General features: G+C 44.4%; 1 protein-coding gene and 1 pseudogene across 7 annotated transcripts; one reads left to right on the forward strand and one right to left on the reverse strand.

The window, feature by feature from the left end:
• Positions 1-15,130: 15,130 nt before the first annotated feature.
• Positions 15,131-26,706, forward strand: SLC32A1 (solute carrier family 32 member 1). Of its 6 annotated transcripts, none has more exons than XM_083745813.1 (4): positions 15,131-15,487; positions 19,473-19,550; positions 21,036-21,964; positions 24,577-26,706. In XM_083745813.1, the coding sequence occupies exons 3-4, from the start codon at positions 21,587-21,589 to the stop codon at positions 25,762-25,764; spliced, it is 1,566 nt and encodes a 521-aa protein (XP_083601939.1). In that variant the 5' UTR covers positions 15,131-15,487; positions 19,473-19,550; positions 21,036-21,586; the 3' UTR covers positions 25,765-26,706. The 6 variants fall into 6 exon arrangements, with proteins under 6 accessions (XP_083601939.1, XP_083601941.1, XP_083601938.1 ...); XM_083745812.1 differs by lacking the exon at positions 15,131-15,487 and adding an exon at positions 15,745-15,832; XM_083745815.1 differs by lacking the exon at positions 19,473-19,550.
• Positions 26,707-45,167: 18,461 nt separating this feature from the next.
• On the reverse strand, positions 45,168-45,641 carry LOC310847478 (large ribosomal subunit protein uL30m pseudogene; annotated as a pseudogene). The gene has a single exon. The product of its transcript is annotated as a large ribosomal subunit protein uL30m pseudogene (transcript).
• Positions 45,642-72,089: the final 26,448 nt, after the last annotated feature.

A 72,089-nucleotide genomic window follows, 5' to 3' on the forward strand; every position in this document is an offset into this window, starting at 1 on the left:
TATCTTCCTATCTCAGAGTGGCATGGGAGAACTTGGTACAGTGGTACCTCGGGTTAAGAACTTAATTCGTTCCGGAGGTTCATTCTTAACCTGAAACTGTTCTTAACCTGAAGCACCACTTTAGCTAATGGGGCCTCCTGCTGCCGCTGCGCTGCCATAGCATGATTTCTGTTCTCATCCTGAAGCAAAGTTCTTAACCCGAGGTACTATTTCTGGGTTAGCAGAGTCTGTAACCTGAAGTGTCTGTAGACCGAGGTACCAATGTAATCTCTTTCACAGTCTATAACTGTGCACCCAAAGTCCAAAGTCCATCATACTGCATTGTTCTTTGCTGATTTCCCAGAGGTTCAAGGGCAGTGATTGTGGAGATCGAAGGTAGTGTGGGAGTTAGAGGGGGTTCTCTTTTTGGGTTTGGACTTGATGGAAGAAAAGAACCTTTGTGAGATATCCAAGTCCCTATATTTGTATGAAAGAAGTTGGAAAAGCCAGTGGTTTGTTAATATGCATTGTCTCAGTTGTGTGCAATTTATTCACATTAAATTATCTTCATGGACATGGCATATGTCAAACAGTGGATAGTTGCAGCAGATGCTATCTTATTCTAAAATGTGTATTTTATGATGCGGCGAATTTGAAATGCGGCGAATTTGACAGATGTGCTTTGAATGAATGATGGTTCAGACACATCTTGTAGATGGACGTTTTGATTAGCCTCATTATTTCTGACATTTTACCATTTTTGTCCATGCATTGAAATTGATGTGTAACTCTTGGGTAGGGTGGAATATAAGTCCTAATAAATGCATATATAAAAATTTAATCTCTGGTTGTTCTTTTGTGATTGAATCTTAACGTGGTATCCTCAACATTAGTTATTTCAATTCCACTGAAGCCATTTCTGTTCAGCCAGTGTGCATACTTGCAGTCCTGTTCTTTTTCAAAACACAGGCTGGGAGCCCCAGGAATCATCAGAGAACCTCTGAGATCAGTAAGGTGCTCTGGAGAAGACCAGTCGCTATTTCAAGGCACAGGTGGATTGCAATGAAAGTATCAAAGTCCATTTGTAAATTAATCTAAAAACAACAACAACCAATAAAACAATTCACTTTAAGTACAGTGATATCAAAATGCCATTGCAAAGCAGTCAGATGGGTGGGGTATTATTATTATTATTATTATTATTATTATTATTATTATTATTACAGCACCTGACAGACTTTCTTATATTGCTTTTGAGAAAAGAAGGCCAGTAACTTGGCCAGGGTTTTGTGTTTTTTTAAAAATCATGCGCCACCAATGAGAAAGCTTTAGATATGGTCATTGCCTGACACCCCTTGATTGGTGGAGGCACCTGCCCAGACCATGGTCTTCTCCTTCTTTAAGAAGTTTATTGCACAGTAACAGAGATTGATCTGCTGAACTATTTCCTCCTGCATTTTGGATAGATGGAGCCCTCCGTGTGATTTAATTTGGCGCAACAGCTCAGCGGTAGATCACCTGCTTTGCAAGCTGAAGGTCATATGTTCGACTTCTGCATCTGCAGGTAGGGATGGGAATGCCTCCTGTCTGAAACAAATTCACAGAGCACAAGGCTATCAGTGGCTACTAACCATGATGGCTGTGTTTGACCTCCACTGTCAGAGGCAGTATACTTCTGAATTCCAGTTGCTGTGGGAAAGTGCTGCTTGTGGGCTTTCTGTAGGCATCTGGGTGGCCATTGTGGGAAGAGGATGGTGGGCTGGATGGACCTTTGGTCTGATCCAGCAGGACTCATATGTTCTAATCCTGGAGAACTACTGATGGTCAGTATGGACAATGCTGAACGAGATAGTCCAACTAGATAGTCACTATGAGATAGCTTCCATTATTCCTATGTCCCTAACCATTAGGAAGTGTTTTTAAACAGCAAACATTGATTTCTCATTGCCAGTCTTTGCAGGAGCAAAGTGTGAAACATCCACTATCAATGAACAGTGAACTTTGGATGGTGCTTCTGGGTGGCAGCCAATGTTCAAGCAAGTTATCAGACTTATATGCATATCCCTGTATAAATAGCACAGCTTTGACAGTGACGTGCAATTAGACAAAGAGGGAAATTGTCCAACAATAACAAGACTATCCTCCGACTCCCATTCACCCTGCTCCCTTGTGGTGGTTATAGATTTAGATTGTGAAATAAAACTTTAATTCTTATAAAGCTCTGAAACAGACACAGGAGGGGCAAATATTTATTCTGCTACTGACCTTCTCCGGCAAATAGTGCATTAGGCTGTTATGGGGCTTGCGGTTTCACACTTCAGGGAAATGAGAGATCATTTTAAAAAGAAGGTGAGAAAGGGTTGAAGGGGAAAAACAGATTGCTCCAGAGGACTATAATGAATTCTGCAAAGGACTGCACTCTGAAAATCCATTATCACAGTGAATATGGCTAAATAAAATCCTTGGGTTTTTAGAGTAACATCTGTCCAAACAAAGGCAACCTTTCCCTTACTGTGATGTCAACATTCCTGTCAAGTCTACTGAGTTGGGGAAATGATGAATGCCTGCTTTGAGCTGTATATGCATAGCTGCATGCCTAGTCAGGACTGTTCATGCAGCAGCAAATTCCTGGCCAGCTTTGACAGTGCTTTCCATCTTAGGGTAGTATGAGGGCTCTGGATTCATGTCTTCCTCTTCCTCAAGAACACCCAAAGCTAACCATCAGCTGCATAAGTACCGGTATATGGATGCAGATCTTCATGCCCATAATTGCATAACAACATATAGGTTTTGTGGGCTGAAGCTCTCAGGTTCAATTCCTGGCGTCTCCAGTTGTGGAAACCGTGGCACTACAAGATGTTGTTGGACAAAAGTCCCATCATCCCTGACCATGCTGGGTGGGAATTTGAATTCGCCAGCTTGTGGAGGGCCACAGATTCCCTACCCCTGAATTAAATAATCATTTCTCTGCTTGAGAACTTGGAGAGTTGCTACCAGAGTAGACAAAGCTTTTATTTCTTTATTACATTTACATATACCCCACCAAGAAGCTCAAGACAGCACTCATCATTCCCTGAATTTTATCATCACACAACCCTGTGAAGTAGATTAGGCTCAGAGGTAGTAATAGTCCCAACATCCTCCAGTCAGCTTCATGGCTGGGTAGAGATGTGAACCCTTGTCCATGCCTGGCACTCGAACCACAACACCATGTTGATTCCAGTGGCTTGGCTTAATATAAGACCACTTTATATGTTCAGTGTTCTACAGCCACATCAAATAACCATTCCCTCTGTTTACTCTACCAGCACATTCACTTCTCCCAATAATATCAGAGTGTCAACAGAACATGTGGTTTCTGTGTTTATAATGCTGAGGCCCCTTGACAGAGTTTCTTTTAGGTCAAAATCTTCATTCTTTAACCAAACAGCCCTTTGACCCTTTTATCATCACTCTATTAGCAGCTGCTGGTGCAATGGGATCTTGAAGCATCTCTAAGACAGTGTGCATCAGAGAGATGATTGTTGCATGACAGGAGGTGGCAAGAAAGTTAAGTGGAAAGGAAACAACAATCCAAGTACTGAGATGCTTGTGTACACGATGGCTGAAATGTGCCCAGACTTTGTTCACATGCTTGAGTATCACCTTCACATCTGAATATTTGTCCTTTTAATAGCATATGATTGGGGTATGTACATGGAGAGGTTAATATGCATAATAACTGGCCATTGTGCACATTCACCACACTTCTCTAGGGCTGGTTATAGGGAACACATGACTCCATTGTTTGAACAGTTCCACCGGCTACCAGTCTATTTCCCGGCACAAAGTTGCTGGTTCAAAGTGCTGGTTATCACCTCTAAATCCTGACACAGCTCAGGTCCAAGCTAACTGAAAGGCCATATTCCTGCATAGGAACCTACCTGGGTTTTGAGATCTTTGGGGGAATCACAGGTGTGCTTGGGAGGGATGCAGGAGAGGGTCTTCTCAATGGCTGCTCCCAGACTTAGGAACTCTCTCTCTAGAGAAGCTAGACTGGCTCCCTCCTTGCTGTCCTTCCATCAGCAGGTGAACACTTTCTTGTTCCAACATGTTTTGGAAGGAATTGCCGTAACTGCCTTAAGGACGCGGGTGGCACTGTGGGTTAAGCCACAGAGCCTAGGACTTGCTGATCAGAAGGTCGGCGGTTTGAATCCCCATGATGGGGTGAGCTCCTGTTGCTCGGTCCCTGCTCCTGCCAACCTAGCAGTTCGAAAGCACCTCAAAGTGCAAGTAGATAAATAGGTACCACCCCAGTGGGAAGGTAAATGGCATTTCTGTGTGCTGCTCTGGTTCACCAGAAGAGGCTTGTTTTGCAGGCTACATGTGCAACTTTAGTACCAGGTGAAATGGTTGAAGGCAATGGCCAGAAAGAAAAGGGTAGGGGGGGTGGGCAACCTCTTCCAGTCAATACATAGTAAGCCAAAAGGACTGGGAGTAATATAGATGCTTCCAGACTCTTCTTTTTTCTTAGGTTTCATCCTTGTCCAGTACTGCCTACGGGTAAGACACCATGGAGAAGCAAGAGCTTCAGGGTTTGTGTGAGAACCCAGCCCTATATAGTCAACCATTACAACACTTTCATTATCATGGACATAATACAGAACTATGTCTCGGTGGCATAAACAACCAAGGTAAAATCTGTCCAGAAATTGTAAAATCTGTATAGAAACAGAAGTAATAAGCAGCCCACTGCCATATATCAGATGAATAATATGCAGTCCAAAACTATATAGCAGTAGAATAACATTTGTATTATAAAATGTGTTTTCATGTCATTACTTTAGCCTTTGGCTGATTGAACAATCTATGGCCTTTTAAACAGGGGGTGCTTTTATTACTATGTTGTGTATTTTTGTGGTTTTATATTGTAAACTGCCCTGTGATCCTTGGACAAAGGCATGGTATAGAAATTTAATAAATAATAATACTTCTACAGAAATGACTAGATTGAATGGCAGCCAAGCATGACTCTCTCCAATATATCACCGTGGCCTTTCAAAAAAAGAAAGAAAGGCAAAACTCCCCCCCCCCCGGGATAATTATCCAACCAATATGCCAAATGCTTTTAAAAAAATCTTTTAAGGGAACTAAAATTCTGGTAGATTCTGGTAGCCATCTACATGCTAGTAACATGTGAAAAGGATTGAAGGTAGCTATTTCTCCATTCTAAAAACAGGTAGAAAAAAGGTTACATCAAGGGAAGCCAACATTGTTGTCTCCAGATTGTTTCTTCATTCATAAAAATATGTATAGACCACCCTCTCATAAAATATCATGGCAATGTACAACTATATAAAAACATAGCCATTAAAAGCAGTACAGATTTCTGGACTGCAAGTCCCATCAACCCTAGCCAGCACAACCAATAGTGAGGGATGATGGGAGTTGTAGTCCAATAAGGAGTACAATGTTGGCTACCCCTATGTTACATTTTTATTTTATTTTTTGCTATAGTGAACTGTTTGCAGCTTGGAACCAGAACTTGTGCATGCATGTGCATTCTGACACCCATGCACACTGCCAGCTAGTATCCTTAAGAAGAATCGGAGGATGAAGGTGTGCAGCAAGGAAAAGGCTATCATTTTTGGTGCCTGCATGAGACTCTGAAGGCATCCACATGAGTTGCTCTATGAACATCTATTCTACTGGCCTCTCTGAGACTGCCTGGTGTCAGTCAACATCACAGTTGCTGCACGGGGCAGAGATGATCGTCTCTATAATGATGCCATTCATGGCTAATTGTCCAGGATTGAAAATGAACTGTAGCTGCTGCGGCTTCAACCTCTGCCGCATAGCAACGAGGGCAGAAAGTCAATTAATTACCTTCTTTCTGGAATCCAGGGGCCCTTTCATCCTCCGCTCAGTCGAGTGTGTAATGGAAAAAGGGAGAGAAGCAGACTGCACTTGGCCAATTGGGAATTGAATGACAACGTGAAAGATGAGCATTGGGGAGAAAGAGGTGGGAGGAGTTGGGTGGGGAACCTGGTTCTATGTCATGGGGGGAGGAATTGCTCCTGATAACATGATTCAAACTATTCTAGTGCCTGTTTGTAGCCATTCTCACTGTTTTCTATTGTTTGCTTTGAAATCCCAGATGATCCATCCTTGCAGGATTTCATGATGGTACCATAGTGGAGATATTATCATGGTAGTTTTTACCCTGACCTTGAAGACCTTATGGCTTGAAGCTGCTTGCACTTCCTGCTTACATCACCAGCTTGTTAGACTTCTTCTGTGACTATCAGTGAGCCCAATCTTCTGAAGAGTTGCTGTCACTTATCATCCAACACTTCTCTTTCGTCTTTAGGCCAATTTCTCCCCTTGCCCATATCATTCCTTTTGCCATTTTATGAGACTTCTATGATGCAAAATCATGCACATAAATCATCTCATTGACTTTTGACTGGTCCCTGAAAGGCAAACAGAGGGAAATAAAGTATGTGTTTGGGATGCAATGTCCACTGCCTTGCAGGAGAAGAAATGGCTAAGGAGTAAATCTGGAGTAGAGTCCCTAAGACGGTTGGATGGTGCCTTGTAAGCCTCCCTCCTGCAACTCCTGCAGCCAGGCTGGTGCCAAACATGTTGCTCTGCTTTCCTTTGTACCACATCAGCCAGGCCAAGAGAGGGGTTGTGTTGTCTGGGCATCTCAGGGCCTGCATGCATCCAGCCAGTCCATGGCATTTATCTGTGAAGCCCTGTAGAACAATAGGTAGATAAATCCTGTGGAGAGATGTTCATGAAATGTAGAAATGTGCAGAAAAACAAAGTATTGAGAGTATGCTTCTTACATGTGACCTGGAGAAACCTTGCAAAACTATCCACCCTCCATGCATCCATTTCTACATTTCATGAATATTTGCCTATGGCTTACATCTCACCCTCATGAGTCACACCTGACATAGATGGTGCCGTCATTTCTTCTTTCATCTTTGAGTGCAAGAACACATGCAACTCAAGGGGCAGAAGATGTTACAGAGAACCCACTCCGGCAGATATAAAATGCCAGGTACAAATAATAGTTTTACAAAATCATTTTAAGGGGCTCTTGTGATCAGTTATTGACAAGTGGCTTTGATGTAGATGAAAATCCCTGAAGCTCTAGGACAGGCTTCCTCAACCTCGCCCCTCCAGATGTTTCTGGCCTACAACTCCCATGATCCCTAGCTAGCAGGACCAGTGGTCAGGGATGCTGGGAATTGAAGTCTCAAAACATCTGGAGGGTTGAGGTTGAGGAAGCCTGCTCTTGGAGAAGCATATCCCACATGGACAACTGACTTGCATGTAGGACTAATGATCCTGTGCAAACTAGCTTTTACACAGCAGAACAAATGGGGGAAACATTACCTGCCTACTAAATCTGTCCAAACGTCTTATAGCTTCTAATGGCGACAGACAGTGTGTGTATGATTAGGAACTCTATTATTTCCCCCCAGGTAGATGAATCATGAATAAAGTCAGCAACCGGTCTCAGAAAAACTTACCAGCTGCAAGCAGACTCCTGCTGCCTTAAGAAGATGATCAAAAGTGACTAAGAGCAAACACCCACGTCTATCTCCAGCCTCACAGCAAGTCTTGCCATTTTCTTAACCAAGCCACAGATATGAATACGTCTAAATCTTCAAAGCACTTTTCATTGACTGATTAATCCTAACTACATCCCTCAGTGATGGAAACTAGTATTACTGTCTCCATTTAGCTGATGGCTTAGATGGCTTTGCTTAAGACGGGATGGAGATAGAGATTTAGGGGGAAGAGGGGGGATTGAACTTGGCATTTTACAGAGTTCTTACTTATCCTTAAAGACAACTTTCAGAAGGTCCCAAATTGTAAGGGCGTTTAGCTCTCATTCCCCAAAATGCTCTTTAAATCAGGCTTCCTCAACCTCGGCCCTCCAGATGTTTTTGGCCTACAACTCCCATGATACCTAGCTAGCAGGACCAGTGGTCAGGGATGATGGGAACTGTAGTCTCAAAACATCTGGAGGGCCAAGTTTGAGGAAGCCTGCTTTAAATAATGAATGACTATCTACTTTGCTTTTGTATGGAGACCCCCATATCCATAGCACCAAACTGGAAATTCCAAGACGTATCATAAAATGTAAAGTTCAGAAATACCAAGGCAAAATGCACACATTAATGTCACACTTTAATCATAAGCAACACATTAAAATGCCCATTGCAGACTCATCACAGCACCAGGTCAAATAAAACCACAAACAAAGCAGCCATCATTGACAGTTAACACGTGTGATTTAATGCCTGTGCAAATCACAGAATGGAGAGGCCTCAACATGGCACTTTAGGGAGGGCACTCCATACTTCGGACACTGCAATTGAAAACTCCAACCTCTGTGTCCACCCATCATATTTCCACTGGCAGCAGAACACTGAGTAGGGTCTCTGAAGTTTATCTTAACATACAGAAAGAACATAATGCAGGGCTGCAAAATCTTGGGGATCCAGGCCAGTTCTGGCCTGCCAAGAGGTGTAATTTGGCCCCCAATGGCCCCCAATCTAATGTCAGCAGATGGGTGGAGGGCAGAGCCTAGCCCAGTCCTGCTCCCTGCAGGGGATGTGTTGATGAAACACGCACAGGTCAACTTTGACAGGTGGGTAGGACTAGCTACCAATCAATCAATCAATCAATCAATCAATCACCTGACATCATCAATGATGTCAGATGAGTGACTGCCTCACCTGTCTAAGGTGGCCTATGGAGTGGGAGGAGATAAAGATCTGGCCTGATGGGTCAAAAAGGTTCTTCACCCCTGCCATAATGGAAAAGCTTGTTCATCAGATATCCAACTTTGAGATACATCCAGGGATTAACCCCGGAACTTTTAACTGAGCTCGGGAGCAAATAGATACTATGTTTGTGTGGTCAACTTGTATATCACTTTATATTTCAAGAACTCTCTAGGTGGTTTACAAAACGCAGCCAAAAAATCAGTGTATATTATATAAAAATATAAATTCCACATTCAGAACTACTGCTACTACTAATGTGCACTATTTTAAGAAACACAGTTAAAAATGAACATTGTACATAAAATAACATAAATGAAAACAAAAGTGAATCATATACAAAAGAAAAAATAAGTCAGGACACAGCCACTTAATTACGATAGATAGATTAAAAACCTCACATTTTACGAGAGAGAGAGAGAGAGAGAGAGAGAGAGAGAGAGAGAGATTATTTAATACATAACATCATAAATTCAAAAATGGGCAACATTGCTGAGAAAATGAGAGGCTTTTTTTGCCTTATGGTGAACGAGATGCTGAAAACTGTTGACATAAAAAGATGGAAGCCATGTTTCCATTTCTCTCAATGCTGTAAGCTTTTTGTGGAAATTGCTGTACAATAACACTGTGGGACAGGCCCTGTGGGATGGTAATGAGTGGTTTGGCAAGTAGCGAGCATTTATTTACCTCTTGACCTAGGAGTTGCAACTACACACAAACTCCATCACTTTTGTAAATTGTTTCTGCCCTGCACAGAAATGATTTGCCTGAGGGAACAGCTCAGTAGGACATTATTCTTGTTGAGGTCTCCCTCATACATTGCACATATAAGCACATTGCAGCTGTTCCACTGAATTCAGTCCCACTGAATTCTGAATAACCATGCCTATAATTGGACTGAAATCAAACCTCGGAGTTTTATGACAAGACAGGACAAAAGTAAAGAATATCAGTATGCACATAATGTTCTTTACCCTTGTTCTGAGGAAGGAACAGGGAGAAGGTTACCCAAGAATACCGGTATAGTGTTTTATATTGTGGATTCGCAAACTGTTATGCTCATTTTGCCTTCAGTAAATAATTACTGGATTAAACTGATTGTGCCTGGTCTATTATTATTATTTCTGGAACCCTGCATCATGTTTACTCTGATAACTAACATTGAGGTTTGCTCTGGATCATTATGGAGCAAAACGATGACATTTTATATGTCTGTCTATCTGCTGAGGTATATTTAATTGGTTGTTTCATTTATCACTTGTTTTCCAAATAAAAAAATTGCAGTATTTCCATTTATGGAAAAGAATAATTGAAAACGTTTTTAAACATTTGAGGAACACCTGTCCTGCGGCTGGGAAGGAGGCAGATCTGACCGCCCAAAAAGCATTCTGCAGCTGTCTCTGTGGCAGCAGTGGGCAACACATTCCTTGGCGGCTGGATCTGCTGTCCCTCTGACTTCTGCCACCTGAGGTTGCCGCCTCACCTTGCCTCGTGGGTGAGCTGGTCCTGTGCTGATGTGAACTTATAACAAGTGTTGATTCATTCTAGTTTTTAAAATTGCTGTGAAACTTTTAATATGCTGTACAGCAGGAGTAGAGAACTGTTTTGGTCCAGTAGGCCAGATCATTACCTGTCCTCATCCCTAGGGCCAGCTGTAACAAGTGGGCAGAACAACCCACCTGCCAATCATCTGGTGCCAATATGACACCAGATGACTGACAGGTGACTTGTTCCGCCCACCTTGCACAGTGCTTTCCAATCAAGTGAGCCATTAAGAAACACAGTGCAAGAGGCTGTTGTAGACAAGGTTGTTGTAAGGATTATAACATGATAATGTATGTGAAGCAATTTAAACATTTTAAACTATTCTATAAATGCTTAGTGTTACTATAAGAAGGTATAAGAAACAGGGATAGATTGGTTAAAGAGAATGAAGTCTGTCCCATCTTTGCATATGAATTCTAGGACAAGGTGCAATCAGAACAAATGAGGCATCAAAACAGCTTCAATATATACCCCTAAATCCTTTAATCTCACTCTGCTGGGATTCATTTAAATCACAAAGAAATCTTTTATCTTCCAAAATGCCCACTTTGAGTTTAGCAGGTGCAGAATGCAACTTTAAAGAAATAAGGTTTTCATGTGTGACATTAAAGTGATCCTGCTTTTAATTCTAATCCCATGAGATGTTGCATCTATGTTTTAAACCGCCAATGTGTCTGTGTAATCATGACACATTCAATGCTCGTCATGTCACTGACCCAGCGCTATATGGGTAACTCTACTCCACTGCAAGCATCTGTTCATATCAGAAATGGTGGTGCTGTGATAATGGGGACTTCCAGGCAGCTGTCTATCATGGAATGAGTGCCCCCCATGAATGTCATTCTTGACACACACACCTCAAGCATCCACACAACTTAATTGGTATCAAAATACCAACCCATGTTCCTTCTCTATATTATCCAAAGTTGTCCTTGGAAAAGTTTTCAGCACTCTTAACAAACTACAGCTCCCACAATTCTTTGGGGAAAGCCAAATAATCTGTTTAAAGTGGCATCATAGCATGGTAGGGTGTGAATGTGGCCTGAAACTATGTTATAGGCTCATTATGACGATTGTGATGAGATCACGCATGTGAAGCATTTTGAATACCCTGAAATATACTTGTTATTATTGCCGTTTTTGTGCTGACACACAGTAACGTTGTGCGGTGCCATGTGGCTGCAGCTTTGAATGGCCTTTAGTATTTGCTAGTTTGGATTGTTTGGCTTAAAAAGCAGACAACCCCCCCCCCCACACACATGCAAATGAATTGAGAAAATAAGCAGCTGTCCTGGCATAGTAAAACAGCATGACCTAGAACCCCACAGAGGCCTTCTCTCCACAGAACCATATGTAAAATATCCTTCAACATACATACACGATGCCAGATAAATGTTTCTGCCATGTTGTGACCACCATACCACATATGCACACACACCCCGCTCCACAAAAGTGTGCTTTATTTCTTTTATATTCTCTTGAAATCCCCAGGTCCCTTCAGAGTTATTAACAAGGTCACAAGGCTGCTCCCAACCCAGCAGTTTACCTAATTGCCTTTTTATAGTGTTTCATGCAAGTCTTCATTATTCTGTCAGAATTCTGCTCCAAGGCTCAGTGAAAGGAGAAGGCGGGAGAGAGTAGACGGAATGGATTCCCCACTAAGTACACACACATGGAGGATAAAGAAAAGGGCTGGATGGGAGAAAGAGAGAAGCCTTAATCTGGGAATGTTCCCTTTCTTAACTACCAACAGGAGATGTCCTTTAGCTAACCAACCAGAGTAATCACTATCTATATATTTTTTATTAAAAAAGAGAGAGCTATATGTACTGAACACAAAGCTGTGGGTTGTCAATTTCTTTTTCTTCTTCTTTTTAGTTCAAAAGAGGTTGATTTAATGATATATTTAATCCCTGGCCATTGGTCCCCCTAGGTAGGGATGATGGGAGATGGAGCTCAAAATGGAGAGACAGAGTGGTGTAGATATTAGAGTGTGTCACTAGGACCTGGAAGAACAGGGTTCAAATCCCAACTCAGCTCTGATGCTTACGGGGTGACCTTGGGCCACTCACAGTCTCTCAACCTAAGCTGCCTCGCAGGATTGTTGTGATGAAGGCAGCAGGGATAAACAAGGGACACTGCTCTCAACTCCTTGGGGAAAAAATAAGATAAAAGTGCAGATGCTGGTAAGCCATGTACAGTTTACATTGCATGTACCCGTATTGCATCGCACAACTTATGAGAAGAATACGTTCCAGTTTTTCTCCTAACATGTACACAGAGTAAAAGTGGTGTGTAATATTCCTCTAAGACATTAAAGGGGATACTATGAATACTTATAGGGACACGGGTGGTGCTGTGGGTTAAACCACAGAGCCTAGGACTTGCTGATCAGAAGGTCAGTGGTTCGAATCCCTGCGATGGGGTGAGCTCCCATTGCTCGGTCCCTGCTCCTGCCAACCTAGCAGTTCGAATGCACATCAAAGTGTAAGTAGATAAATAGGTACCGCTCCGGCGGGAAGGTAAATGGTGTTTGCGTGCGCTGCTCTGGTTCGCCAGAAGTGGCTTAGTCATGCTGGCCACATGACCCAGAAGCTGTACGCTGGCTCCCTCGGCCAATAAAGCAAGATGAGCGGTGCAACCCCAGAGTCGGCCATGACTGGACCTAATGGTCAGGGGTCCCTTTACCTTTACCTTTATGAATACTTATAGTAGATACACAATACACATTATAATTAATACTATATGTGATAATTAAGTTGTGAGGTGTCCTTGAACCTGAATCATCTATCTTGTTAGTTAGGCCAGCAATCCCAACAGTCTAGCACAGTGGTTCTCAACCATTGTGCCATGACACCCTTGGGTGCCTTAAATGATGGTCAGGGGTGCCACGGGCAACACTGGCCTCTGTCCCTCTTTCCTTCCCTCCCTCCTTGGATGCCCTCTCACATCTCTGCCTCACAATGGCTTGCACAGCTGTTTGTTCCAACCTGGCTACAAGCTCCACAGGCGAATGGTGCCTGGGGCTGGCCAGGGGGTGCTGGTTGCCAGGAGCTGAGGTGGCACTGAAGCAAGCAAGCAAGCAAGCAAACAAACAAACAAATGGATGAGGGAAGCCAGCCAGCCAGTCCACCAGCCCTTGCTGCTGGGAATGGACAGAGAAGTGGGAGGCCAGGCAGACAGGCAGACAGGCATTGCACTGGCCTTTCTTGTGCTTGCTGTGTGTAGTGCCTGTCTGGGTACCCAGTGCTGAAGGGGAGCCTTTCCCCCATGCAGATCTGGCAGCATCCGCTGCTGTCATTGCTGCCTCCCAAGGTAAGGTGCTGGCCTTACATTCACCTTTGGCCAGTCTCTGTTTGGCTGCTAAGACTGGGGGCATCCTCTTCCCAGGCCCCTCTCTCTGGGGCAGGGGGCGTGGCTCAGAGACCAGAGTTTTTCTGGGAGCACTCCACAAGGGAGGAAGTTCAAAAAAGGGTGAGAGGCTGCCAGCTCTGCAGGCAAAGGGTGACATAACTGGGTCCCTAAGCCCCACAGGGGTGCCCCAGAAAGAATGTAGTTGGTCAAGGGAGCCATGGACTCAGAAAGGTTGAAAACCTCTGGTCTAGCATTTGAGGAAAGGTAAACTAAGGGACACGGGTGGCGCTGTGGGTAAAATCTCAGTGCCTAGGACTTGCCAATCGTCAGGTCAGCGGTTCGAATCCCCGCGGCGGGGTGCGCTCCCATTGCTCGGTCCCAGCGCCTGCCAACCTAGCAGTTCGAAAGCACCCCCGGGTGCAAGTAGATAAATAGGGACCGCTTACTAGCGGGAAGGTAAATGGTGTTTCCGTGTGCTGCGCTGGCTCAACAGATGCAGCTTGTCACGCTGGTCACGTGACCCGGAAGTGTCTTCGGACAGCGCTGGCCCCCAGCCTCTTAAGCGAGTTGGGCCCGCAACCCCAGAGTCGGACACGACTGGCCCCTACGGGCAGGGGTACCTTTACCTTTACCTTTAAACTCAGGTAAGGTCAGAAAGACAGTCTCGGAAGCTTGGAGGTTCCCCTATCTGTCGACTTTCTCCACTTGCAAACCCTTGTTGTCTTCAGTGCAACATCTCCCAACACTTTGAATGTGTGCAGATTTCCTACTTTTAATTCATAAGTATAATAAATGCACTGTTACAATGATGCCAAAACTGAACCTTTGCTGCACCTTCCTAGGACAGCACTCACTGAGCATTTGTTAGCAATCATGAGAACTAGAAACTTGCCTTAAAAAGGAAATCTGATACTCTTGCTCAGTTGTGAAAAAGGAATTGTCGTTTTAAAGGAAAGCCTAAGAGGAAGCAGTGGACGTTAGGAGCGGCCTCAGGGGAGTTATCAAAACTGTCCTGGTCGAGCGCTGAAAGTCCAATATTTTGGGCTCAGTCTACTCCCGTCGCCTCTATCCATCCTTTCTCCGTAAGAATCTGAGCACTCGGTGGCTTTATTCTGCGGGGGCTGTTATTAATGCAGGTTGTGCAAAACGCTGCCTGTTCCGAGGAGATAAGGGCAAAGCCGTTTAACCCTTTGGACGGCAGCTTATCGCCCTGCCCTTTGCAACACGACGGCTCTCTGGCGGGGCTCGCAGGGGGATTTACCATTTCAAGAAGAAATGTCTGAGTCAGGGTGTTCTTCCCCGAACCCCTTCCAGGAATAAATACGCGAGCTCTGGATTTGTGAAAAACGTGACGTCCTCTTAAAGAGGGGGCGGGGGCGGGTGGGAAACGAGGGGAAACGGCACATCTTTTTCCTTGACCTGGTTTAGGCTCCACAAAAAAAGCCTCCAGCGATCTCGTGTCTAGGTACTCACAGCCCCCACCGTCCTGCTCTCTGACATACGCGGACGCGCGCGCGTCTCGCTGCTTGGGAAAGCGAAAGGGTTTGCTAGCGGGTCTTCGCCTGCCTCTCTCTAGCTCCATTCTGAAATTATTTGTCCATCAGAAGCATACGCTCCAGACCTGCTAACCTTTGGACAAGATTCTCATCCATCACCCTCCATGGGAATAATTATTACCGCGCGTCAGTGACGCGGTGATCCGTCCATCCGTCCGTTCACTCGCTCGCTCGCTCCCTCGCCTCCCTCTCTCCGCTGTTTCAACCCCTCGTTCCTTGTCCTCTTGCATATGGAACGATGGATCTGCAGGCAAAGATGAATCCTAGGTAACCGGCATGTTTCCCTCTCTGCTTCTCTATTCCTGAGCCATTTTTTCTCTTTCTCTCTTCCTTCTCCATCTTTCTTCCACCCCTCTCTCCTTCTTTCCTTTTTAGTTCTCCCGCTCCCTCTCTCTCTTTCTCTCTTTCTCTCCTCCTGACCCGCTTTTCACGGGACATTTCCAGTGAAACGCTCTTGGTGAGATCAGGACCAAACGTGTGTGTGAGAGCGCGCGCGTGCGTGTGATTTGACGATGAAGGTGACCGCGTGTCACCGAAATCCATCGACAGAAGGGACCTCTTTTGCCGGCATCGGACCATCGGAAAGTTTTGCACTCTTGCGAGGGCTGGCAGGTACAGTATGAAAAGCGGCGGGGTTGCTAGGGGCGCGTTTTTGCTAGCTGCAACCCTGTCAAGCAGGAGATCGTCTCCCTCCTGCTCTCCCTGCCTTTTGTCCATGTGTTTCTATGTTCAGAGGGGAACCAGTTCCTCCCCGCTCCCCTCTTTTTCCTTCTCTTTTTCTCAAAAGTCTGAAATGCTCTGGCTGCAGTCCTGGGCACACTTTCCCAGACACCCAGCCCCACAGATTCAGAGCGAACGGGAGCATCGGGCAATCGAACAAGGCGCTTTCCCCGCTTCTCTCCTGAAATGCAGCCGGCAGGAGTGGCACGCGAGGCGGAATCCGCTGGAAGAGCCGCGCCGCGCCGTGGTGTTCCAGAGGAAGCCTGGCGCGCGGACTGCAGGCGCGTTATAAAGCTCTCCTTGTGTCGCGTGTGTGTTTGGCTGTCTCTGTGTTTGTGAGTGCGTGTGTATGTGCAGGAGGAGTCCTTGAGATATCTTGAATTTTAAAGAAGTCCTGGCTCTTCCTCTGGCCGTCGACAGGCTGACGAACGCGCAGCAGCCGATGGACAGCGGTCTAGTTTCGTGCACCTCCCGGCGCACCGGCTTGGTCAATTTTAATCGCTGTACGAGGTCGACTGCTTCGCTGCCGAATTTGCTGAATTCCGAATCAAACCTTGCCCTCCCGGGAAGAGAGAATAATCTTCAGGGGGTTTTTTTTGGAGGGGGGGCGTTTAAAAAGAAACCGATAAATGAAAAGCTGTTCCTATCTCTCCACCCGCCCTCTCCAAGTTGTTAAGGCTATAAAGTATGCACAGAGCGATATCTAGCTACACCTTACAAACTAACGCCCATACGAAGACAACTTTTTGAGCAATTCATCTTCGGAGGGAAATACGCCTTTGGGGCGTCGAAATGGGGCGGGGCGTCTCGTCTCCTTCCCTGACTCCTTTTCCCCGCTCAGAGTTCAAAACGCGCTCGTTGAAAAGTGGATTTCAGATCCCGTTGGATCCAAATCGAAGAAGAATCGTTTAGGGACTGGCACCACCCCATTTCAAACCCAGTTTGACTGGAAAGAACGCGTCAGTGATGTACCTCCCTCGTCGCTTGATTACTAGCCTCTAAACGTGTGAACTGCCTCCACTGGGGGCGGGGGACCCTTGTGCTTCACAACGGATATGAATGAAAACACTTGTCCGTGGGATCTGATGGGTGTGAAGTGTGTTTCACACAGGCATCTCTCTGATGATATTTATGTATTTATTTATTTGGCGCCATCAATGTGCGTGGCGCTTTGCAGATTCACAAACAAACAAAAAGGCAGTTCTCTGCCCCAGGGAGTTTACAGCATGAAAGAATGTGCAATCTGTTGTGGGAGACTGCGTGTGTGGATTTGCTTTTGCTGTATTTTCGTTTAGGAGCGGGCTAAGGACATGATAATCTTGATGTATATTCAAGAGATGATAATGCGAAATCCTCTTGAATCCTTTTGAAGGCTATTAGGAGTGAGCAGTACTTCCGGATAAATTAATTCGGGAGAAACAGATTTATTAGTAAATTTGACATTTAGCTTTTCCCTTTCCCTTGTCAGTGTGGTGGTTTGCCCCCAAGCAACTTTTCTGGGTGATTGCAGCCAGTTAATCTCAGAAAGCGAATCAGGTTAAATCCAAATAAACATTTCGTGTGTGTTTCGCGTGTGGATGGGGCCGGAGCAAAACCAGCAGAGGAAGACAACGATGCATCGATCCAAGCGTGCCTTTGAATGAATGAACTAATGAATAATGATTTCACGGGGACTAGGTGTTAGCATCCAGGAAAGATCCTGAAATGACTGCAATTCACTGAAACAACTGGGTGTTAAAAAGAGAGACCTTTGGGGATTGTTTTTAGGATGAAATGTGGCAGATTAAATGCAAGATGTAATCCTGAAACCCATTCCAGGCTATATTGTGTCTTTTCATACCGAGACGCTGGTCAGTATAGCTGTTTAAAGGACAACTATATAACTCTATTTAATTAGTGCAGGTGGCTGTACAAAATTCCGGAGGCTATGAAAGAGCTGTTGGAACGAAAAAACAGCCAAGAACCGGTTTGGTTGGACCTTGGTCTTGGGAATAGCGTTGCGAGGATGATATTGTGGGAGGTGGGGTATCAGTGCACGCGAGAGCCGGAGCTCTTTGGGAGGAGGGACGAGGTTGGGGGACACCCACGTCATCAAAAACAAGAAAAGCTTAATGAAGACAATGGGGCTTCCCTCGTTTAGAATGTACAAATAGACGTCTCGGAGGAAGCCGGCCGACCATGACCTTTTCCAGACCAGACAAACAACAAAAAGGCTGCTCGTTGTTTGATCTGACTCCTTTTCGTCTCCTTGAGAAAATCTCTGTTACGCCTTCGGGCGCCCATGTTTTAAGAAGGTCTATTTAAAACGGCTCACATAAAATATTGCCTTTATAATGAAAATCACAATAATGTGCAGATCTTGCTAATTCTATCCAGATTTTTGTGTGCAGAGGGTCAGAATTTTGTTTCCTTTGCTGAGATGCAAAGCAAGCGAGCAAGATATATATATATATTCCAAAAGGGAGTTAAAATGGCATTCATTCTGGTCTGTTTAGTAGCCTAAGAAGCAGGGGATGTTCAGTTGTCTAGTTCGGTGCTCATGATATTGCTCTGGTTCTGCCCGTTAGGGTTTATCCCACACATCCCTGTTGAGATTCATCCGGGCTCTTCAGTGTTACTTCGTATGAGAATCAGTTGTAAAACACACGACAGCGACAAACCAAACCTCCGGGGATTTTGCTTCAAAGAGATCGGCTGCATAGATATCGACAAATGGTAGGGAAAGGGTACGGAAGGTAGCAGTGTAGTGTAGTGTAGTGTAGTGTAGTGTAGTGTAGTGTAGTGTAGTGTAGTGTAGTGTAGTGTAGTGGTTAGAGTGCTGTACTAGGACCCGGGAGAACAGGGTTCAAATCCTCACGGTTATAGAGCTGGCTTGGTGACCTTGAGCCATTCACTGCCTCTCAGACTAACCTACCTCACAAGGTTGTTATGAAGATTAATTCAGGAGGAGGAGGACCATTTTCGCCACCTTGAGCTCCTTCGAAAAGAAGTTAGGATTTAAATGCAGCTACAGCAGCAACGTCTCAAGCGCTTTAGGGATCTTTCTTTGGGTTCCAAGTAAATTTGAGTCCCAGGCAGGTGTGTGGACGTGCGCGCGCGCGCGCTGTGAGCTGAGTGACATTACCTTCCGCGTGTGTTTTCTGCAATACAAATTAAAACCTAGCTGCGATTAGATCCTTCCTTTTTGCCAGACGCATGTTGTATGTTTCTAAATATGGAGCGAGGGGGGCGGGCAACTCCAGGGCTTGTCTTTCTCGACCTACTTGTGCAACGATATGTGATAATTCCTGCTCCAAAGCCAGGATGAGGCCTGATTTTGCTAACCGGCGGAGCTCGGCTTTGAAATTGGGGTGTGTGTTTGTGTAAGTATGTGTAATTTTGGCAAGAAAGGGATCATTTTGACCTTCCTCACTCACAACATTGGCGACAGAGGCCGCTTCCTTTAGCGCAAAATAAACCCACCGATTTAAGATTTGTAGTCAGAAGCGCCATCTTTACTTGGAAGTCTTTTCTCTTTCTTTCTTTTTTCAAGCCACCACCGGGATTTGTGTCTGTGCAAAAGCTCTCCGAATCGTGCTAGGAATGCCGGCTCTTTTGAACCCCAGACAAGGTAACATAGTTGGGCTACGATTTCCTGCGACTATAATAAACCTCTTTCGAGAAACGTCACAGCCTTGTTCGTCCTCCTTTCCTCCAGCTTCCTTCTGGTTTTACAATGCGATTTAGATCCGCTGTAAAAGAAAATTCGGGGACGATTCGGATCACGCAAAGGAAACAGCAAATAAAATTCATAAAGAGCATTACGTCAGTACTACAGGCGAGATGCTATTTTAGGAACATTTAACAGCCATATTAAATGAAGAGTGAGTGGTGGGACAGCGGGGTGGGGGAGTCGGACCAATCAGACGAGAAACCAGAGTTTGCTGAACAACACGACTTTGTAAAAGTGCTTGGCTGGGATCGACATTTCCCTTTTCCTCCCCTGTAAGCTAGCAAATCGGCGAAGCTTGCTGCCTTATTTTAAAGGTGCTAGGGGCTCTCTAAACATCGGGCGAAAAGAAATGGCGTCTCAGTTTTCCCTCCTATGGTATCAGATTGCCAGGTAATAAAATTATGAGACCATCATTTGTGGTTCCCAAAGAGATCTAACAGACATACTGACATACCGAAAATAAATGAATTGTGTATATGAACGTGAAGGCTTCCCTTGTATCTATTCTCTAGCAACAGGCTTTTTGAAAAACAAACAAATCTATTCCATTTGGGGGTTTACACTCTCTTTACACGTCATAGAAGCAAAAGGATGAGCAGGTGCCATCCTACGCTTGTCGACTACGAATGAAGTCCTATGGAATTCAATGGGCCTTGAAACTAGTTATAGGATTGCAGCGAAAATCTCCCTGTCTCTCCTTCTCTGTGCGTAATAAATTCTCCATCTTTTTAGGCCTGGCTTTCTGTCCTTACTCCCCGTACCTCTTGCCTCACGTTTTGGCACTGTTAATCTGCGGGGGGTGGGATGTGTGTGTGTGTGTGCCTGTGCAAGTGGGGGCGGGGCGGCGGAGCGAGAAAGATGATCCACAAATATTGGGCGGAGGGAGAGATAAATTTGTCCAGCGAGTTGGGAAGATCCTTTCCCTAGCAATATCCATCATGGATATGATTGCCTTTTGTTGGTGGGTGAAGGTGGGCGGCGGGAGGGGGGAGAGAAGAGGGGCTCCCTAGACTGGGTTTTGTGGCATTCTGAGAACCAGGCTTGGAACGGAACAGAAACACCATGTAGAATTTAAATCGTGTCCCCCTCCTTTCCATCCGCAGTGTTTCTGAGGCGTGGGTGTTGCTGTTGGAGTAGGAAAAGGGGTGGGGGAGTAGATTTTGGTGGGGACTTGCAGTACCTCCCCCAGAAATGCAGCAAACCTTTCCTCATCCCGCTGCCCCCCTCCCCTTCCTCCTGATAGATGAACGCGTGGGGATGGATACGTGTTGTGCACAGCAAAAGGCTTGCGTTGGCAATCTGGTGATCATCGCACGTCCCTCTTCTTCTCTCTCTTTCCCTTTCTCTCTCTCTCCCTTCGTCCCTCCCTCCCCCCACCCCCAGGCTTCTCTGCATTGCATTGGCACCGCTAAGGCTGGAGAGACAACCCACCCGCCTCTCTCCTGCTTAGGAGGAGGAAGAAGAAGAAGAAGAAGAGGGAGGAGGAGGCTGGGGGAGAGAGGAAGACGAGATTTCTTGGGAGAGGCGAGCCGGGCATCCAAGCAGCAGACATCCCCACGACCACCCCGCAGCCCTGCCTGCCCTGCCCTCCCCTCATGCACCAGGTAGAAGGCGACAGGCTCATATGGAGGCGCCAAGGTGGACCCTCTGAGTGGTGTCATGGTCCAAGGGACACTGCGGAGGAGGAGAAGGTCCAATTCCATCCGGGAGTGGAGATAGCGCCCTGCTAAAACGCATCGCCACCGTCGGCAAGAGCGCACGAGCGGAGCCTGGATCGTGCTTGGCGCAGAATTCCACCGACCTTTTTTTAAAAATTTAAACTTTAAAATTTCAACTCCCTCTACTTTTTAGGAGCGTGTTAATTCTCTCCCCGCCCCCAACACACACTCACTCTCTCACACACACCCGATTGAGGCGCAGCCAGAGCCAGCATCATGGCGACGTTAATCCGCAGCAAGATCTCCAATGTGGCCACCTCGGTTTCGAACAAGTCTCAGGCGAAAGTCAGCGGGGTGTTCGCCCGCTTGGGCTTCCAGGCGGCGACGGACGAGGAGGCGGTGGGCTTCGTGCACTGCGATGACCTGGACTACGAGCACCGGCAAGGGCTGCAGATGGACATCTTGAAATCCGAGGGCAGCGAGGAAGGAGGGGAGCCGCCCTTGGAAGGGGACATCCACTACCAGCGGGACGGCACCGGGCCCCTGCCTCCGTCCGCCTCCAAGGACGAAGGCGTCTGCTCCGAGCTGTCCGGCCAAGGGAAGCCCAGGATCACAGCCTGGGAAGCCGGCTGGAATGTCACCAACGCCATCCAGGTAACGCAACCCCCCCCCAATTCCATTGCTCTTCATTCGGTGGGGCGGGGTCCTGGCTCCCTTGGAACCGGCGGTAGAGCCTGGCCACTGCCTTGCACAGTCAGGACGCCCTCCCCCCCCCCAAACTCCTTCCTAGGGGCCCGTGCGCATCATGGTTCGCCCTGGAGCGAATTCCGTCGCAGATGCGGCTCAGCTGCGCCCTGCCCTCACGCTCCCTGCCCTCATAGGACCTTAGAGGCGGTGGAGGAACCTCCAACGGACCACCTAGTGCAAACCACTTCTCCTAGAAACGTGTGGACTCCCGAGACCACGTCGCACATGGTTGATTGCACATAACATAACTGGGGCCAGGACATTCAAGGGTTAGGGGTTAGGTCGCGATTCGGGAGCACATACTTAAGATCGCATCACACGCATCAACAGCCAACAACTTCTCTTTTTAGGTCAGTTAAAAGAATGGCCAAAGAATTCTCTCCCCACTTCAGTCTCTCTCTGTCCTCCTTTTCCCCCTCTCTCTTCCCTCCTCCCTCTCCCCACCTCAATTCGGTCCATCTTATTCCTGCAGTGATTATGTTAATCCATGTTTCTCATGTTGAGAAATCAAAACGCAGACATTGTTACGGAACACAAAAGACTGTGGTGTCGGGTATGCACCTCGAAATCCGAATGGCCCTTCTGCCTCTTCTTTCTTTCCTCCTCAATTCGGTGTTTTTTTGTTTTGTTTTGGTGCATAGCACCGCTTCTGGCTCGACTCTGCACCTCGACATAACCAAGGCAACAGATGGTCCAAACAGGAGAGCCTGTTCCCTCCTCCCCTAGGCGTTTCAGAGTCTGTATTAATTTTCCTCTGCCCATTCAGCTAATAAAAAGAGAAAGCCGCGCATTTGGAATGTGACTCGCCTAAGGAGTAAATGGAAAAACACACAGAGACACTATACATTAACGTCTTTTTGCATCGTAGTACTTAAACTGACGGTTCCTGGTTTTAATCTCTCAAACCAAACTGCACAATCTCACTGAGTCCCCCCCCCCCCCGCTCCCACTTTCCTTTAAAGAGTTAATTTTGTGTGTTCAAAAGTGCAGGTACATAAAGTCAAAAACTCCTGTTACAGACAATAAAAAAATGCGATGTAACGAAATGACATCCCGGTGTTATTCGGTTTCAATCGGATATGCTTCAGATCCGAAAAGAGGAAAGTAATAATTGATCAGGAAATGCTTCTTAGGAAGATAAAGTTGCATTTCCATACTTGTGATCGAATTTCGTTGGGTATTAAAAGGCTGGAAACGGAATGCGAGACTCCCCAAGCCTGTCTATTGATATTTTAAAATATTTCCCTGTCCAATTTATTGCCAGGTCTGATAAAATTCAATTTAATTTACAGCCAAATCGGATTTTTGTAAAAAAATGTTTTCTTATTTGAAAATGTGGCGGAGTTTTTTGATACCTAGAGGAATCTTCGATTATCAAGACTGCTTCTAAAAATGCCCTCTGTAACGATTCACCAATATGGCTTATAAACCAGTCCAGCCATAGGACTAGATACATTTGGCTGAACTGGTTTTCAGTTTGCATAAGGAACCTAATGGGAATGTCTTCTAGCTTAAACCAGGGCATTTTACATTTGCAATAATGAATTAACGAATGTTTCATTGCAGAATCGCATATTTGGGAGGGGGGAGTAGAGGAAAGGAATTGTTCTGATCCTCAGATTATAACTCCAAGCAGTTTGAAACACCAAAACTTTATTATTCTGTCTGATATTGCACCAGGTACTAGGTACAATTTATTTATTTATTTTAAAAGAGCAGCAAATTGAGCCAGCTGCTTACAGTCTTAACAAGATAAGATACAAAGGGGAAGGGGAAGAGTTACGAATGTTTGTGTTCGCTACTGATTCAAAACATATCCTTTCAATTTTCAAAGAAGGGAATGAATTTGAGAGCTGCCAGCCACTTCTTTGTGTGAGATATTTTCAAGATTGCTTCAATGCTTTGGATCTTAAAAAACAAAAACCCAGTCAAAGGAAAAGGGGTCAAAAGCCATTTAAAGAAATGCAGTGAATCCAATGCATTCTCACCTAGAGATAAATCCTATGGTGTTCAATGGGGCTTACTGCCTTGCAAGTGTGTTAGGGATTGCAGTCTTAATGTGAGTTTAAAAAAACAAAAAGCCTCTGCAAGCAAGGACGATGATTTATTGAAATTTATTCCACGACATTTTGGATTACTTAACTGGTTTTTTTTTAAAGCTTTTAAATATTTAACTATTTATGCTCCCCCCTCTCCAAAGCATACAACTTTTTCTTTTTAAAAAAGAGAGAAACCACAGAATTTAAATGACAGAATCCTCACCACCGCCACCTTAAATAAAGGTTCTGTGATTACATTCAAACATTTAAGAGTTATTACATGCAGAAAAGTGAAGTATGCTATTTCTTTCTGGGGTCTGTCCTGATTTTTTATTTCATTCTATGGAAAATTGGAGGGGTGGGGGTGGGTAAGAGGCCCTTGCATTTTGTTACTGTCCCTTCCACCTCTACCCCCCCCCCACGAGTTGTCACGTGCTAAGTAAAACTGAGCAACACAGTCTCCATTTTGTCTCTTTTTAGGGGATGTTTGTCCTTGGCCTGCCCTATGCTATTCTCCATGGTGGATACCTAGGACTCTTTTTAATTATTTTTGCAGCAGTGGTTTGCTGCTACACTGGGAAAATCCTCATTGCCTGTCTGTATGAAGAGAACGAAGACGGGGAGATAGTCAGGGTGAGAGACTCCTATGTGGACATTGCAAATGCTTGCTGTGCTCCCAGGTTCCCCTCGCTAGGGGGCAGGATTGTGAATGTGGCTCAGATCATAGAGTTGGTCATGACCTGCATCCTCTATGTGGTGGTCAGTGGCAACCTGATGTACAACAGCTTCCCAACCTTGCCGGTCTCTCAGAAATCATGGTCCATCATTGCCACAGCTGTGCTCCTTCCTTGTGCTTTCTTGAAGAACCTCAAGGCTGTCTCCAAGTTCAGCTTGCTCTGCACCTTGGCCCATTTTGTGATCAACATTTTAGTCATCGCCTACTGCCTCTCCAGAGCCCGCGACTGGGCATGGGACAAAGTCAAGTTTTACATTGACGTGAAGAAGTTCCCCATCTCCATTGGCATCATTGTCTTCAGCTACACCTCTCAGATCTTTCTGCCTTCCTTAGAAGGGAACATGCAGAACCCTAAGGAGTTCCACTGCATGATGAACTGGACTCACATAGCTGCTTGCATCCTGAAAGGACTCTTTGCCTTGGTTGCCTACCTGACTTGGGCCGACGAGACAAAGGAAGTCATCACAGATAACTTGCCATCCACCATTAGGGCTGTCGTCAACCTTTTCTTGGTGGCCAAAGCTTTGCTGTCCTACCCATTGCCGTTCTTTGCAGCTGTGGAGGTCCTGGAGAGATCCCTCTTCCAAGATGGAGCCAGGGCCTTCTTCCCTAATTGCTATGGAGGTGATGGCAGGATCAAATCCTGGGGACTCACCCTCAGGTGTGCCCTTGTAGTTTTTACCTTGTTGATGGCCATTTATGTCCCTCATTTTGCCCTCCTGATGGGCCTGACCGGGAGCCTCACAGGTGCAGGCCTCTGTTTCCTCCTCCCCAGCCTCTTCCACCTCAAGCTCTTGTGGAGGAAGCTCTTGTGGCACCATGTCTTCTTTGATGTGGCCATTTTTGTAATAGGGGGTATATGCAGTGTGTCTGGGTTCATTCACTCTTTAGAAGGCCTCATCGAGGCTTATAGAACCAATACAGAAGACTAAAGGATAAGTTGAGCTGGTTGCACTTAAAGGGAGGGATTGCGAGAGAATCACACAGAACATCCACATAGTCAAATGATTATTCATCCTCATCAAAGGAGAAATGTTGTTCTTTCTTTTTTTGTTTTAGTTAAGTACACCCAAGAAATTCTATCACAGAACATTAAGCAAAGTTTCCAGATCAAACGCTTAGCCCAGCAGACTTTTTAAATAAACTTAAGAAGACTCATATATATATATTTAGATATTATCAGAGAGAAAATATTTGAAATATTTCCTTGTCCTGTTTATTCACTAGTTTAAAAACTCTTATAAGGAAGATGAAATTCTGTATTTGGAAATAATGAGAGGTTTGCTGGTAATATTTCTGCAAGTATTATGCAATTCAGTCTTGTTTTTTTAAAAAAGAAAAGGCACCCAAGTCTCTTGGGATCCTTGTGCTGGGAAACTGGGCAACATAATGACCTGATGAAACTTAATGCAAGATTTAGATTGTATGAGCAACTAGTTGAAACGGTTTCAGTGACCAATGATGAGCCACAAAAGCTGTAGTGTTTACATTGTATATTAAAACAACTAGTAAGGACTGCTTAATACTTCCATACAAACTCATGTCCAATACCAGCGCTTCCCATTTTGACCTTCCTTGACCTCCATCTGAGATCAGAGACTTGGGAGTTCAGTTCTGGATTGGGTCATTTTTATTTCTAAATTGCAAAATAAAATAAAATCAAGTTGTTTGATTTGAAAAAAAAGTATTCTGGATATGAAACAAAACACACACAAAAAAACCATTCTGTGCAACTACCAGATCTGTGGAGCTGTTTCCAATGTATGTGTGGTGTAATTGTGGTAAAAAAGATGAAAAATGTATATCAGAAAATCTATCTTTAACATATAATGTGGTACATAAATATATCAAACAATAAAGAGAAACCATAAGAACTTCGGCTGGCATGGTTTGTTCTAGGGACTGTAATCTGTGACCACACTGGGCTGCATCCAGACTGAGACTGCAGGCTTAACCATGGCTACTCAGAAGTAAGCTCCATTGAATTCAATGGGGCTTATTCCCAGGTAATTGAGGTTAGTATTGTAGCCAAGGCTGGGAATAAGTCTCATTGAATACAATAGGTCTTCCAAATAGACATGGTCAGGATTACTCTGTTGTGTATCTGAACTTAAGTTCCATTGAAATCAGTGGGACAAGCTGGTCATTACAACTAACTTGGTATGAACGATAGCACCCTACTGTGCTAAAGCCTAGCATTTCACAAACATTATCTCATGGCAACAAGCCATTAAGGTAGGTCAGTATCAGTACATTATTACAGATCTGGGGAAGAGGCTGTGAGACATGGACTTGTCTCAGATTGCAATCCTCAATAGGACCTACTTCTGAGTAGGATTGTGCTATTAAGTATGTAGTGGGGTCATGGCAAGTACAAGGTTTGACTTGGCAGCTCCTTGACTCATGTGGCACATAATGTGATTTCTATGGGACCAACTCCTTGTGCACAGAATTATGGTCCACGTTTCTTCGCTGCTATGTTACATTAGCTGTCCTCTAACCAATATAAAGTCTATCATTTGTGATCGAGCCAATGCACAATGAGGATTATCTTTTAGGATACAATTGCCTTGGCCTTTCCCATCTCAGTTTATTTGAGTGTGGCTCAGGAAGGGAGACTATAATAAGGTTTGGGTGTGTGCCTCTGAATTTTGCTGATTGTGTCTCTGTGTTTTCAGTTCCTCAACCCATTAATAATTTTGGCTGTTATTTAATTCATACACCATTTTTAATGTACAAAGTATTTCTTTCCATAGCATAGCTGTGCAACTGCAGCATGCCAAAAGTGACCAGTATTATCATTTTACAGATGGGAAGTTATGGCTGAGCTCAGCTTTTACTGAGATGGGAAGTAAAGCCCAGAGTCTGACAAGTCTAAAAAGTTAAATACACATTCAGAACTATCCTATGGTACAACTCTTTCTGGACTAAACCTTTTCAGATTATGGGTAGGGGGAAATCACATGAATGAGTTTTTCCCCCATATAAAATAATCCTTCCTGTCTGTAGTAAGATAGCATGTAAGGGTAAAGATTGCAAAATGTAGTCTTTTTTCTGATATTCTAGGTTATTTTTCTTCAGTTTTTTTAACAGAGTAATTAAAACACACTTTTCGAAGTGAGACAGTCCTGACAGGGCCATGCCACATTATAGCTGAATGTGTAACTGGACTTGTATAGTGCAGAACTGAAATGAAACAGTGAGGAAATTTCTCATTTATATGTTTTCATTCCCCTACCCTCCCTGCCTTGTTATTTAAATCCTCAAATATCAAATTTGCATATCAATATTTGAAAAGTCTGAATAGCTCATCTTGATATCTGAATTTTCAACTTCTTATCTGGGATTTAGGTTATTTGTGGCTTTTCAGTGTAATTATAGCTTTGGTGGCAAAAACTGATGTTCAGCAAAGAAGAGATATTCATATGATATTTCTTTGCTCTTAAATGTATTCTGAAGAATTAGATTTGTGTAGTATTTTAAACTCTTTTATGTATCTGATGAGGAAAAAATTATGCCAGTGATTTCTTAAATGTGATTTACCAAATATTCCAAAATTTGAATTAGTGGCAGTTTTGAAATTTGTCAGATTTAAGCAAATTTGTCATTCAATTATAGTAATCCATGCAGCCCTTGATAGTTCCTGGATATTGAAATTCATGCCAGATTCCATCCACTGCAGTAGGAAAGAAAGTATTTTATTCAAGCCTACAGAGGACAAGATGTTGGTGCTCACGTTTCCTTTAAAGAACGTATCATCCTAGTTCTAAACTGTTATTGTGCTGGAGGCAGCATAAAACGTCAGAAGTGAACAGTCCTTTTTTAAAAGCAATCTTCTTACCCACCCATCTATTTCCCCTTATCTTAACTGGCTGCGTTTCATTGTATTAATTTTGGAATTAGGAAATTCCAAATAGCGCCTCCTTGTGGGCAGATAAGGTTTATTTTTCGCAGTACTCCAAGCGAATAGCATTGTTTGAAGCTTCTAGAATATCGAATGCTTTGAGATCTTGTATAACGGAGCAATCGTCGAAGTAGTAAGCTGCTTCGCAAAGCGAAATAACCTAGGAATATGTGTAACGGGTGGGAAATGTTTCAACATTTTCTCTTCCGTTTTTCGTAAATAATCCGTTCAAAGAGAGCACGATGTCTCATATATATCTAATATTAACTCCTGCAATTTTCCAGCAGAGAAGAAGCAAGGCAGAATTTTCTCCTTGAAAGGGAAAAGGACAGAAATATAATGTATGTCGTCGTTTGCATTGCTCATCTGTCTATCTGAAATACGCAAATGGCCAAACTGAAATAGCTTTACTGTATATATCTTGCGTATGCCGCAACAACAAGTATGCAATCCTATGCATACTTTCCTTGGAGTAAGACCCAGTGGATACAGTGGGACTTACTTCCGAGTAAATATGCATAGGCTAGTGTTGTTTATTTATTAGTGTCGCATATATTTTAGATTCCATTATGTTACACGTTTTTGTTTTTAAAAATACTGTATTATAATTCATTCACATGGCTTTTAAGTCAGAGGAAGGAAAATGAGCTATAATCTTCCCCCGCACAACGTCACACTGTGACGCAGAATTGCATCATCATTTCTTTCCCAAGCCTGCAGCTGATGAATTTATTTTTTATTTTCTTCTGGAGGCGACATCTCTAGTTGGAGGCGTAATAATCATAATCTGCACCATCGAATAATCGTAATTGATGCTGAAATATAATTCGGATAAACAGTAACGTGATTCGAGTCGCTTGTGTTACTTCGTAAAACAGGGGAAACCGTTCTCTACTGAAAGGCAGACACTTTCCAAATTAATAAAGCCTATGAAAAATTTAAGGGCGAGGATACTGGCAAGTCGTTTTTTTAGACAGGTAAGTAAAATGTTATGAAAAAAGCGTCCAGAACTACCCTCGACCCCGGAGATGAGGGTTTGCCTTTTATTCTAACTACCCAGAGCCAAGAACTGGGCACTCCATCAGCGCAATTAACACAGAATTCTCGGGCCATTGATTCTTCTCGTAGATTTAATTCTCAAATCCACTTACATTAGCAACACGATCGTAGCCACGCGATCTTATTCATGGGAAGGAAAGCCGCGCGGTGATGCAGCCAGGAATGAATGCGCTCTTCGGTACTCGCGCGCAATTCAAGCCTTTTCGTGGCAGCTGATGAGGATTATTATTTTTAAGAAACTATTGATGTTGAGAACATCCTGTACACGCCTACGCAGAAAGTCCCATTGAGTCCAGTGGTCCTACTCCTAGATCAGTGGGGATAGGGTTAAACTAAGTCAGGCCAGTCAATTAGACACAGGTCTCCGGAAAGGAAATCTGGATGAGAATCGAATGGCCCTTTCCTGAGCATCTATGTGCGCACGTGTTCGGCTTAGGAAAGCATGTTCTTCTTGCGGAGTTTTCTGTTTGCCAATAGGTCTGCAATGCAGGAAAGAGAGAGGGAGAGGGAGAGGGAGAGGGAGACGGCGAGGAAGGGGGAAGAACTGGGTTACGAAGAAAGGAGGCAACGGGAAAGAACCAAGAGGCAGCGAGAGGGTGAATCACCGCAGCGCAGACTCCTTCCTGAAGTAACCCTGAAAGGGCCTCAAGATCGCCCCGCAGGTTATTAAGTCGGCTAAGCCCTCAATTCGAGATCGTGGGGACGTTTAGCCGCAGAAGTCCACGGTAGGGCAGTGGCTCCGCGATAGGGCGTCTGCTTTACGCGTAGGTTAGTCCCCAGTATCTCCGGGTAGGCCTGGGGAGAAGGTGCCCTTTCTGAAACCCTGGCGACCATCTGCCAGCCAGCGGAGACAGCCCTCAGCTTATCAGGACGACCTGGACCCATGATGGTCTGACTTGGTATATGAGGCCCCTTCCACCGCCAGGCTCCCAATGCACCGCTCATGTGGCCAGCTTGGTTGCCTGCAGGGAAGTGCCCGCTTATAAAGCGTTAATAATATAGTAAGCTTCATTTAGGAAACACGAGCCCTCAAGCGAACGAAGCCTCCCCAATCATAGAGCTGGCGATCGCGCGCGTGCGTCAAATTGAGCGATTTAGAAGCCCTTCCTTCTAAATCTCAAGACAGCCAGACGGCTCCTTTTGCTCGTCGTTGTGCTTTTTTTGTTTGTACGTTTGAGGGGATGTTAAGGCGTTTGTAGAGACCTATTGGATGACTTGACTGACAGACCCTTTTCCCTCTTGCCCTCCCCAATATTTTTTATTTTTATTTTACATCTAGCCCTATAGAGAATTCTTTTTTTTTTGTATATAAATTTTATTAAGTTTTCTGTTTTACAGTTTAAAATACTCATTTTCCATCCTGAAGATATCAATGACTTCCCTTCTTTTCCATGGTTCATTTTACATTTCATAAATTTTACCTATTTTACAAAAAACCATACCATTCAGTATTCCATCACTACTGCCATCAAAACTTGTTTACACTGTTGAATTTATCTTAATGTTGCCAGCATTTTCAGCTGTACACAATTATTTTCCATATATTCAATAAACGTTTTCCAATCTTCTTTAAATGTATGTTCTTCTTGTTCTCTTATTCTATATGTTAAGTCTGCGAGTTGTGCATATTCTGTCAACTTAAGCTGCATTCTTCCTTAGTTGGGACCTCACTCGTTTTCCATTTTTGGGCTAACAAAACACAGGCCACAGTAGTAGCATGCATAAATAAATAAATAACCTTTTTTGATACCTGGGAATTTAGTCTGAATTATTCCCAACAGAACAGACTCTGCTTTTGGGGGGGAAAAGTACTTTAAAACATATATTTTTTTGCAATTCATTATGGATCATTTCCCAATTTTCTTTTACCCTTTTACAAGTCCACCATATTTGAAAGAATGTTTCCTCCACTGATTGAGAATTCTGAGGCACTTGAAAGGTTGCACATTATTCAATGACATTTTGGGCTGTCTAAGAAAGACGTTGCCCAAATAGAGACTTTGGGATTTTTTTCTTATGGGCCAAGACAGCTACCTTTGTTCTCAATATGCACCACCCTCTCATTCTCCTTAGCCTCTCTGCCTCCTAGTTTCTTGCACATGGATTTTCACTTTGTATGTGATGTATCCTTTTCTGAAAGTTGTCCAAAATCATCACATTGAGAACATGGACTTCTAAGCATGTAAGTGGTGATTTGGAGGAGTGTGGGGTATGTTCATTAGATACATAAGTAAATTTTAAAAAATAATAATAAAGATTAGGCAATCACCACCAAATATTTTATCATCTGACCTAAAAATTGCTGTTCTGGATAATACTAATGATGTACTGTCCATGGAAAGGATCAATCAGATACTCAGTTTGTTGCAGCTCTTTCCTCCCCATCCACATTCCTGTGGAATGTATCATCACTGAAGCAGTCAAGTACAAAATCTTCCTGTTGCCTAGAGTGGACACACAGGGGATTGTGACTCCAGACAGGGAGGACTTCCTGTCATACCTGTTCTGGAGCCTCCTCCCCTTGTGTGTGACCAGGTAGATGGGCATGACCCTAGCAGACCCTGTAAAAGGGCTAGCCCAGGGGTTGGAATTTTTTTTTTAGCCACGGGCTGGTCCACTGTCCCTTAGACCTTGTGGTGGGCTGGAGAAGCGGCACTTGGGGGGGGAGTAGTCCTCCCCCCCCAGCCCCAGCAGCTGTGCTTACCTTCCCTGGGGCTGCTGCTGCCGCTGCCACCACCACCACTGCTGTTGCTTCTCGTGGGTAGGCAGAGCGAGCTCGTCCGCTCCACTCTCTGGCCCACAGGAGCACCAGGGTGGCGATGGAGGGAAGAGCGGCACAAAAGGGCTGGCTCCAGAGAGGGGCTGCTTAAAATGGCACTCAGCCAGCTTAGCCCAGCTCCCTTCCTCCTCTAGGCAGGGCGAGGAGAAGCCAGGAGGAGGGAGGGAGGAGGTGCCGCCACGATGTGTGTGGGTGGAGGGGGGAATGGAATGGTGCAGAAAAAAATGGTGCGGCCCAAACGAACAGAATCCCCATGCCGATCCATAGACAGTCTGCAGGCCTGATCCTGAAGGCAATTGGGCCTGATCTGGCCTGCGGACCTTAGTTTGCCGACCCCTGGGCTAGCCATACATCCATCTTCCCATTTTTCCATTTTCTCCTTTTGGACTTCTCCCTTGGACCTCTTCTTCTGGCTCTTAGCCAGCACATGACTCATCCTCACAGAGGATGGAAGCCACAAGGTAGAAAGTCTGAGGCCCAGTTCAGACTTCTTTTCTCTACAAATATAACTGTAACCACAAGAGAAAGCCTGCCTTCAGATTACTGCTGTGAACTGAATGTAAGTAAACTTTACTCTTACTTTTAAAGACTGTTGTGTTATTATTATTTTAAGAGGGAAATAAAAGGAGAAACTTCCAGGAACAATCCAGACTGGACAGGCCAGACTGAATTGCTGAATTTAAATGATTCTGACGAATCTGCCAACTTGCTTCCAGCAGTCTGCAAGGGAATGTCCTCTGCTGCTTGCCCACTAGTGTGAGTGAGGAGGGATAATGTTGAATCAATATATTCTCTCCTACCTTCCTCAACATTCTCACAATTCCTTCAGTGATCTTCAAAGTATATCCCTTCTAGCTAGGTAGTTTCAGACTTATGGCTGAATGGTCTTATGGATTTTTCCTCACAAAATATTACTATTATCACATTGGAATCTCGCCTTTCCACCACGAACCTCAAGGTAGCCTGCACAACTTTGCTCTTTCCCTCCCTCTCCATGTTATCCTCACAACAACCCTGTGAGTCAGGTTAGGTTGAGAGATAGTGATGGGTTCAAGGCCATGCAGTGAGCTTCATGGTTGAGTGGGTGTTTAAACCCTGGTTTCCCAGGTCCTAGTCCAACACTCAAACCACTGTGCCATACTTGATGGCCATCAACTTCGATGGCTTTCAATGAGGATGAGATAAATTCATGATGGCTATGTTCTCCCTCTACTGTTGGAGACTGTCTGCCCCAGAGAATCAGTTGCTGGTGAGTGCAAGTGGAGACGGTGCTGTTGTGCTCACATCCTGCTTGTGGACTTCCTACAGACATCTGATTGGCCCCTGTAAGAACAGGCTTGTGGACTAGATGGGTCTTGGTCTGCTCCAGCAGACTCTTCTCATGTTCTTCAAAATGTGGCTGCCAGTCCTATTGTGTTTGGAGGCCTTCCTGCTTATTCTGAAGACTGGGCCTTTGGACTTCTCTTCTAAGTTCCTAGCCTGACAGTACTCATTGTTCCCCTCTTCTTCACCTGGTTCTGTAGTTGAATGAAGGGCAGCCAAAGGATATTCTGAATCCATTTTCCTGATCCATAGTAGGAAGGTTGTAAACAGAAGTTCAGGAGTTGCACAACTGCATCACCACCAGACCTCTGGCAAAGACTTGCTTGATGTTGAACATATCTCACACTGTTTCCCTTTCTCACTTCCATGCAAGTTTCCTTGGGTCCTGCAGTGATGTCAGCATCCAAGCCTTGCTCATGGTTTTGAAGCGTCAGCTATAAAACTAGCTATCTTAAAGGTCCTCTGGATGTTGTTATAATCCTTACAACAACACAGCAAGGTAGGTCACTATATTTTTACCCCCATATTGTAGCGGTGGGGTGGGGGTGAGAGAGAGGGTGGATCTAAACACAGGGGGATAAACACTATAAATAACCCAGAAATTAGACTGTTTAAACAAAAGAAAAAAAAATCCCTTTGGAAATCATGTTTTAAATTCCCTGCTCTCCGATACAATCTGGTGTTGCATGTTTATAGTGCATTCAAATCGCTGGTTCTTTACTAATGTAGCTGAGTCCAGAGGTTTTTTTTACTATTTATATTTTATTAAGGTGATTTCAGTTTAAAGAAATAAAGTAATACAGAAAAAAAGAAGGAAAAGTGAGAGGGAGAAAAACAACAGCAACAAAGATACATATAAAATCAAAAATACGCAAAAAAAAAAAAAAAAGCAGTACTGCCATACCTTGGTTCCCGAATGCCTTGTGAATCAAACGTTTTGGCTCCTGAATGCCGCAAACCCAGAAGTAAATGTTTCAGTTTGCAAACGTTCTTTGGAACCCGAACGTCTGAGGTGGCTTCTGATTGAGTGCAGAAAGCTCCTGCAGCCAATTGGAAGCTGCGCCTTGGTTGTCGAACATTTTCGGAAGTTGAACGGACTTCCAGAATGGATTCCATTCGTCAACCAAGGTACGACTGTATACAATATTTATATATTATATTATACATTCTTGTATAAATTGGTATAGTGTTATTGTCCTAGTGCTTATGAAAATGCTAGTAGCCTACTACATTTTGTATAAACTCATTCCAAATATTATTGTATTTATCCATACAGTGTCTGCATCTGTAAGCAGTCTTTTCATAAATTGCCAGGGATGCCATACCGTCAGTTCATTGATTGAAAGGTAAAGGGACCCCTAACTGTTAGGTCCAGTCGTGGACGTCTCTGGGCTTGCTGCACTCATCTTGCTTTACTGGCCAAGGGAGCAGGCGTTTTTCCGCAGACAGCTTCTGGGTCATGTGGCCAGCATGACAAAGCCGCTTCTGGCGAACTAGAGCAGCGCACGGAAACATCGTTTACCTTCCCGCCAGAGCCTCAACAAAGAGGTCAAATGTACAGGGACACTCTGGGAATCTGGAGGTCCCTTAAGCTGTCTGTTTTAACACCGTCCAAACCCTCTGTTGCAAGCTGAGTCGCACCCACGTGTCCAACAGAAACCCACCAAACAAGGTAAGCAGAGAAAGAGGTAGGTTACATTAGCATGCCTGGCAAAGAGCTAAACTGCCATTTTTCTTCTGACAAATGTCAAAGTCCCTTTAATATGTTTATCTGAAGTGTCACAAAATAGTGGGCAAGCTTTTGACTCCATAGAACTCTTTGTCAAGTTGGATGAAGCAAAGTATGAGGCGGATGAGAAGAAGAAGGAGAAGCTTGCTCGATATTGAAGCCACGGTCAAGAATTCATTTCTGTTGTATAGACACCTGCATGTCTGAATTTACCACTACCCAATGGCTGACTAGCAGAGTTCTGTGTAACATAGAAGCTTGATGTTCTACCCAGAAAGGACCTACAGAGCAACTGCAGGCTTCACAAGACCAGCAACCTTCCAAGAATTTGACTTCACCCCCAAAGGTACGCTCCTCCACTGTCTCTCAAGACAGACTCAGCTCAACTCAAAGGTGGTGGTGATGGTTAAAAATGGGAAAATTCCTATTGCAAAGACCTTTCTGAACAATATCGTTCTCAAAAGGCACCTGAAATAAGAGAGAGAATGGTTCCTATTGAACCTTTACTGGCAGAGAGTTCCACAGGGCAAGGCTCGCCACACTAAAGGCTCAGTCCCTAGGGATAATGAAACCTCTGCATGTGGGGAACTACTAGATGGGACCCATCAGAGGATCTTGGTGATCGAGGCAGAGCAAAAAGGACCAGGTGGTCCTTAAGGTACCTTGACCCAAGTTGTTTAGGGCTTTGTGAATTAACACAAGTACCTTGAACTCTCTCTGGCCCTCAGAATTCTCCCCAGGCCATGCCTCTCACACCCTCTTTGAGTGTTTTTGCCTGGCTGCATGGGAGTAGCCAGGATATATTTTAGAAGAAGAAGAAGAAGAAGAAGAGTTTGGATTTGATATCCCGCTTTATCCCTACCCTAAGGAGTCTCAAAGAGGCTAACATTCTCCTTTCCCTTCCTCTCCCACAACAAACACTCTGTGAGGTGAGTGGGGCTGAGAGACTTCAAAGAAGTGTGACTACCCCAAGGACACCCAACAGCTGCATGTGGAGGAGAGGAGACGCGAACCTGGTTCACCAGATTATGAGTCCACCGCTCTTAACCACTACACCATGCTGGCTCTCTTTAGGGGGTATAGGCTTAATGTTGGGGGGGGCATTGTTAGAGAGAATGCTACTCAACCTCATCCCTTGTTTCCCCCAGCCCCCAGCCCTCAAAACATTGTGTTTGAAGAGTGAGTAGGTGACATATTCAGAGAAGAGGTGGTGGGGAAATGGCTGTTTTGCATGCAGAATGTCCCTGGTTTGGTTCCCAGCATCTCCAGGTAGAGCTGGGATGGTCCCCTGCCTGAAACCCTGGAGATCTTCTGCCAGTCAGTGCAGACAATACTGAGCTAGAGAGACCAATGGCCTGACTTAGTGTAAGGGAGTTCCCTATGTTCCTATGCAGTTCCATAAAATTGTCCCAAATTTAAAAGAGGGAGCTGGTGTTTGGAGGTGTATAGTGAAGAGACCACACTGCCCCAGCTGAAAAAGCCATGCATGGTTCAAAGGAAATGCAGGAAAACCCAACATTCACTAAGATTGCCCCATGAAGTTCTGGTCAAAAGGAGCTCGTCTTTGTTAGGCCTTAGGAGGGCAGCTTAAGAAGATGGCAGAAGAGATTTAAGTACAGTGGTACCTTGGGTTACATACGCTTCAGATTACATACGCTTCAGGTTACAGACTCCACTAACCCAGAAATATTACCTCGGGTTAAGAACTTTGCTTCAGGATGAGAACAGAAATTATGCTGTGGCGGCAGCAGGAGGCCCCATTAGCTAAAGTGGTGCTTCAGGTTAAGAACAGTTTCAGGTTAAGAACAGACCTCAAGAACAAATTAAGTTCTTAACCCGAGGTACCACTGTACATGATATTATCAGCTGTGACCAGGTTGTTTTTGTTTCTGGGTGTGGCTACTGGATCCACCCAGTGAGAGCTAATAGATTAGTGAGGACCAGGGATGGAGCCTTCTCTGTAGTGGTCCTTTTGGTAGTATGCCCTCTACAGTGGCCTTTCTCAACCTAGCTAGCAGGACCAATGGTCAGGGATGATGGGAGTTGTAGTCCAATGATATCTGGGGATGTAAGGTTCAGAAAGGCTGCTCTACAGGGAGGTAAGTATCGCTCCCTCTTTGTTTCATTCACAAATTTTCCACTCTGGAGAATGCCAGTATTAGGTCCCATGTTTCAGCTGTCTTTACAGTGGTACCTCGGGTTAAGTACTTAATTCATTCCAGAGGTCCATTCTTAACCTGAAACTGTTCTTAACCTGAAGCACCACTTTAGCTAATGGGGCCTCCAGCTGCCACAGCACCACCGGAGCATGATTTCTGTTCTTATCCTGAAGAAAGTTCTTAACCCGAGGTAATATTTCTGGGTTAGCGGAGTCTGTAACCTGAAGCGTATGTAACCTGAAGCAAATGTAACCCGAGGTACCACTGTAGTTAATCAAAATACCTATTGTCAACAAATGGTCATTCAATTATATTAGCAAATCATCATTCAGTTGTTAAGGGCGATTACCACATCATATTTTCATAAGGAAATCATCTGATCGCAGCTTTTTAGAGTCACAGCTGATAATAAATGCTGAAAATGCTGAAATGTGCAAGGCAGCACAGCAGGGACAGCTGCTATTGAAATATATATTATGTGAGGGCCATTCATGGAAGGATGGATTTTGGAGGAGAGAATATTTCCCCCTAGTTTTCCTCAGGAATCTGGCAAAGGAAAAGCATGCTGCAAGGAAATGGATCGCTTTCACCTCCCCAGTTTTGGGAGCCCACCTCCTGCATACTACTTTCTGGTGAGAGTTCACATCACCTGGAATATGTCTGGATTGAGCTTCTCTTGGAGCACTGGTCAATCAACAGAGCTGCTATCTTCTCAGCAACAAAGAGTAACTGCTCTTCGGAGTATCTGTTTCCACATAACACCTGGTTTGTTGATGGAGCCCTCCTGTAAGCCAGTTAGCCACTCAGCATCATATTAAAGACAACCAGACCCAAACCTTAAGCATGTCTTTTTCTGTAGTGCCATCTTACGGCCATATAAAATACTACATGCTTTAAGAGTCAGAACAGAACTTCAGTGTTACATAACATTACCTACTTTGACTAATGAGAGCTATTCCCTTAAATTTCCAAATTATATTTTATGTTAAATAAAACATCTACTTTAGAATAGTTTGCTGCATTCCAGTATGCTGAAATATGTGGGGAACATCTGAAATTCTTCTTTATCTTTTGTCGTTGTTGTTTAGTCGTTTAGTCATATCTGACTCTTCGTGACCCCACGGACCAGAGCACGCCAGGCACTCCTGTCTTCTACTACCTCCCCCAGTGTGGTCAAACTTATGTTGGTAGCTGTGAGAACACTGTCCAACCATCTCGTCCTCTGTTGTCCCCTCCATCTTTCCCAACATCATGGTCTTTTCCAGGGAGTCTTCTCTTCTCATGGGGTGGCCAAAGTATTGGAGCCTCAGCTTCAGGATCTGTCCTTCCAGTGAGCACTCAGGGCTGATTTCCTTAAGAATGGATAGGTTTGTTCTTCTTGCAGTCCATGGGACTCTCAAGAGTCTCCTCCAGCACCATAATTCAAAAGCATCAATTCTTCGGCGATCAGCCTTCTTTATGGTCCAGCTCTCACTTCCATACATCACTACTGGGAAAACCATATCTTTACTGCTGGGCAAAGAATTTAGATAACGCCACTTTTTATAGGACTTTTTCAGCACCTTCATATGTACAAATATAAGAAACACGAATGGGTCGCAATTCTTTCAATCACATATATAATTAACACTCACATACGACAGTGCATTTGAATGTTCTGCCTCCAGCATAGCATAGTGGTTAGTGTTGAACCTTGGAAACCACGGTTTGAATCCCTATTCAGCCATGAAGCTCACTGGGTGACCTTGGGCCAGTCATTGCCTCTCAGTCCTACCTCACAGGGTTGTTGTGGGGATTAAATGAGGAGGTAAGAACCATGTACACCACTTTGAGCTCCTTGGAGAAAAAGGTGAATACTGTATTAATGCAATAGATAAGCAAATGTGGGCATGCCCGATCACACAGCTCTTTCCCAAAGAATTGGCATTCTTGCAAATTAATCACACAATCAGTCCCTTATTGTTTCTGTTACTTCATGGAAAAGGGTAGCTGTGACTGTGCAAAGCATACCAGCCATATGTACCAAGCATTTGTTCTAATTTACTCTCAATTAATGAGCTTAGCACCTGAGTGTATGAATAATTGGGGGGAAAGATGGGAGCCTAGATTAACAAATCCAAACTCTAGCTGTTAAAAAAAGAAGATTTATTATTATTATTATTATTATTATTAATAATAATAATAATAATAATAATAATAATAATAATAATAATAATTTATACCCGTCCATCTGGCTGTGTTTCCCCAGCCACTCTGGAAAAGAAAAGAAAAAAAAGAAAAGGATAAACCTCAAGATGTGGGCTAATATAAGCTGATATCTTTACCCAGGGCTTTTTTTCAGCCATAACTCTCAGGAACTCAGTTCCAGCACCTCTCAGATGGTCTCCATTGGTGAGTTCTGGCACCTCTTTTTTTCTTTTCTTCAATAGCACTGTCTTTACCTACTTTTCTTTTGTGTGTGTGTTTTACTTCCGATGTAGTAATATATGAATCACAATCAGGTTTATTACATGGATGCCCTCTTGTGGAACAGCGTGCTTGTGCAAGAAAAAGAGAGAGAAAGTCTCAGTTTTATAAATACTTGTCATATTTCTGATATTCACAGAAACGTGAAAGCATATGTGGGTAGGGATGGGAAAGAACAATGTCAAGTAGTTTTCTCAAATCATTTTTTTATATTTGTAGAAGTAATAAAAGATTAGAGGTGCAAGGTGACCCACTCTGTTTCATCAGCTGAAGAACCTGAAGATGGCTCCTCATGACACCGGAGGTGAAGAACCACCAACCCTGCTGAAATGGAGTTGTGGATGGACTATGGCTTGGCACTAAAGCATCTGTTTTCCACACAGAAGGTTCAATCCCTAAAATTTCCAGTTAGGGCAGAAGGACGAGATGGAGAGCTACTGCCAGTTAGTGTAGGACAATACTGAGAGACATGAACCAGGGGTCTGACTCAGGATAAGACAGTTTTCCTACTGTTAGGGGGAAATCCTTGGGCTCACTTGGATTGCTAAACAAAGAATATAGCCAAGAATATAGGAGCAAAACAGCAGCCTGTAGGCCTGATCTTTAGTGTTGCAAGAAGGCTTCCAGCCACAACATGGAAGAAGCAGGAAGAAGCCCCCCACAAAGGTTGGTTTCCCTTTTTACCCACAACACCCTTAATGAAGCATCATGCATACATCATGGATACATCACAGTTATGTCACAAACAGGGAGGGGTTTTCTGGCAGAAACTTGATCATCAGGTTTGCCCCCACCTCTCGCTTGCCCTCCACCTCACACCCATCAAGTGATACAAAAAAAAAAAAAATATTTACAAGTTCCTATTTTCCCAGTCAAGATAATCACACTCTTTTGTCCTGATTGAGAACCGGACGTCCAACTCCAAGAGACTGCAATCTACTCCCGGGAAAAAAACAAAACTGGCAGTGATCTACCCAGTTTTTGGGAGGGAGGCAGACCAAAGTGTTAGAATTCCTGCTCCATGATTGCAGTCATGGGATTGTTGTCTATCACATGATGGTGTATGTTTTGACTCCACAGAGTGGGAAGTGACGGAGACAGGATGTTTATGTTACTGTGTTCCATGATGTGGGACTATTGTCCTTTGTCCTTTTTCTCTTTGCTGTCCTGATGCTAGAGAGAGAGAGAGAGAGAGAGACATGTTGCAGTGTCCCGTGTGTGTTTATATGTAAATAAAGTAGATTAGCCAAAATGCTGAGTTGCTGAGGTCTGTTACGCAAACTGCAAAGACTCTGCGGACCCCTAAGTGTGCTGGTGTCGGTCGCTGTGATGTTCGAGCTGAACAAAGCTTTTGAAGCTCCTGAACGAATGACCAGGAGGGAGAGAACATGCCAGTCAGGCATGTGTCTCTACCAGGGTCCTACTCAAGTGTAGGATGAGCTCCTGATGCAAAGTTGTTGAGCTTTTTTGGAGGGCTTCCCATAGTTGTTTAGCTTTTTTAAAACAGCAAGTGTACAGAATTAATTTAAATCACTCACCAACAACACAGCCGCTAGCAGACAGACGCAGCGCTACAGCAGACAACAAAGGAACGCACACTGAACACAACACAGGGAAAGACCAAGGGGGGCGGAGACAGGATTCTAAACAACACAAACCATAAGGATTCCACGATCATGGTCGACCAGTTGGACACCCCTGGTCTATGGGATGGCCTCCTTTTTGGCACCCATCTGCCAGGATACCAGTGATTATCTCTTGTGCAAGAGGCAGCTGAGTACATGGTCTCAAGATTCAGGAATTATGGCTGCCCCAGCCCACATCCTAGACTCCCCGCATGGTTGCCATTCCTTTCCTGAACAGAACAAAGGCGGAATGGCACAAAATCCAACACTGGAGTGATTTTATATGACTTTCTAAAGTTTCCCCATTCAGTCAGTACATAGATGCATTTATCAGTGAATTGTTACATTTGGTAATGTGCAGCAGAGGCCCTTTGAATAGAGATAGGGGGGGGGGACCCTGTGTAATGAAGTGTTTTGTGTGGACATTTGCAGGAGTGATTGTAATGATTTTGGTAGTCGGGTGGGGTGGGGTGTGTATGATGTCTGCTGGAAGGGCAGCCCCACCAACTTTTACATAAATTCTGGTAACACTATGGACATGGATGTTGCCCCCTGCAAAGCACAAAACTCCATTTTGCCCATAGTGAAACATGATAACTATGGGATGGTAAAGTTTGTCTTGCAATCTTGTGTGCTGCCAGTGCATTTTTTAAAGGTGTGCCACACAAGTACAGAAATAGGCATGCTCAGAACAGGGAAGAGAAGTGGAGCGTGGGGCAGGCCCCACTCCACAGAAAACAGCATGGGGATATTCTGACAAGGACCAGCTACTGAGTGTGTGCATGGTTGCATGCCAGTAGTGTATGCAGGATAATAAATAATAATAATAATAATAATAATAATAATAATTATTATTTATTTATACCCCGCCCTTCCCAGTTCAGGAAACCGGGCTCAGGGCAGCTAACAACAAATTTAAAACACTTAATTGATGCTACAACCCCCCCCCCCCAAAAGCATAAAATACAGTATAAAGTGTAAATAATGATAAAATCAAGAACCAAAAATCAATTTAGGGGGAAAATCCATCCAATAAACATTAGATGATCACCAGGGCTAGCTGGCTAAATTAGTCCCATTTGGGCCAGTAAGGAGACCAGGGGAGAACCAGCTGTGGGATCCCAGAGATCTGAATCTCCAATTGTGGGAACCAGCTGTGGGATTCCAAATCAGATCTGAATGGTCCATTTGTGAACTAAAGCCAGCAGCAGGATGCTCTCTACAAAGAGGAGTGAGTTAGCTTCTTTGCTGTACAGGAGGCATACACAAGCACACCTTTCCAAAGAATGATAGGTCTGATGCTGGTTGCCTGCAGCTAGCCAAAGGCTCTTGTGGGAGGCTAGTTTAAAGGCTCAACTGGGCCCCATGGAGATTTCTCTCCCCCCCCCCCCCCAGCAGGCCACACAGGGAAGGACAGATTGTGCCTCTCAGTTTCAAACAGGTCCTTCCAGAAAATTATTCTCCCATCTCTTACTGCAGCATGGAAGCTCTGCTCCTGAAACCTGCAAGAGAAATTGGTGCTGTTCTCGACTTCCATTATGTAAAAGCCATTTCAAAAGGTCACAAGGTCTGAAAACATAAGAAAGGGAAATGCTGATTCTCATTGCTCAAAAGAAACCTAACCTACATAAGTTCTGTGGACTGGATTCAAAAGAGCTGCGAGTGGTAATAAATCCGAAACCTTCCAATTCAATACTGGAGGAAAGAGTCTTTAATCAAGTCCCTGTGTGGAGGACTTTCATCCTCCTGGCCAGGGGGTCTAAGATTTCTCATGACACACTTTACCTTCATTGGCTCTCTCCAGCACTGTGTTTTTAAAAGGACTCTCTTATTAAGATAGACATTCCTAGGGTGCCTCCAGACTGTCAGGATTCTGAGGAAGAGATTGAAGCACACATCAGAATTTTAGGTTTGTGCATTTAAAGTGGATCCAAGAGCTCTGCTGCCCTAGTGCAACAAATGTACTTTAAACACAACAACAGGGTGGGCATTCAATTAAGCTTAATGAAAGGGAAATGCATTGAAAGGCATGGGATGAATGAAGGACTAACAGGAAGATGCGTCCCACAAGCAAACCAGGAATAAATTTCCATTGTCATATACCATATTTTTCGCTCCATAAGACACACCTAGTTTTTAGAAGGGGAATGCAAGATTTTTTTTTTTTAAATGGAGCGCTGAGCAGAGCCTGTATGCATCCCAGGCTCTGCTCTGCGCTCCCTTTCACAAGCTGCGTGGAGTGTATGTGCGGCGCTTGCAGGCTTTCCCCCACGTGCTCCACGCGGCTTGTGAAAGGGAGTGTGGCTCTCGGGGGCTTTTCCATGAGGTGGGGGAAGGGACTGAGGGGCTGCCCTCTGTCCCTTCCCTTACCTCCCACAATAGCCAGCAAGAGCCATGTGCTCTTTAAAGGATGTGCGGCTCCTGTGGGCTTTTCCCTGAGGAAGGAGAAGGGACTGATGCGGCCAGTCAGTCCCTTCTCCCTCCTCGGGAAAAAGCCTGCAAGAGCTGCAAGGAGCATGTGTGTGTCTCTTGGGGGCTTTTCCCGCCTGCCTCCTGCCTGCATTCTCTCCGTAAGATGCACACACATTTCCCCTTACTTTTTAGGAGGAAAAAATGCGTCTTATGGAGTGAAAAATACGGTAACTGCGCTGTACACAAATCTGAATGAATGCTCAGTGAGGGCACAGGAGGGGTGGGGGGAAATCTTCCAGCCTAGGGACCACATTCCATCTTGGGCAAACTTCAGGGAGGCTACATAGCACTAATGGGTGTGGCAAAAGCCAGACAAACACTATTGGGATAGCTCAGTCAGTAAAGCATGACTCTTCATTTCAGGGTCGTGGGTCCAAGTCCTACATTGGGTGAAAGATTCCTGCATTTCAGGTGTTTGGACTTGATGACCCTTGTGGTCCCTTCCAGCTCTACAATTCTATTATTCTCTCTGCCCTCCATGCAGGCCAGTATGAGGTATTACCACAGTTCAAGGATATATTCCAGCCAGGTAAAATCACTAGAGGACACGGAATGAATGCTCAATAAATCAATGTTGTATAACACCCCTGCAAACTTTGTGCAGACAGATCACGATGAATGCTCAATAAACAGGTCAGCTGGAAGCAACCTTAATATCATCAAAATTGCAGTTTGCTTTCTCCCTGTGTCTGTGGAATCGGGGTGATTCAGCTCTTCTTCTTCTTCTTCTTCTTCTTCTTCTTCTTCTTCTTCTTCTTCTTCTTCTTTTCTTTTCTTTCAGTTTAAAATTACATTTATTGTTCAAAATGGCACTACACATTACAAAGCATCAATCTTTTTCTGTTCCGGTTCTTTTAGATGGCGACGAATTATTAGTTCACCTGCACTGTTCTTCTTCAGATGGAATTCTGTGGGGCAGCTTTAATGGTTTTATGCTTATTAGATGTTTAATTACTTTCAGTTTTTCATTCACAGAAGGGATGTTTTTATGCACTTTTAGCTCATATCTTTTTTGCAATCGAAGAAATTTGATGATCTCTTTTCCCCAATAAGGACGCCTTCTTCCACTTCTGACTCTGGTCGCAAGGTGCAGTTTATGGGGCTGCTGTGGATCACCCCCATATTTTTCATGATCACCAGGCCGCAGCTGAAATACCGATTCAGGAATTCTTGACCTTGCAAATTTCTGCCTGATCCACACCCTCCAGGTGATTGGTTCCACTTGTATTTTGCAAGGCTCTGCCAGGCAGCAAAAGGGCTCCCATCCACAACTCTGCCTAGCAACACCGCCATGTTCAAACCCCGTGAGTCAGCACTTCTGAGCATCACTTGGCCTTCTTACAGCAGCCCAGTCCTCATCATGTTTACTCTGAAGTAAGCCCTATTGAATTCAATGAGGTTTACTTTCAGGTAACCAGGGTTAAGGACTGCAGCCTTCGATCTCTCAGAGACCCATCAGCAGGTCATCATGGGCTACCAATGCACCTTGGTTAAGTCAGGGTATTGTCTCAGGATAATCTACAATGGTAAGCCTAATGGTAAACCATTATTAGCACAAAGAGGGTCCTGGAATTTGGGAATGTTCAACACCCTTGGCAATTGCCATTTCTTGCCCCCATGGCAACAGGCAAAGAATGTTTTGTTTTGCCAAGCTTAAACAAAAAAAATTCCTTCCAGTAGCACCTTAAAGACCAACTAAGTTAGTTCTTGGTATGAGCTTTCGTGTGCATGCACACTTCTTCAGATACCTGAAGAATATCTGAAGAATCTGAAGAAGTGTGCATGCACACGAAAGCTCATACCAAGAACTAACTTAGTTGGTCTTTAAGGTGCTACTGGAAGGATTTTTTTTGTTTTGACTATGGCAGACCAACACGGCTACCTATCTGTAACTTTTGCCAAGCTTGGTGGAGTGATACCTTACCAGTTGTTGCAGAATATATCTAAGGACCAAACTAGACATGATTCAGATTTGCAAATAGTTATCTCCCACTTTTAAAACACTACTAGTAGCTGTGGATCAGGACAATGGAAGTGAGGGAGGAGCAATTAATCCTTCCTCCCAGAATGCTTTCCCAAGCTATTTGCCCAGAAGGAGGAAACCTACTTATGTACTAAGTTATGTACTAAGTGGAATAGGATCCAAAATGCAGCAGTCTGATTGGTCCTAGAACAATGGGATTCAGAATACAGCAGTCTGATTGGTCCTAGAACAATAGGACCCAGAATGCAGCAGTCTGATTGGTCCACAGGAGCCACCCAATCCTGCTCCAGGTGGAAGTGAATCCACAACCTGATTGGCCTGCAGGAGAATCCCGGAATAAGCCAATCACGTGGTGCCCATTGTGTAAATAATGTATATAAAGCAGACATTCCGGGGGAACTTCCATTCCTCCTCACCACTATGAGCTGAATAAAGAGCATGAAATCCACTCTCAACTCCGAGTATATTTCACCTACAGAACCATGTTCCCAACCCAAATTTTGTACAATCACTTTATTACATGTAGCAAACATTGGTTTCTTGCTTGTTGCAACCGAGGCACAGATCCCTTCCTTTCTACCCCAGATCTGGTCTTTGGATCTGGTGATGTTGTGTTTAAGCCCTCTTCATTGTTATATGACAGATGGTTGTGTGAGTGTTATGGGCCCTCTCTTCAGTATTGTTTTGTGAAATGATGCAGGATGGATGATACAACTCTCTACATCCCAACGCCTATGCTATTTTCTGAACTTTTTGTTACTTTAAAGTGCCTAATTATCATTCATCTGGAGAAGCCTCTCAGTTGTAACACTTACCAGAGCCCTTACCATCTGCAGTGCCAACACTCAGCAGGGTTCGGGAGATTTATTTCTACATTTATTTGGAACTTTGCTTTGGAAGCAGAAGCCAAGAAATGGCTTTCTTTTTCAAAAAAGAAGTATTTATGGCTGCAAGGTCATATCACAGCGGGATCATCAGGTCTTTACTGTTTTTATTTCTTCCTCTTTTGATTATAATTACAAGCCTGGAATGCTGCAACACAAATTCTACTGTTGGGTGCTAGATTCCTGCCCAGAAACTGAGTTCACACATGCAGATCTGTTCTACCAGTCCAATTTATGCAATTATATCCACACAAATGAATACACAATCAAGGGAGGAGATCAACCCCCCCCCAACACACTGACCTTTAACAGGGCCAGGCCCAAGACCCACCCCTGACTCCCAACTTGTAACCTGGTATGCATTTTCACTGAGATACCCCATACATTGGTACCTCGGGTCAAGTACTTAATTTGTTCCGGAGGTCTGTTCTTAACCTGAAGTACCACTTTAGCTAATGGGGCCTCCTGCTGCTGCCGTGCCGCCGGAGCACAATTTCTGTTCTCATCCTGAAGCAAAGTTCTTAACCTGAGGTACTATTTCTGGGTTAGCGGAATCTGTAACCTGACGTGTATGTAACCTGAAGCGTATGTAACCTGAGGTACCACTGTATATGGATTTTCCTCAATGCTAATAATAATAATAATAATAATAATAATAATAATAATAATAATAATTTATTTGTACCCCGTCCATCTGACTGGGTTTTCCCAGCCACTCTGGGCAGCTTCCAGCAAAATATTAAAATACAGTAGTCCGTCAAACATTAAAAGCTTCCCTAAATAGGGCTGCCTTCATATGTCTTCTAAAACTCTGGTAGATGTTTTTCTCTTTGACATCTGGTGGGAGGGCATTCCACAGGGTGGGTGCCACTACCAAGAAGGTCCTCTGCCTGCTTCCTTGTAACTTGGCTTCTCGTAGTGAGGGAACCGCCAGAAGGCACTCGGAGCTAGACCTCAGTGTCCAGGCAGAATGATGGGGGTGGAGACGCTCCTTCAGGTATACTGGGCCAAGGCCATTTAGGGCTTTAAAGGTCAACACCAACACTTTGAATTGTGCTCGGAAATGTACTGGGAGCCAATGTAGGTCTTCCAAGACCGGTGTTATGTGGTCTCGGCGGCTGCTCACAGTCACCAGTCTAGCTTCCACTTTCCGGATTAGTTGTAGTTTCTGGGTCACCTTCAAAGGTAGCCCCACATAGAGCGCATTGCAGTAGTCCAAGCAGGAGATAACTAGAGCATGCACCACTCTGGTAAGACAGTCTGCAGGTAGGTAGGGTCTCAGCCTGCGTACCAGGTGGAGCTGATAAACAGCTTCCCTGGACACAGAATTGACCTGCACCTCCATGGACAGCTGCGAGTCCAAAATGACTCCCAGGCTGCGCACCTGTTCCTTCAGGGGCCCAGTTACCCAATTCAGGACCAGGGAGTCCTCCACACCTGCCCGCCTCCTGTCCCCCCAAAACAGTACTTCTGTCTTGTCAGCCGTCATCCATCCGCCAATGAACTTTCCCCCTGACACAGTCCTATTTCAAGTTGCTGGGGGGAGGATGATGTGCAATCCCATTTCCTGAGAACTGTCTCCTCTCAAAGCCACCAGACCCCTGCCATCACTTCCTGGGGCCCCATCGCTGCCGTGATGGCTTACCAAGCTACCCCAGCACAGCTGACACTTCTCCATGCTAGTTCCCAGCAAAATTCCATTGCAGGAGATGCCCAGAAAGCTAAAGGAATAGACTAGAAAGCAAACAGAATGCTCCTGCTCCATAGAGAGCTCTCACACTACAGGCATAGCTGTAGAAAAGCAGAAACATCTTGCTGAAAAAGGCTGATTCTTTTCTTCTGCCATGTTGCTGCACTCATGGCAAATTGAAAAAAATGAGTGTCTCACCGGCAGAATGCATCCTAGTTGAAACATGGTACACGGTCCTCCTTTAGCTAGGGACAAGGTGGAAATTATAGTGACCCACCTAGGATGGTGCTGCAACCCACCTGTGTGTGGGTCTTCAACTCACTGCTTGAAGATCTGTACCCTGAGAAGAAAAGTTACACTGTTTGGTGCTTTTTAGTTGGGTGGGGGGGCACTATGGGGTTTTTCTGCTCCTGGGCAGTTATTATTTTTGATTCAGAGGCAATAAGAGACATGTACAGAGCTGTGCAGGTGTCAGCAATCGGTCGCAAACCTCTTTTTGTGACCCACTTGGTGTCTTTACCTGCCCCACACCTGATGGCAAATATGATATCAGGTTGAGACTAAGTGAGCAGCCTCAAGTGGTGTCAGCAGCCTCATGGGCTTGTTGTTGTTTAGTCGTGTCCGACTCTTCGTGACCCCATGGACCAGAGCACGCCAGGCACTCCTATCTTCCACTGCCTCCCGCAGTTTGGTCAAGCTCATGCTGGTAGCTTCGCGAACACTGTCCAACCATCTCATCCTCTGTCTTCCCCTTCTCCTTGTGCCCTCCATCTTTCCCAACACCAGGGTCTTTTCCAGGGAGTCTTCTCTTCTCATGAGGTGGCCAAAGTATTGGAGCCTCAGCTTCACGATCTGTCCTTCCAGTGAGCACTCAGGGCTGATTTCCTTCAGAATGGATCGGTTTGATCTTCTTGCAGTCCATGGGACTCTCAAGAGTCTCCTCCAGCACCATAACTCAAAAGCATCAATTCTTCGGCGATCAGCCTTCTTGTTGGTCCAGCTCTCACTTCCATACATCACTACTGGGAAACTCGTGGGCTTAGTTAGGTCTATAGGTTGGCAGCTTACCAATGTGAAGGAAAACTCAAGGCTCCTTTCCCCTTGTAACTTTTCCATGGCATCCCACCATCTCTGTAATTGAGATGACTGGTGATAACTTCTATTATGACGTTACTTATTGCTTGTAAAAAAAGAGAGAGCCTCCATTGCATTAAAAACAATCAATCAATAGTAATTAAAAAGAACACACACTACTTTTCAATGGAAGAATTTGACTGATATGGTTGTAAATAAATAAACAAACAAACATCTTTAAAGCCAGGTGCATAAGAAGCTGCTTTATAATGGGTAAAATTATTATTGCATCCAGCTTAGTATCAGATACACTGACTGGCAGTGGCTTGCTAAGGTTTCAGGCAGGAAGTCTTTTGCCTGGGCTTGTCATGGAACTATCTGCAGAGAAAGCATGTCCTGCCAGCCACCGAAACTCAGTCATCCTCCGTCTGTGTTAGGGCAATGTCTTTACTGGGACCAAAGAAATCTTTGTGACTTGGTTAAACCCAGGATGCTGATTAATCAAGTGCTGCTGGGATTTGCAATGTTAGGCGGGAATTTTGCACTGTTTCCCCCCACTATTGCAGTAACTTTTGGAACATCCCACAAGGTGGCGATGTTGCACTGGATTATGGCTCACTTCATTGCCATATAAATAAATAAGGAAAACTGAAGGTTTATTCAGCTAACACTGGAAGAATACCTGCATACCTGAAGTGGTCACTCAAAGCTCACCTGTTTCCCATGCTAGGGACTGGCAGGAATAAAATGGCAAGGTTGCAAGACTCCCCAAGGCATCTGGCTGTAGGGGTGGAGGAAGGGGGGGCAGGTTGCCTCGGGTGTCACCACTGAGAGGGGTGACAAAATGCCAGGCAGCACCCATTGCGGGGCCTGCAGTGTGCCTGAGCCACGCATCTCTCCTGGGAGTGACACAGTGGCTTGGGCACCCATAGGCTCTGCACTGCCCCAAATGGTCCGCCTGCTGCCTCCCCCTCAGCTGTAGGGCGGCTGAGTGGGAGGAGGCAGGCAGACTCCTCGGAGGTCTTGCGGAGTGTCGTGCCCTGGCTGGCCCCGCCCCACGGGCAGCTGGCCCCACCCCTGGGCACAGGGCATGTGCGGCGCCCCAGGCACCCAATCAGCTTGCTCCGCTGCTGTCTGGTTGGTCACTGTGAGAAGTGGTTGCCAGACTAGATACACTATCTTTATTGTCATTGTCCCATACAGAACAACAAAATTGAAATGAGCTGGTAGTTGGAGCCCACATGTTCTTAAAGCAACTGAGCATGTGCAGAGTGTCTCTCCTTCAGCAGTGAATCCAGCCAGCTCCAACATTTAGGTTGCAGTCTTGGGCATGCATACTATGGAGTAAACCTCATTGAGAAAGCATTCATAAACATATACTGTTGGAATTAGAAGCGCTGCCAGTAAATACAGGATCCGGTTTCTAAGCCAGTTTCCTTCTTAGAAACCGAGAAACAGGTGTGAATGTACAGGCATGTTGACCAACTTTGCTGTTAAATTAGGGATAATGCTGGGTCATTTTAAGATAGCTTTTCTCTGCACTCTACCTTGATTACAGCAGCGAGATATATCTTGAATGTTGTGCTGGATTTATTATATATAGCTATGTTTTTACCTACCTACACGAAAGCCTTGGTAATCAAAGCTGTCTTTCACTGTCAAGTGTAAATGTACATTTTGTACCGAACCTAACTCATTCTGATGGGAATGCTTTGGCAGATCCACTTCCTTGTATTCATTTGTATTTATTTATTTTAAAAATTATCTCACAGAGCCTGTCAATTTAATGTCTCGTGATGCCTTTCCAGATTTGGAAACATTCAAGCATTTATCCACACTGTAAACCTAGGCTGTAAATTTTCCTGCACGCTTAAATTTCCGAGGCAAATATGTGCATAGAAAATGGACATCTCAAGAGAGTAGCATGTGCAGTTTTGTGTATTCAGGTGATAGTCTCTAGTTTATTCCTCTGTTTGCGCACCGTCGGTGTCTTCATCAGCATTGGCACTGGGGCTTAGCAGAATTCTGGAAGGGTTTTCATTTCTTGGTTAGCTCAAACAGAATTTATCCACAAGGATTAACCTACTTCAGAAACAGCTTTATTTTGCTTTTGATCAGAACCAAAATAAAGACCTAGCCTATGTACACATTATCGTTTACTCCAGCTCCAGCATGCTGCTCCAGCTGGTGTTTGAAGCTGCATACACAGGACCATAAGCCAAAATCCACATGTGTCCTGTAGTTTCTTGAGAAATGGGACGTGGGTGGTGCTGTGGTCTAAAACACTGAGCCTCTTGGGCCTGTTGATCAAATTGGTCAGTGGTTCAAATCCGCGTGATGGGGTGAGCTCCTGTTGCTTCTGCCAGCCTAGCAGTTTGAAAGCATACCAGTGCAAGTAGATAAATAGGTACTGCTGTGGCAGGAAGGTAAACAGTGTTTCTGTGTGCTCTGACATTCACCACGGTGTCCCGTTACACCAGAAGCGGTTTAGTCACATAACCCAGAAAGCTATCCATAGACAAATGCTGACTCCCTTGGCCTGAAAGCAGAGATGAGCATCGTACCCCATAGTCAAATTCGACTGGACTTAGCCATCCAGGGGTCCTTTACCTTTTACCTCTTGAGAAATATTGCTGTTTGATGTCTTTCCCCTCAAACCTGCTTCCAACTGTTTTGAAAACATGCAGTTAAGCTGAGGTGTGTTCATTTAAGGCAGCTGTTGCACATGCCCAGATGGCAGCTTTGTTGACTTGGAGTTCAGGGGGTTTGCAGGTGTGGGGAAACAAATTGAGTGATGCACATTGGGAGAATACATTCTTGACGCCTCTCTGGTGTGTAGAGCAACATGAAAACACAGGGGGTGGTGGAATGATCTTGCTGTGTGTCAAACTGCTAATGTGCCCATAGCCCTATTCTGCTGTAGCATTCCCCCCCCCCCCCCGGAAATGCTTTCGTGAAGATGCAGCAGAGGAGGTAGTGGCAGAGGAGGGAAGGCAGAGCAGACCTGACAGTTGCAGAGGAAGCCACTGGCGGAGCAAAAAATGCAATGAAAAACAAACTTTCTGAGTTTCTGGTCCATGGTCTGTTTCTGCTTCTGATACAGCTCTTTGCCAAGGGCGCAAAGGAGCCTAGGTACACCTCTGGGGCAGAGGGATGGAGCCTGCTAGATTCCATCTGTCGTGAAGCAGGCTCTGCACTGGTAGATGTAGTGAGTTGCACTGAACAAAATTAGAATGCACCTCTTTGTTTGTTATGTAAAAGCACAGCTGGTGCTCCCCTGCACCGGGTACTCAAGGGTACGCAGTACTGGCATCTTTTTTTTCTTTCTAGAAGAAAAGCACTGGTTAAAAGTGGGGCACACTGTAACAACTTCATAGTGAGTACTGGCACCTTTTTCTAGAAGGAAAGCACTGAGCACAGCCATGCTCAGGACCACAGGAGCCATTCACAGAATCGTAGAAATGTAGGTTTGGAAGGGACCACAAGGCTCATCTAGTCCAACTTCCTGCAATACAGGAATCTTTAGCCCAATGTGGGGCTCAAACCCACAACCCTGACATTAGGAGTTTCATGCTCTGCCGACTGAGCCATCTAGATTGCTTTCCCTCTCAGGTGTGAAACAGACTGCAATTTCTCAGCTGGGCAACACAGCCTAGGATAATTTTCAATGGTATATTCTTTCCCTTAATAAAAGTCTGGTCCTTTTATTTCCAGAGCAAAGATAAGGTGCTCTTGGACTACAACTCCCATAATACCTGATCAGCGGCAATGCTGGCTTAGGCGGATGAGAGATGATGTCCAATAGTACCTGGAGGACCACAGGTTCCTCATCCCTGAATAAAGCAGGGCAGAGCCATGCATTAAGGTTACTCCTGTGAAGAAAGCATGAAACTTGAGAAGTGCTCTGTTCTGAACATTCATTGTGGATCCTCTATTTGGACTGGCTGAGACAATAACATCTCCACTAAGCCTTTTCTCTGCAGGAAAGATTACTATTGCATTTTGCAGAATGAGCTATGTCTGGCACATAATTAATCCCCCCCCCCAAAGGTGAACAGACTGAAAAGGTCTTAAATAGTCATTTGGCCTCAGTCAATGCTGAGTAGAATCAAAGGCTTTTTTCTTTATTATTTCAAAAAGCTGCAGCTAAAGTAATTTTTTCTTTTTTGAAAAAGAATTTAAAAGCATACGAGCAGAAAGATGTAGCTGCTTAATTCTTTAGTCCTTAGCTTCGGGTTGCATAGCATTAAATTTGGTTTGCATAATATATGCCTGCAAATGACCCTCTGTGTGTGTGCGCGCCATCTTATCCTTGAAGCTCACATTAGCCCCAGGAAGAAAGATTCAAATGGTACCAAGAGGAAGGGGGTACAACAGAACCGCAGCACATGGGGGAAATTACCCATCCCTAAACCCCATGGTCCCAATTTTGCTGAGTCCCTCCAGTAGTGAGTGGCAAGCTGGGGCAGCACATTTCACCTGACCTCCTGTTACTGCCGTCTCTGTAGCATACCAGGAGGGTGGGGATCAGTGAGGTTGGCATGGTGCAAACACTGCCAGAGTTCCTGCGACCCTCCAATTCACTCTTTCACACTCTTAGGACCTTACCCAGGGCAAATCCTCATGGGTCCTGCTCCACACCTTCCTCCAGTTCCTTTCCTGGCTGGCATATGTCCTTGAATTGCAATAACATCTCTGGTTGTACATGCAGAAACCTCTGATCTCTGTGTGGTTGAATTGTAGCAGGCTTCTTCAACCTCGGCCCTCCAGATGTTTTGAGACTACAATTCCCATTATCCCCGACCACTGGTCCTGCTAGCTAAGGATCATGGGAGTTATAGGCCAAAAACATCTGGAGGGCTGAGGTTGAGGAAGCCTGAACTGTAGGCTACTGTACAAAGGTAAGAGTTGTCTTCTCCACCCATTGCTGTGGCATCTGGTTCCTGGGAGGTTAGCCTTGAGGGAAAGAGGCCCCCAGGCCAGGCCAGAAGACCTTGTCTTAAAGTATGGCTTCCCAACCCATTTCATCTGTGAATGGGGTAAATACATAGCTGACTGCCTCATCACATACAGTTTTGCAGCAAGTTGATCCATGCTTGTTTCTGTTTTGCTGTAATTTCCTATGCACAGGGTGTTAGGGGAATAGGTGTTAGGGGAATAGTAGTAGTACTTCTGGTTCTGGTTCCACCTTTGGTTCCCACCCTGCACTCAGCTCTCACCAGTGGCTCATATAAGCTGCCACCATGCAGCAGTGTCCACACCCTAGGAATGGCTTCGACTGGCTGGCTACATGTGGTAAAGGCAGGCAATGGCTCTCAAACCCTCAGTGACTTAGGAACTTCTGCTGCATGGAGAAGGCTCTGGGGGATTGAGCAGATGGGACCAATAGTGGGTCCAACAGTCAAGAAGGTGGTTTCTGTGTGTGCTGTAGATGAAAGTGAGGAAGAAGGGGCTCATCAACCTGGGAAGGTACCTCCTTTAGGAGACGGAAAACTCTGATCCTGAACCTTCATTGCTCTGCAGGACGTCTTTGGGAGAAGAAAAGGCTAAGGACTAAACCCTACACAAATCCCGAGTGGTGCCCCTAAGACAGTTGGATGGTGCCTTGTATGCCTTCTTCCAGCAACTCCTGCAGCCAAACTGGTGCCAAATGTATTGATCTGCTTTCCTTTGGACCACATCAGTGAGGCCGAGAGGGAGTTCTTGTCACCTGGGCACCCCAGGACCACCATGTACACTGCCCAGGCTTGCGCTCCAGGGAGGTCATTTTGGTGCTGCTAATACAGCAGGTTGACTTCACCTCTGGGGGTGCATGTCATTGATGGATGCGAATAACAACTTCAGTGCAAATCCATTCCTAGACAAATCCCCGAGCTTCTAGTACATGGGTAATTAAAGTGTTGCCCTCCAGTTGTTGGATTCCAACTCCTACCATCCTTTTCCATTAGCCATGCTAGTAGCAGCTGGCAATTAGCAACTTATGGAGGGCACCACATTAGCAACCCATGTACTAGAAGGTTAGCAACTCCCATCATGTTCTGACTATCCCAGGGCTATTCCATGGGCTCCCTAACCACTTTGTTTCTTAGTGGTGGTGTTGGGGTGGTATACCCCTGTTTTGTTTTGCAAGGAGTATTTTTAGAATATGCAAAAATAATTGAAATTAAAAAGACAGGGAATTCTAGCTCTTGGAATAGAGTTAGTGATATTGGAACTGAAAGTCAATCCATGTGGAATATTATATCAGCCCTTGCAGCTGATTAGATCATGTGTTCCCCTGGTTTATCACACACCTTAAAGATGTGACAAGGGAAGAAACACCAGGACTGGCAGAGGATGAAATGCAAACATTTGTTCATTTGATTTTGTCTAGAATGGACCCCTCACAGTTTTGATCAATGGCCGCTTGTTCTAAGGATCTCTCTTCTTGGCATAAACTATATGGTGGGAGCAACGTGGGAGTTACTCTCGCTGACATTCACATTGAAAGGATTAATTTTTCTCTGTTTATCAAGCTTTAATCTCTCCTCCACCTAAAACACCTGACACTGAATGTCACCTTCACATTGACACAAAATGCAGCATTTGCAAAAACCTGCCAGGAAATAGAGTAGACAGGTGATAGCTCTATCAGGCTGAAGTTCTCCTGTGCAAGGACAAATATTCCTTTAGGAGAAACAAAAATACTATTTAAGGTTAAAGCATTGCCTGCCTAATAACACACACAAAAGATTTACAAGGCTTTCAAGGCACAAAATACAAGCATTTAGTAAAAACACACTCCACCCATCATCCAAGAATTATTATTAAATTCATAGCGTTATACAGTTCCATTGCATTAGGAGGGCTTTCCTACCAGTTTCTGCATTGGCACCCAACAGATTACATTATCTATTTCTGTTTAATTAAAATAAGAATACTGACATCTTGAGCTGAGTGTGCTGTTTGGATGCACTGATAATCTCTTTCTTTTTCTTTCTTTCTTTCTTTCTTTCTTTCTTTCTTTCTTTCTTTCTTTCTTTCTTTCTTTCATATATTTATATGACACCTGTTATTCTCAAATGCCAGGGGGGCTTACCAAAAATATTAAGATATTACATGTTAAACAACAACTTAGAATATGAAAAACAAATCGCAGAAAAGTATAAAAACATATTAACATAAGTTTCGTAAATCAGCAAATTTGTGTTAAAAAAGACCCCAAAATAAGTATTTAAAAGGCACTGAAACACAATTAAGGTTGGCAGATGGATTCCAAAGGTTGAAGGGGATTCCAAAGGTTGAAGGTCACAACCAGTGGAAGCTAATCTATTAGGGCAAACAGGGCACTGCCTTACCAACCTCTTCTTCCTCACCCTCACCTGCTTGTATCTTTATGTGCAACCAGTCAGAATGTGGCTCTCTCTGTTACTGGCTCTGGCTCCACCCCCTGTCTGTCTTCTTGCCTTCCACCCTACCAGACCCAGTGGGTACTAGCATCCACTGGCCCCGACAAGATGTATATCTGCAGCTGATGGAATACTTTGGAGAACCTGAACTAGAGTTCTCAATGGACAAGGGCATCAATATTTGAGAAGGTGCTTTGCTCAGATAACCAGGTAAGATAACATAAGTATTTAAGACCCCTGCTTGATCAGACCAAAGGTTTATCTAATTCAGGGGTCAGCAAACTTTTTCAGCAGGGGTCTGGTCCACTGTCCCTCAGACCTTGTGGGGGGCCAGACTATATTTTGAAGGAAAAAAAATGAACGAATTCCTATGCCCTACAAATAACCCAGAGATGTGTTTTAAATAAAAACACACATTCTACTCATGTAAAAACACCAGGCAGGCCCCACAAATAACCCAGAGATGCATTTTAAATAAAAGGGGCACATTCTACTCATGTAAAAACACGCTGATTCCCGGACCGTCCGCGGGCTGGATTTAGAAGGGGTCAGATCCGGCCCCCGGGACTTAGTTTGTCTACCCATGATCTACCGGTAATTCATCATTCTGTTCACACTGTGGCCAACCGTATGCCTATGGGAAGCCCCAAAGCAAAACATCTCTCAGAAGAGATTCTAAGGGTTAGATTATCAGTCAATTACCAGTTAATTATCAATCAATTCTCTCTCTCTCTCTCTCTCTCTCTCTCTCTCTCTGTGTGTGTGTGTGTGTGTGGGAGCTTTATTCTCTCTCCCTCTCTCTTTTCAATTCATTACATTGTAAACCCAGGGCAGTTTTCCACAACAGTCTAGAAACATAAAAAACATGATACAATGCAACATGTTCCAATACAGGATAAAATGTAAAACAAAACCACTATAAACAAATAGCAGTAAAACACCAGATTGTGATCAAACAACTCGGTTCCTCCAAAGGCCTGAGAGTTTTAATCAAACTTGAGAAGCTCATGAATGCTGTAGTAGGATGAGCCTCTGATAGTTCCTTCTGCAGCCTGGGAGTCATGTCCCTGCATAACAAGTCTTTCCCTCTGAACTATATCCAGCCACTCATGTCTCACAAATGTTAGATTATACAGACATTTAATAGCATGAGTTGGATAAGGAAAAGCAGAATGCTTGGATGCTTCGGGCTAGAGTTCTGGAGTGTCTCCATCTTTGTTCCTGGCTGAATTGTCTGAATCTGCTCCAGGGTGTACACCTGAATGATATAGTTCCTAGGGTCATTGCGCATATCTTCTTTTCTACTTTTTTATCTTGTTCTAGCCTCCCCCTCCTATCTGCCTTTCTAGTTAAGGATATTGGGCATTTCTAACATGCCACAGAGTGCGTGCAGAGTAGACATCGATGGAATCACCGAAGAGATGCAAAGAGATCTTTGCAAGGTTTAATAACAAAAACTCCTCAAACATACATATTACGTAGTGTCTATAATCATCACCCACATCCACCAGGGGGGTAAGGTACAGAGTAAAGCACATTATTTAGCAAACATGATTGCTGACACAGCTAATCACAGTGGCCTATCAGCACCTGTTACACCACCACACACCTGCAAAAACTAGGTCAGGATATGCACCCTGGCCCTTAAAGTGGTACACACCCTGTGGAACAATAATGAACCCTACCTTTAAACAAACTACAGATAGGTAGCCGTGTTGGTCTGCCATAGTCAAAACAAAAAAAAATTCCTTCCAGTAGCACCTTAAAGTTGGTCTTTAAGGTGCTACTGGAAGGAAATTTTTTTGTTTAAACAAACTATTCAACAAAGGGATGGGGAAGCCGTGGCTCTCCAGATATTATTGGACTGGCCACGCTGCTTGAGGTTGATAGGAGTCGAACAACATCTGTGCATACCACAGGCTCTCCATCCCTCTTCAAATGCCCAGAAATTTCCTTGGTGGAGCCTTCCTAGATCTCATCCAGCTGGATCTTACAGTAGACATCAGGAACATGGTTTTGCAATTGCTGATCCCTGCAGTCTGGGATGTATGGGATGCTTTAGCCTTGCATAACCTTTGGTTTCTATAAGGCTGTGAATTTGACAATCAATCTTGATAGATGGAGTGCCACCAATCCACATGGCAAATGGTATGCCTAACCTATGCCATCTGTGCAGTTGGCTGGCCATGCTGACCACAGCAGTTACCTGGAGAGAATGTCATTAGCTGAGATGGCTTTTTAGAAAAGAGTTAGACAAACTCATGGAGGATAGAAGATGCTAACAACAACACAGAGGACATATACTCTGCTTGTGATCTTCCAATGACTAGCCCAGATTCCAAATCAATTCCCCTCCCATTTTCTCCCACAAATGAATTCCTGTAATTAATTGTTCCCTCTGCTTCCCTGCAAACACATATGAAATCTGAGTTGATTGAAAATTTGTATGAACAGTCAGTAAAATCAGCATATCTTTGGTTAGGTACACCATCTGAGAAGAAGCACCCTCTCCTTTTTCTCACACAAATAAAGAAATGGCTCTTATAAGGTGATGCCCTCAATAAAGGCATTTGGTATATGCATTTATATTTAAAACTTAATTGTTTTAGAAATGTTGCAGATTTAATCAGAGGCATGTTTTAAATAGATTTTTTTTTAATTGAACACTCTAGTCAACCATCAGCTAAATGTTGCAGGCTTACTGGGGTCACTTTCATAACTCTTGTGGATTCTTATGAGACACCCTGATAGTTTTCTTTTGCTCTTTGGCTGTGTGATCTACGCTACTGTGTTTGGGTATCCAGTGAAAGCACATAAGAATGTTAACTGCAAAGCAGATAGAATTCTAGGAAGATTTTCAATCCAGATTTGTTCTATTGGAAGGAGCTAAATTTAATTAAAAGCAAAATGTCCTGTGGCACATCAGAGACTAAGATGCATATTGTGGCATATGCTTTTGTACGCAAGCACCTATTTCATCAGATGCCTGATGTTGACATGCTTCATTTTGAATATTCATTACAGTATTCCCCCCACCCTCCGCAAACTCCTCCCCTTCCAAATGGTACATCAGACATCTCAGGCACTTAAAGAACGTTGATGTACAGTTTTTGAAGCTTAAATAATACAAGCCAGCAAACACCACCACAACTGGCTGCTGCTTCCTCCAGCCACTTCTTAGGCAGCCTTTTCTCTCATGCATTTTGAGCAGGGGTGGGGAATCTCCTTCCCAGAGACCAAATGCAGGCCTCCAGGCCTCTCTGGCCCTTAAAACTCTCCCAGGCTATGCCAGAACACACAGGCCCTGCTCTGTGCTCTCTTTGAGTGACTTTGGCTAGCTGGAATGTATCATTGGACCATTTTAATGCTTTCAGCTTGTCTGGATGGAGGGTGGAGTGGTGCTTCTAGCTTGCAGCCCCTGGAAATGCATTGAGCTGGTTCACAGGCTAAGCCAAACCTTGGCTTAGTGAGACCATGCAAACATGAAGGCGCCTGGCAAGGAGCTTGCAGTTGACTTGCTCCTCCTACCTGGTTCTTTTTTCGTTTTTTTTTTGCTGCAGTAAGTCACTGTTTGGCTTAGACTGTCATCCAAACTGGGACTCATGGTTAATCTTTCTCCCTGCTAAATTGGCATTGTTATAATGTGGCTATTAATGGAATAATATTGGAAAACCTCTCTCTCTCCCCCTCCCCCACTAACCATGAGCTGTAGCCAAGGGCAAACTGGGTCATTATGGGGTTTTAAGTCAAGGATGGGGAAACTTTGACCTTCCAGATGTTGGCCTTCAACTCCCATCAGCCCCAGCTAGCATAGCCAGTGAGCAGGGATGATGGGTGTTGGACTCCAACAACATGGAAGGTCCCAGGTTCCCCAGCACTGTATTGTTGTAAGCTGGCTTAAGTGCTGTGTGGAAACACAGGATGCAAACATCTCAATCAATCAATCAATCAATCAATCATTATTGAACATGTTCATAAGATGAGGGAAGGGGTCACTGACCCTGATGCCATAGGAGCCAACTCCTAGGGGCTGTAGGGGCTTCGGCCCCACAATAAAATTTTTGAGGGGACCACCCCTCCAATGGGTATTCCCATTCAAATGGTGTGTGTGCACTGTGTTATGTGATCAATTATGTGGGGTGGTGCTTACCTGGGCCCCCACAATATTTTATTCAAGTTGGCACCTCCGCCTGATGCCATTTCTCCTGCCCCCAGATGCAAGAAAGAAAGGAAAGAAGAAATGAAGAAAGTCTCCTAATTTGGGTATGTCCTGGTTAGTTTTTTGTGAGAATATGGTAGCTGCATTACAAAAACCAACTGTTTGGCCCAATATTTTGAGAGCACAAGTTTTCAACAGCACTGGTGCCATTTTGTATTAGGGAATGATCATCCACTATCTTCCAAGATAGTGAGTTGAAACATCTGCTTCCCACAATCTGTTCCATTTCTGAGAAGAGGGAGACTTTCCATTAAACCACATCTTTCTTTCATGTGTCCCACAAGCCCTCAAAAACCTACTTCTGTACCAGCATAAAAAAGCCAATCTGAACTGAGTTCAATTCTCTCTCCCCCCCACCCCAGGAGAGCTCGTCTTGCCTTAGGAAGCTGCATTATATTGTGTTAGACCATTGTTCCATCTATTCTAGACCAATATGGTAACTGGCTGCGGTTTCCCAGGTTTTCAGAAAGGGGTATATCTCAGCCATACCTGGAGATGACAGGGATTGAATCTGGGTCCTTCGGCATGCAAAATGGATACTGTACCACTGAGCTTCCATCGTTCCTCAAGCTGCCATGTGAGCCCTGTGCAATGGGAACTGCGGCCGGAAGTCAATGCAGTGATTCAAATTCATGGGTGTAATGTTCCAACAGGGTTATGAGAACTGTCTCTCATAACATACAAAATATTTTGGAAACTGAGATGAGTGCATTTCCGTATGGTGTAAAAATGGTTAAGTTACAGAGAGAATTCTTTGGAAGAAAAGTTTAGGCTGCAGTTTGGTGGAATTGCATACTTTTAGGAAATGAACCCAAAGTGCTAACCATTGTGAGAGCTGAACATCACTGCTAGCAGAAAATGACTCTCCACTTTAAACAAAATACCAATAATGATGGGTTACAAGCTTCAAAGTCAATTTGGATTCAGTTAAAACATGACCCTTATAACATCTTGGAATTGCCGAGGACATGTAAGGTCCCTAAATCCTTCTAGAGACACTGAATTCTTTCTTCATTGCAAACATTTCCCCTTCCTTCCTTTACAACCATTTTCTGCTTCTCCCTCTTTTTTTCTCCCTCACCCCCTCAGAAGAGGGCAAGATTCTTTAACAATGTTGAAATTGTCATGGAATGGAGTAATAAACGATATATTTGCTGAGCTTAAACGGAACATTTTGACAAGCTCTCCTACTGTTTTTTCTCTCTCTCCAGTTACTTATGTATTCAGTGACAACTGCTTATCCTTTTAGAATTGAAACACAGACACCTGCGGTTTGGGCTTATAGGGCTTTAGCAATCTAAAAGGACTGTCTTGGAGGGGAAATTAGAAATTGTACTGTCACAGACCTCTGTGCCATTTTAGACCGCACCTTTTTTTTTTTTTTAAAAAAAGGAAAAAGTGTATTGATCTTTCATTTCAAACTTTATGAGACAGGCTATTAAAGCTTTTCTATTTGCCTTGGTTGGACAGAACAGCTTCAAATGATGAGAAGTTCCTCTTTTGTATGCCAAAAAGTAAGATCAAGGCAGCACCTGAAGGCCAAGCAACAGAGTATAATAGTCTGCAAAGGTCAGAGGGGATTTTGAGGGTTGCATTTGGAATATAACTCCAACTGAGACTGAATTCAGAATTGCATTTTTTAAAAAGAAAGAAGGAAAGAGGACTTATAGTCATTTTTCTTTAATTCTGCTGGGACTCAGCTTTATAATCAGAATTCTGAAGGAAGAAATATTGCAAAGAAGTAAGGAATGACTTTAAGTCCAGTGGAATTTTTAATGTGGCTAGAAATAGCTCTGTAATTACATATTTACCCAGACAGGAAAATCCTTGGTGTTTTCTTCCTGTGGGCTATTGCTGCATTTGTTATCTTTTCTGCTGTGTGAAATGCACATGACATAGGTATATATTTTTAGAGGGGATATTTAATCCTCAGGAGGTACGATGAAAGGTTTATATCAGCACTCCTGTGGCAAACAGACATCACTTTACTGACTGAGCATCATCTGCTATTTCTGGGATCTGTATAACACACTGCATCTAAAACCATGACACCTAGCATTTTGACACTAATATCTTCACACTTACAAGCCTGGCGGTAAGAAATATCAATACTATTAAAATCACATCACACAGTCTAAATGCTCAAACTCCCAAGAAGCAGCAGGGCCTTCATAGAGTGGGAGCAGCCACAGCTTGCTAACGAAGTGGAAACAGCTTAGCTTTGGAACAGAAGCTAAGTAGCCAATATTCAGACCATGGAGGCAAGAGCATATGGCGCCAGTAATAGCTGGTTTGGGGACCAACTCTACTGGAGTCAAATTGGAATGATGCTTCTCACACTCCCATGAACCATTCACATAACATAAATATTTCTTGAGGGTCTTGTCCATGTCTGAAACTAAGGACCAACATGCATAGGACAGGTTTTAACACATCTTAATGTCAGGGAAATTAAAAATAGCAGAGACACCATAAAGAAGGTTGATCGCCGAAGAACTGATGCTTTTGAATTATGATGCTGGAGGCGACTCTTGAGAGTCCCATGGACTGCAAGAAGATCAAACCTATTCATTCTGAAGGAAATCAGCCCTGAGTGCTCACTGGAAGGACAGATCCTGAAGCTGAGGCTCCAATACAATAATGTCAGGGACTGGACTGAGGAAGATGGGGGAGACCACCACCCCTCCTGAAACTTCTAGAGAAGAGGAAGACAGTATAGATTTACAACAGTGGTTTGCAGAAGGTCACGACTCAGAGATAGAAGAGGGGCAAAGGTGGGAGATAATGGGAGAAGAGGAGGGGGGAGAAGCAGAGCTGGAGCAGCTGGCTGGCACGTTATGAATAGAAAGCATTCCAGACCCCCCTTCTCCCAGAACCCGGTGAGCAGTAAAAGTAGAAGAGCAAAGAGCTAAGAGGCAATTGGCCTTAAGCAGCCACTTAAGGGTGGTGGTGCTGTTGACCACTGAGAAGGGAAGAGATGGAGCTTACTCGGAGCAACACCATTACTCAAAGAGGTAATATTTTGAAGCCTCTCTCTGAATATTGGATAAAAGACTTGGTAAGAGCATCTTGTCTATCTATTAATGGGAGCCTGCCATGGGGGGAGAATTGGATTCCCTGAACTCTGACAATTTAACATTTAAATGGTGAATGTGACAAACGTGTGTTTGCAAACCTCAAACAATAAAGGCATGCTAATAAATGAGCCTAGATTGGATGCAGCTCCCTATTGCTGGTACACTCAGCAGCAAATCCAGGAATGCCTATGTCTAATGTATGAATGATAGAATCATAGAACTGTAGAGTTGGAAGGGACCCTGAGGATCATCTAGTCCAACCCCCTGCAATGCAGGAATATGCAGCTGTCCCACATTGGGATCAAACCAGCAACCTTGGCGTTATCAGCACCACACTCTAACCAACTGAGCTGTCAGTATTGAGTTGATATGAATAATTTATTCTTAAGGTAAAAACGTTACGTGAAAACAACATACTGTAAGAAAAGACTCATGTACTGGTAAAAACTGATGGAACAACCCAATGGTCACTCACAGCATCACCCACTGACTCTGGTAAAAAGCCCAGAATTACACTTCCACCTTTAGCAAAATAAGGCATTGACTTGTTTTCTGGAGACAATGACCCACTGACCCCTTGAGTTGGGTGAGGAACTCCTGAAGGGCTAGTATACCCATAAAGCTGTCTTGCAGGAAAATATTGACCCTGAAAATATTGACCCTTGCTGTTTTCTTCACCAGTGAGAGTTGCCTGCAATAGTAAGCTCCTGAGATCTTCCTGAAAACAGTACTGAGGAAAAATGCCCCGTCCCAAACAAACCCAGCCTTGAGTTTGTCTAACTGCTGTTGATAAGACACTGACTTGCTTTGGTAACATTTCAATACATGTGTTTGTGTGCCCATGTGAGAGGGGGAAATAGGAAAGTGGATGGAACAGGAGGAGATGTTAGTGTGTGTGTGTGTGTGTGTGTGTGTGTGTGAGAGAGAGAGAGAGAGAGAGAGAGAGAGAGAGAGAGAAAGAGAGAAAGAGAGAGATGATTTCATCAGCTTAGTTAATGGCCTAGTTACATCCTGCTTATTTTCAACCTTGCTTTGGAGGCTGCTAACTGAAGATTTAAAAGGAGAGGATATTCTTCTGCCAGTCCTTTGGAGTCTGTAATCCTGAGCTGTGAAGAGGTCTGGTTTTATGAGGCAGGGAACAAATCCTCATCAGAGTCGACTGCTCGTCTTACACTTGTCATTTTTGGGAAGGTGTGTGTGTGAAAACTGTTAACTTTGCATGGGATTGGAAAATCAATGTTATAGTTGCAGATATAATTGCCGGCAGAGAACTCTTATTTCCCGTCAAAGTGCCTTGCATGTGAAAATGAGTTCACGCTGTGATACAGCCGCCCTCAAATGGGGTCCTATTCACACAGAATTCACTTGCTGAACCATACTGTGTTAAAACGCATGGGAGTTCCTCAACAGATCAACCTTATTTTTAGAACCTTCTTTCTTTACAAAGTAGATGTAATATAGTGAACTACGATAAAACTAATACATACATATATAAATTCACTTCAAATGGGATTTGTGCAATAAATCTACTTACACAGTTCTTCATATCTGCGGGTAGGGCCCACCTGTAAAGAGCTTACCAAAGGAACCTCAGAGGCTCTTCAGAGAGTGATGCAATCTTATATTGATTTAGGAAAGTGTCTTATACCAAATCAGACCATTGGTCCTTCCAGCTGTATTGACTGGCAGTGACTCTCTAGGGTTTCAGGCAGGGTTCTCTCCCAGCTCTACCTGGAGATGCCAGGAATTAAACTTGGGATCTTCTGCATGCAAAGCAGATGTCTCCACCATTGAGCTACAACCCTTCCTCAAAGTATTTGAAGAAGCCAGGCAAATCACTAGCCACAGGCGTGCAGTTCTGCATCATTACTGCACATGTTCCAGGACCGTACATGGCACTCAAAACATTTCCCAGGACGAAGACCTGGGAAAGAGTCTTTCTTAGGTCAAATTAAGCCTGGACCACTAGTAGCTGAACAGGTAGCTGTTTCAAAGTGGTTTTCAAAGGTAATCTCCTGCTGAAATCATTACAGTAATCCATGCTGCATACGACAAGGATGTGGGACATTATAAATCTGCTTTCCTACAATGTGCCAGAAAATAGCTACTACTATTGTTATTGTTATTGTTGTTGTTGTTTAGTTGTGTAGTCATGTCTGACTCCTTGTGACCCCATGGACCAGAGCATGCCAGGCACTCCTGTCTTCCACTGCCTCCCACAATTTGGCCAAACTCATGTTAGTAGCTTTGAGAACTCTGTCCAACCATCTCATTCTCTGTCATCCCCTTCTCCTTGTGCCCTCCATCTTTCCCAACATCAGGGTCTTTTCCAGGGAGTCTTCCCTTCTCATGAGGTGACCAAAGTATTGGAGCCTCAGCTTCAGGATCTGTCCTTCCAGTGAGCACTCAAGGATGATTTCCTTAAGAATGGATAGGTTTGGTCTTCTTGCAGTCCATGGGACTCTCAAGAGTCTCCTCCAGCACCATAATTAAAAAGCATCAATTCTTTGGCAATCAGCCTTCTTTATGGTCCAGCTCTCACTTCCATACATCACTACTGGGAAAACCATAGCTTGAACTATACAGACCTTTGTTGGCAAGGTGATGTCTCTGCTTTTTAAGATGCTGTCTAGTGTTGTCATTGCTTTTCTCCTGAGAAGCAGGCGTCTTTTAATTTCGTGACTGCTTTCACCATCTGCAGTGATCATGGAACCCAAGAAAGTAAAAACTAAAGCTACTACTTTAGATCCCAACAATGAAGAATACAAAAGATAAAGATGTGGGGATGCTTTGCACATTCTGCAGTATTCTTTTTCAACACTCTATTGAAGCATGGTGCTCTTTCCCACCCTGAAATAGCAGCCACTTGCTTACCATCGTTACACTGCATTTTGACTTTTCCTTTCACATGCCTGTGGAATTACATGTATTTTAGCAACTGCCAAGAATGCATCAGGGCTGTTGCTTTTGTATGCACCAACTTTCAATAGAAAGGTCAACAATATATCTTCACTGTCTTCCCCATTATTTCCTTCTTCAGCATCTGCCACCTAATCAAAATTGCTTTTGGATTACTATCTATAAATAAGACCACTCCAAATAGAACAAAAAAGTACCATGACTCAATATTCCCAAATGAAGAGACTGGAATTTTAATGAGCATTACTGCTTCCTTGAAAAATGAGCAGTTGTGTCCATTGTTGTATCTCTGCTTAAAAAAAGAGGGGGAGAAAACCAAAAGATGAAAAATAGTGTTTTGGTTGTCCATGGTGTATAAACAAATGACAGCATATCATTTTAATTATCATTTTTATTGAATGATTTTTTTATTATTCTGTAAAACCTCAAATACAGATTCTCTGCACTGTGATTTTGCAACCCAGCTGAAACTGTCCAATCCCACTATGATATCAGACGAACTTGGGTATTGACAGCAAGGAACGGTGACACCCTTTCCAACTGGGGCTGCAGGCCAGTTAAATTGATTAAATGTATGAACTGTAATAATCAATCAGTTGATTGCTCTGTCGATTAAGCTTGCATATAGGAGAAACCAATACTTCTTAAACATTAAACATCCTTTCTTTGTTTTTTGAGAATGCACACATGTGTACACGGCATCATCTTATAAGAGGTTTTCCCTCCTGTGTGTGAGAAAAGAAGGAATATCTCTTTAATTCCAGTTTGTGCAGGTGTCTGGTAAGAGCTCTGAAATGGATGCGGATGAGCAAACTAAAGCAAGACAATGCACTCTGGTTGTGGGGATTGCCTATTCCAGCTGATTCTGGATGGGGTTGTGCTCCTTCTGAAAAACCAAACTCACAGCTTGGGGATTCTCCTGGACTCAGCAATGATATTCGGTGGCAACACTTGACAAGGGGTGTCTTTTATTAATTTAGGGTGATTTGCAGGCTGTGACTCTATTTGGGCACAGCCAATCCCATTACACTGATCCACACCCTAATTACATTTCCTGGCTCTATATGGGGCTGTCCTTGAAGATGTTTCAGAAACCTCAACTGGTGCAGAACACAGCCATCTGGGTCTTGACTAGGGCTAAACCCTCAGCCCATATTGCATTTATTTTGCACCAGCTGGTTACCTATATGGGTCCCTTTTCATGTCCAACTCTCCTCTGTACATAATAATGCAAGGACCAATGTTCTCAGGTGGACCCAAGGCAAGAAGATTGTAACTTTGGCCCATTCTTAACTCAGCTTTCCCCAACCTGGCACCTTCCAGATCTTGTTGGGCTTAAATTCTCACCAGCCTCAACTAGCATAGCAAAAGGTCAGGGAGGATGGGAATGATAGTCTTGCAATATCTGGAGAGCATCAGGCTTGGTAAGCCAACTCATAGGGGCTGAGGTCCCTTGGCCCTACCAATAAAATATTATAAGAGGCCAGACCCCCCCCCCCAAGCTGATGGGCATTGCAATTCAAATGTCTTCTGATCAATTATGTGTGGTTGGGCTTACCTGCCTCTCCCCCATATTTTATTCCAGTTGGCGCTCCTGCTAATGCTACCATAATTCAACTTAGGCTGGCTGGACATCATAAAGAATTAAAAGTTCCATTCAGCGACAAAGGAGCCACTTGCAATTTCATTGATCCACTTTCAGCTAACAGCCCTGTTTTCTAAAAATTTTTTACAGTAGCTGAGACTAATTATTGCAGTCAGGGGCGAAGGAAGGCTAACCAGGTGCGGGATGTCGGGGGGCAGGGCAAACCGCCCGGTGGAGCATGCGCCATACGTATGGCACATGTGCACTGCTACTACGTGCCACATATGCACCAACGGGTGGTTTGCCGACACAGCGCCGTACAGACGGTGGTGGGATCCTCTGCTCGCGGCAGCAGTTCTGAGAGATCTGGAGCTTCAAAGCCGCACGCAGCTGAAGGCTAGCGGGTCGGATTGCCTTGCAGCAGCTCCTTTGCAGCTTTGCTGGGGGGGTGGCAGCCCCACTGTAGGCTTGGAAGTCGTGGGCCGGTGGGGAGCAGAATGTCACCCCCGTAAGGATGGTACCCAGAGCGCACTGCACACACCACACCCGCCTTGCTCTGCCTTGCTCTGCCTCTGATTGTAGTCCATGCTAACTTCCCATGAGCCATATGCCAGTTAATGATTGATGGATTATAGCATCTTGTTGCCATGCCCCATCTTATCCCCCAAACAAATTTGGCTTCAGTGCTGGAAAAGATAGCTGGAAATATTTCTTTCATAAGACTATTAACACCGCTAGAAAACAGAGGAGGAGGTATTCTGGGAGATAGCCACTCTTATTTTGAGGCCTGTAACTAGTTATTGTAAGCAATTACGACACATTTATATTTATGTAGCCTTCAGCCCCAGCTTAACTCTTCTCGATCAATGCCTAGTTGCTAGCTATGTATTAAAAATTCTATCAAGGATAATGCTCATTCAGTGTGAAATCTCACTCAGAAATAGATCCTCGGGTGATACATCTGCGATGAGCTGTTTTAAAGAGGGAACGATATGTCTCTCAAAGACTGGGAGAGGAGGGGAAGGTAGAAATGCTTTGAGATAATACCCTGCTAAATCAATAGCCCGATATCATAACCATAATCTCATATAACAGTTTTTGCTATGCAAGCGGAACACTCGGGATAAAGATTTTATAAATGCAAACATTTTGGGTGATATAACAAAAAGGTCTCATTGAAAGGAGTTCTATGGCAGAGCTGATATGAGAAGGCAAACTTTTCATAGGTAATCATAAATGAACTTCTTTTGACCTTGCAGGAGCATTGTCTTCCTTTGTAACTTTTTGGGTGGTTGCATGTACCTGTGCTGGTGGGGGCACCTATCTATGTTTCTAAATATGATGTTTATTACTGGTATATACCAGTATATACCACACAGTCAACCTGCCCACAGGTTTAGCTTATTGCCACTAGTGTTGCTGTCAAGTTCTGGAATTGAGTGCATACATACAACTCAGTTCAGTAATAACAAACTTCTAAAACTATTTTGAATTGGGGCTAGGCATGGACCATTCCTAGCTTCCCCGGTCCTATTCCCTTTCCTCAACTTCCCTTCCAGCAGCAGTGATGGTGTTGGAGAAAGCTTCTTTTCAGACCTCATTATCCACCCTCTTTCCCTTGCATGAGAAGATGGACTCTGGTGGATTGAGTGGACAAGACCAATAGTGGGTCCAACGGTCATGAAGGCAGTTACTGCATTGTGCTGGAGAGGAAAATGAGGGGCAGATGGGGCTTGGCAACTTGGGAAGGTAGCCCATCTAGGAGAAGGAAATCTCTGATATGCCTTGTAGCTATACTCATTCATGAGAAAGGCTTTGGGAGTAAACCCTGAGGAATGACCCATGCCTGCTGCCTTGAGAGGCATCTGTGGGAGAAGAAAAGGCTAAGGAGGAAGCCCTACACAAATCTGGAGTGGAGTCCCTAAGACAGTTGGATGGTATGTTGTATGCCTCCTTCCTGCAACTCCTGCAGCCATGCTGGTGCCAAACGTATTGCTCTGCTTTCCTTTGGACCATATTAGCAAGGACGAGGGGTGTGTGTTGTCCTCTGAGCAGCCCAGGACCTCCATACAAACTGCCCAGGCTTGTGACCAGAGAGGTCACTTCGGTGCTGAAAATGCAGTTTCCATCTTGAAAGACCTGCCCATCTAGAACATGCTGAATACCATTCACAAGAGTAGGCAACCCACTGACCGACAGGACTTGCATCCCATCTGGATTGAATCTCAGTTACCCTCATCCATAAGAACATAAGAAGAGCTCTGCTGGATCAAACCAAAGTCCCACCTGCTCTAACATCCTGTTCTCCCAGTGGTCAATCTATGGAACACTTTCAAGCAGGACCTGAGCATAGTTAATTACCATGCTCAAGTACCAGGCCAGGACAGTTATAGTCTCACTTGCATCAGACAGTGGGGGGGGGGGACCCTGTGTCATCTGCATACTGATGACACCTCAGAATAAATCTCTGAATGACTTCTTACAGAAGTTTCAGGCAGAAGAATAACAGCATGGGAGAAATAATTGAACCCTGAGAAACCTCAAAGCACAGGTGCTGAGCAGTAATCCCCTCAGCATCATCTTCTGGAAATGGCCATGCAAGGAAGAGTAGAACTTCTGTCAACTGCTAGTGGTACCTTCCACACCTGATCCAGACAGGGCACCATGGTCACAGCTGTTGAAAACCACTGAGAGGTAGACTTGAAGGGAATTGACAGGGACACACACACACACACACACACACACACACACACACCTGTCTTTCTCTTGACAAAGGTCATCCCACAATGCAACCAAGTCTACTACTGCTTCTTGATTTCTGCAGATCAAGAACCCAAAGAAACTAAGTGAAAAAATTGGGTGTCCCCCCCCCCCAAGTCCTTGATTAGGAGTTAATCTATGTCTTCTAAAGCATTTCAGTA

The sequence above is a fragment of the Podarcis gaigeae genome (genome assembly GCF_964106915.1).
Source record: "Podarcis gaigeae genome assembly, chromosome: 6".
Lineage (NCBI taxonomy): Eukaryota > Metazoa > Chordata > Lepidosauria > Squamata > Lacertidae > Podarcis > Podarcis gaigeae.

What these genes read in the sequence shown, in the direction of transcription:
- SLC32A1 (XM_083745813.1), top strand. Translation starts at nt 21,587, where the DNA reads ATGGCGACGTTAATCCGCAGCAAGATCTCCAATGTGGCCACCTCGGTT. An exon ending in ATGTCACCAACGCCATCCAG is followed by an intron (nt 21,965 to 24,576) that starts GTAACGCAACCC and finishes GTCTCTTTTTAG; the next exon opens with GGGATGTTTGTCCTTGGCCT.